Here is a 72,089-nt window from a genome sequence, read left to right as displayed (position 1 = left end):
CCTCAGTGGCTACGCTGATGTGCACTTGTGAAATATGCATCCGGGAATGTGTCAGAAGAGGGAGAAAAGCCATTTGGGTTGGTCTATTTCTTATAAGGACCATGTTCGACACCGGTTCGGCGCAAAATGATATTAAGGTTGGATGCATAGCTCCTGCTTCCCTCTGCGTCTGAGGGAGCCACCACCCCGCTTTGGTGATGCTTTCGTTCTTTAAAGTACATATTCTTTGGTTGTATACCTCTTTCCTTGAGTCTTTAAGCACATTTTTGCAGCGCTCTCTTTTCTTGATGTCCTAAGCACGTACTTAATTTGTTTAACGGCTAATTCAGTTCTGATTTATAGCTCAGTGACAGCTTTTATAGTACAAAATGTCTTGTGATGCTTCTTCTACATCAAGTATTTCTCAGCCTGTGTTTCGTGTACTCGCAAGGTAGGCCGAATAGTTTCAGAGGGTACGGGAGAAAAATTATGTAATGGTGGACATTGACTGATAGATTGAAGATAAGAAAAAAGTTGCAAAACAACTAGGCGTTCCAATTCCAATTGTATTTTGGGTACTTACGTATTAACGCAACCAGGCCAAAATTCGCATAAATCGCCAAATTTGGCGACCCTACTTACGGCAACCCTACGTGTTATACGTAGTTTTGTAAAAAGATACAAAGGATTTTGTAAAAGGATACAATACAAGTGAGTTCGAAAATGCTGGATTTCTGCATGGAACTGTTAATCACAAATATAACTTTGTGGATCCCAACACGGGCGTTCACATACAACATGTAGAGCGCATTGTAACGTCGTCAGCTATTTTCCCACGGACTCCCACGAAGTCTGGGAAAAGGAGACTTCAAATGGGCGCCAGATGACCACCCTGATGACACTTACGAATTCTTGAGGTCGAACGTGACCCCCAACAAAGTGCGGAAAGCATATTGTTTTTACGAAAGGAGAAAACTTTCATACAAGTTCTCACGGGTTGTGGAGTGTCCATTGTGTGTATGCGATAGACTGTCGCCAACTGCCTGTTTCTCGAAATAATTTAGATAGACCTCCCAAAAAGACGTTCTGAATTTTCCCACGGAAAATCTCAGTTTCTTAGGCTGTCAAGACAGTATCTGAGAACAAATCAGCGCCTGTTAACTAATGGAGAGATGCTCCGAAAAAGACGTTTAGCGAATCACTGCAGCAGACGCACAAGACACGCCCAGAAAACCTGGACATAAAAACAGTGAGTGAAAATAATTAGAGAGATTAGTCTGAAGAATACGCAGTCGTTGCGTAGAGAAGAGAGAGCCTTTCTCTTGTATTTTACGGCTCGTCCCGAGTCGCTACTAAGCTCTGTCAAGAGCGGAAAAAGAAACTCTCAAAGAAGCGTAGCCGGACTTTTTCTCCGCTACCTCTGTTTGAACTTTGTTTCAACTCAAGTGATTATCGTTTCCTATTGTACACGGACTATCTTACTAAGCAAACTACTTTGTTATGATAAGCAGTTGAACTTACCTTAAAATTCAACTTGTGTAACTTAACACCTATCTTCCATTATTTTATTTACGCTACCCAAATTAAAATCTGACTGTTCTCAAATCGCTACAGCATGTGGGGCTCAGCCAAATGGCGCAACAAAAAACAGAGAGGAACAGCCCGTCATCATCTTGACTCATACCTTATCGAATTTATATGGCGCCAAGCTCAAGCTGTTAATGGCGAAGACGGTTTTCAATCAGTGCTAAAAGCAATAGCCAAAAGATTTCCGCAGAAAAAATAATTCTGCAACTTATTCAAATTCGAAACCGGAAGGGTTTAATTGCTATTTTATATTTTAAAACAAAATAATATAAAAAACTGTATTAAAAATTTTCTGTAATTAATAAATGTACACTTTCTTTCTATTCATACTTTTTTACTCAAACTTACAAATCGCGCCAACCTGGTTGCGATAATACGTAAGTACTGTATTTTGTTATGAAAACTCAAAAGAATAAAATTAAATCCGGAATTATTTTAATTTGGAAAGATATGAATGCTTTAGTTTAGGTACTACATATTTTATATGCATAACCAGTACCCGATGAAAGGAATAGGACTATCGGCCGACATACAATAATAGGTATACTTCAAGAATCCTTACACAAAGCGCGCGTCCAATTCGGCATTCTCTTCTGTAAAAAATTTTATTTCTGTGAAAAATCTGGGATAATACAACATCTAAATAGACTGAAGACAGCTTTCGGAAATTATTTTCCCAAAGGTGGAGCAGGAGCTTTTAATAATAATATGTTTTAACTACACATTAATTATAATTTTCTTCCAGCAATGGGATAAAAATGTATTACTTGAGCATCTTGTACGTTTTGGAATTACTGAAAAATAGAGTTTACTTATGGCGCCATCTGTTATACTCCTAAGGAAACTAGAAAGTTAGGAATGAAAGTTCACAAATAATAGGCAATCTAAATTATTTAATAATACATTGAAACAAACTATAAAATTAGTTTCCGTGAAATAAAAGTAAAAAATAAATTGAAAATGGTAATAACGAAACAGAATCAGAATTTGTAAAAGAACTCAGTAATAATTAAACTGAACTGGAATTCAAAATGAAGTTTATAGAATTTATTTCTTAATTAAAAAAAATTTTTTTTTTTGAAACAATACAATTTAAGTATTAAATCCTTAAGCTGCTATCATTTACGATTTTTGTAGACAGATTGTAAAATAAAAGACAAAAAGCGAGTATTTGAAATAAAAAGTAGGCAACATAACCTTAGATTGATAATGGTTTTTAATAAAGTTTGGTGCGTCTTTCAGTTTTAATCAACAAACTCGACTATCTGAAAGCAAAGTATTTTAACATTGCCGGAAATAAATACTTCTATTTTTCACGCCGCAGTATGTTGCCATTTAGTAAAGCCTAATATATATCACTTTTAGATTTAATGTGGAAGGTTACTGAGTAAAATCTGATTTAAAACAATGAACAAAGTTCTTAAAATTTGTCTACCTTTTAATACGATTGATTTAAATAAATATGTATTACATAAGATATCTAATCAGAAATATTAAATTCTTTATGAAATGACACTAGCAGGACTCATTAAAATATATACTTTTTTGATGATAATTATATTAGGCGGCTTGCAGCGGAAGTGGCTAGTTTTAAAGAAATAATATGGCGAATATATATTATAAAAAAGTGTACAGCCATCCCCAGCATTCCATCGGAAATTCTAAAGATATGCTTTTTAAATAATTTCTACTGTTGCATTTTATGCAGCGGAAGTGCGAAGAACGTGATATTTTATAAAGTTAACCACACAAAAGCTCAGTAATAAAAAGACAAAAAAAAAAAAAAAAAAAAAGGCTTTGGAAGTCATCTTACTAACAAAACTGAACACTGGCATATTAAACTGAGAAAAGACTGAAAAAAGAAAAAAAAAGTATAAAACTATATGCCAACACTTAAAACTTGCGTCAGCGATTCTAAAATATTGCTATTCTGCTTTTAGAAATTTTGTGATTTATGTGGTATAAGTGCGAAGAAAACGATGCTCAGTAATAAAGCTAAAAAAAAAAGAAAATTTTTTAGCAAGATTTGAGTACAAAAGCAGTTTGGTAATCTGCGATGCTCAGCAGGAGCATAAAAAACCTTAACAAATCTTCTGGTGCGAAGTTAAAATCTGAATTATTTCAGGTTTTCTTTCTTTCTTTTTTCCCCTTCGTTATTTCTTTTTGCTTTTTGCTTTTTTTTTTTTTTTTTTTTTAAAGCGTTTTTAGCGTCTAAGCATGATTTTACTTTGTTTTACTTTTTATTCAAGTCTGTTTCCATTCGGCAAAATGTAAGATACAGTGGTTCACATTTTCGGGACGCTTGTGTTTTTTAGATTTATTTATTTAGTTATCAATTACTAAATATTACTGAAATTACTTAATTTTTTCTTTTATATGTAATACCGATCGCTTTTGTTTTAAACCTGCTTGTTTTGAAACCTGCTTTAGTCTCTGTATCGGAAATTCTAAAGATTGCTCATTTTAAAACTATTTTGCGATACTGCTGTTGAAGGGAATTTTATGGTTTAAGTGCGAAAAACGTGATATTTAATAAATAAATGTAACACACAAAATGTTAAAAAACGCCCCTTTGGACGTGATTTAAAATCTGCAACATATCAGATTATCTTTTTATTTATTTATTTATTTATTTGTTTATTTTTTGATAAAATTGTTCTGCAGAGTAAAATTCTGCGAAGTTTTAAAGTTTGGTGTTCCCTTCAGGCATTTTCCCGGTACATTTAAAAGCCAGACGAAGGCTAGCCGCGTAGCTGCTAGTTTATATAAAAGCTAAATTTCCCAACTCATAGGCAGCAAAATTTCGCGAAAGAATTATGCCTTCACACCTATGCCAGCAGGCAATAAGTCTTGCGGACTCAATTTTTCATTCAACTTTCGTTACACAGAAATTTGTCCTTTGGACCTAAATACGTTAAATACATTTCTGAAAGTATAAAATTGTTCCAGTATATTAAATCTTTGCTTACCTTAGATTTTTCGAACTCTAAGAGTATTTTCCTTTCTTCCTGTTGACGAGGAACAATTCTTCTAACAGTTTCAAGTTAACTTTTATTACAAACCGTTCATCTAAATTCGCTGCAAGTTTTACAGCGCTAGTTTTGAGTTCTTGTTTAATTTTACGTAGGGTAAATCTTAATGGATTCCTTGCCATTATCTTGGAATTTGGTCCAGACCTTAGATCATTTTCAGCAGTTCCAGTGCAATTTCCACCATTGTATAGCATCAAAGAGAATTAAACACTTTATATACTTGGCTCTAGTGTAAAATTGGGTGTCCCTTCGATTAGCGACAATTTTTTTGTAAATTGTGGCGATGAAACCTCACTTCTGGTTACCATGATAGCTTTAACTTTGTTTTAGCTTCCTGATTTTAGTTAAATGAAAATAGATTGATGTGTACATGGACAAATTTGAGGCAGTGCGCAATGCCTAGTTTGTGCAATTCTAAGATGTTTTTTTAAGTGAAAACAGTTTGATGTGTACATGGACACAGAGTTTGTGCAATTCTTTGACTTCTTATTTTGGTTTTGTGTAGCGGCCATCTTGAAATTGTGCCTTCCTGGCGCCGATCTTGGCATCAAAAAAGAATCGCCAAAAAACAAGGGCACCCAATTGTAAACTTTTACCATATTCTTTATGTTTTTGAATATTTCGCTTAGATACAAAACATAGGTCTCTTTTTAAAGCTTACGATCTTTAAAATGATGAATAACTAAATTTCTAATAGTACTTTTCGTTGATTTGTAGCGTGTTGCCATGTTCACTTCATATATAGAATTGATAATATACAGGGTGTTTATAAAGTCCCGAACCCATTTTGATGTTTAATAACTCATAAAATAATAAACATAGATTAAAATTAATAACATAAATGGTTAGATAAACTCAAAAATTTTCATGACCCTTGTCAATGAACTTCCACGTGTGCCCCCTTCGTCGCACGGAGAATATCAAGTCGATATTCAATTTCACGCCAGGTACCGGCAAGCATGTCGGCATTCACAGAGGCTATTGCGGTTGTAATTCTGGCGTTTAGGTCATCAATGCTCGACACTCTCCTCCTGTAAACGGCCCACCAGCGGCCGAGCGGTAAAGTCGCTGAACACTGGTAGTTCGGTCCGAGGTTCGAATCCCGCGAGCGGGCTGGCTGCATGGGTGTTTTCGTGGTTTTCCCCATCTGTAACGAGCCAGTTTCCGTTAGAAAGTCCTCTACGAAGGCATCCCTCCCCTTAGGCAGATAGCCCTAGTGTGCTTTGCCATAATTAAAATACACCTCCTGTAAACATTGTCCTTTACAAATCCCCAAAGGAAAAAGTTCAGCGGCGTTATATCAGGTAACCAAAAACAAAAGAGAGAAAAATGCAATTAATAAGCAGACGATATTTAGAAAAGTACAGATATTTAGACTGGAAAATGAAATTATCTGAAATTAACCATACTCGCAGACGATATTTACAAAAGTAAAGATATTCAAACCTGAAAAGGAAAATATTTAAGTTATTCCATCAATAAATGCTATAAGTTTGTTTATATCTTCATTATTTTATGAACTATTAAACATCAAAATGGGTCCGGGACTTTATAAATACCCTGTATTTTGCCGAACAAGTAATAATGTTTCAATGCAGACGATAACTGTTTTTAAGTATTTTCATTTAAAACAAAATATTTCAACACAATTTTCAAGTGTCCAAATTATTATGTGAGTTACTGATTTTAACACTTTTTGAATAAATTATATTATTACGCGGAATGTTTTGATATTTATTTTGCAATAAGCAAGCCTTAAAACGAAAAAAAAAAAAAAAAAGCGCCTGTGTTTCAATAACTTAGTACAAGATTACTTTCAAAAGTGCAAACGTCTGAAAACAAAGGTGAGCCACTGCATTTATCTTTCAAATTTAATCGGTCTGCTAACTAACTGATGAACAAACTAAGATATTTAAAAGCAATAGAGGCAATTTTTTAAGAACGATACTTTTCTTTTCAACTTTTGAATCTGACTCAAACAAAAAATGCATGCAATTCCCTCTAGCGCATGCTCGCTAAGAATCCCAACTCTGCGGGACTGGGAGCTTACATTGCGCCGAAAGTAACCGGAGCCTAAAATTAGAAGGCTCCGGTACTTCTTTTATGTAACTGGAACAACAATTTCAGTAGAAATTTGATCTCGAAAATCTTATTTTTTGCAATAAAATTACATTACAGATCGCTTATTTTTACATGTTATTTAATTAATTTAATCTTTAATTATTTAACTGTTTTAATAATAATAATAAATTTTATTCAATTAAATAATAATTATTAATTAACTACTAATTGAGAAATAGTTAATTAAATGCTTATTAATTAATTTAATAATTAATTATTTAATTTTTAAATTATTAAAGATTTTAATAGTCAGTTTATTTATTTAATTAATTTTGTTCCTCTGTGCTGACGGTTTTCCATAGGGTTCCGGCATTTCTAAATTTAGAAATTAAGTTCTGGGACTGTGAAAAGAAGATTTCCTTCTGTTTTTACAAGTTCGTGTATACACTTTGCTCATCACTGAGATTAATGTCATTCTAACGTTGTCTATATATTTTGATTTATTAAAATTATATTGATTAATTATTCATTCTTTGAAAATTGCTGTTCAATAACCACCTAATAACTGCAAAAATAAAAAACATTAAATTCTTTTACAGAACTGTGTTATAAATTCAGTGGCAGTTCAATATATACTGTATTCATTTAGTAACTTGTAAAATGTTTCAGTATTCCACCTGGGGCATCACTGATCATTTCAGATTTTTTAAAAATTATTAGTTTTTCAATTAATTTTTTGAAAAAATTATTTAATAATAATAAGAAAATCTGAACGGTTTCAGATTTAAAATCACGTTCAAAGGGGCGTTTTTTTAACGTTTTGTGTGTAACCTTTATTTATTAACTTTTTAAGGCATTATTTTATATGTAATTAATTGACTTCGTAGTCACATATTTTGTATATGCTTGTCCAGAACGGCAGAGCCCTGGTTTTTGAATTTAATAAATAAAAATATCTGAAAGGTTTCAGATTTTAAATTACGTCCAAAGGGGCGTTTTTTTAACGTTTTGTGTGTAACCTTTATTTATTAACTATCATGTTCTTCACACTTAAACCATGAAATTCAGTTCAAAAGCAATATCGCAAAACAATTTCAATTTGAGCGTATCTAGAATTTCCGATACACAGTTCCGCGGAGCGCTGGAGATAAAAAGGTTTTTTTTTCCTCCTCCCCCCCCCCGTAGAATGTTGCCATTGCTCGCTTTTAAATCGTTGAGTTTGTTAATTAAAAATTCGTTAAAGTTTTATAAAATATGAAATCGATAATAAAACAAATTCAAAAACTTCAAATTTGGGCTATCAGATGCCCAGCCATATTCGCAGTAGGATTACGTCATTCAAAATTGGATGGCTCTAGGTCCCGTTGTTTCATCACAATGCGAGGAACATAGATACATTTATGCAGATTCTTCGTTATTTAATTTCTTTAAATATATACGGAGCTCTAATATTTGGTGGCAACAATTTGAAAAGTGATATGCTGTTTATAGTGATTCGACCCAAAATGCCAAAACGAAAACAATAGTCCTTCAAGGACAAAGCCCTTTTGGACTAAAAAGGAAAATCTGGAAGGTTTCAGATTTTAAATTACGTCCGAAGGGACTTTTTTTAACATTTCGTGTGTTACTTTTATTTATGAAATATCATGTTTTTCGCATTTAAACCATAAAGTTCAGTTCAAGTGCAATATTGCAGAAAATAATTTTAAACTGAGCATATCTTTAGAATTTGCAATATACAGTCTCACGCGCCCTGGAGATAAATTTTTTTTTTTTTTTTTTTCTGTATAACGTTGTCATTGCTCACTGTGAAATCCTTGAGTTTGTTAATCAAAAATTCGTAAACGTTTTACAAAGTAAGAAATCGATAATGAAACAAATTCCAAATTTTAAATTTGGGCTTTCAGATTCTCATATTCGCAGTAGGATTACGTCATTCAAAATTTGATGCCACTAGTTACCGTTGTTTTATCATAATGCGAGAAACATGCAAAATGCAAAAAACGAAATTAATAGTCCTTCTGGGCAAATTGCCCCTTTAGACTAATGAAAAGCTTTTAGCTGTTTTTGCTCATTCTCCCTCCTTTTTGTTGCATAACGTATAATATACAAAATTTTTAACTGTCAGTTATTGTATCTGTTTGCAATGGATTTTTTTTTAAGCAAAATGAGAAAAAAAGTAAAGTTATTTTGTAACTTGAATTTATCATATTTAATTTTCAGTCCTTAGTTTGTAAACAATAAGATGATTTATTCCAAATATAGTTATTGTATTCCAATATAATATAATGTTAATATAACCAATGACCAATTAAAATACTTTTGTAACGAGCCATTTTTTTTAAGATGTGTTATGTAGATAATGAGGAAAAGGAGGCTTTATAAAAGAAATTTGTAAGATATAATTTCAACTGCCACTGAATCCTGTTGGAAAGCTGTATATTCAACTGGATTACGTACAGCTTTCTCTAAGTAAAATTGGCAGTCATTAGATTAGCTTGTCTCTACATTTTCTTTACCTTTCAGTTATTCAGTAAAACAGGATACCTTGAACCAGACTAGTCACAGTAATTGACTGTATGGTAGTTTAAGATATAACAGAATATTTTTAAGAAAGTCCGCTATTAAATGTCATTTCCACACATGCCACAAGTCAGATAAAAAAGGGAGACACTTCAACTATTCTTGGAAAACACTGTCAGTTCTGTCCATCATTTTCAGGAAACTCGGATTACGCAGAATACAGTCGTTGAGGGGAAAAGCAAAAAAATAATAGGGGAAAAAGTGCCTGTTTTCGGAAGCAGCTTAGGGCAGCGAAAGTGTAATCCGATCTCCGGAGAATCCCTTCAGGGAGTAATTATTTGAAAATATCTTTTCCAGGAAAAGGAGACAGAAAGGGGGAGGAAAGGTAAGAGAATCATGAAATCGGCCAATTAAACTGTTCCGTTGCATGGTATATAATCCTCTTACGTTCTTTTTTTGCGCAAAGAAGTGGGTAACAAAACACATTTCTAAGATTTTTAATGGTTGCTTCGATAATTATGAAATATCTAAGGATAACAGAAAAGGTACATACCGATAAGAAAGTAGAAGATAAGTAAGTGCACCTTCAGAATAATTTAAACATGAACTGCTTGCTTTAATAAGAGGCGTATGTGTTTAACATGTACAATATTCTGCTTTATTCCTTTATTACAGTACTTTTATCCGTGGTGATTTTTTTATATATATCATTATTGTTTTCTTTTCAACTTTTATATTAGGAAAGCTTCTTTAATTGAATTTTAATTGTTATAAAATATTGTTACGTGCGTACGGTTTGGTAATAGATTGATTGCACAAGTTCGAAAAAAATTAATAAAATTTATTCTTATCACAAGAAATATAACAAAGATGGAATTTTTTCTCAGAGATATTCGTACAATATCACAATATCTCGTAACATAATCAGTAGCTATCCTTTAAACTACTAAAAACGTTAGAATACAACACAATCCACAGAGCAGAGAAAGTTAATCCGAGCAATAAAATTACAGCAGTTAAGTAAACAACAATTCATTAAACAACTGAGCTGAGATGTTCTCTCTCTGGCATATTTTAGCTTTCTAAATCGGACGCGAGAGACAGTTCTAGCAATTTTTGGAAGGCAAAAAGAGAATTACGGTTACAACTAACAAAGTTGTTAGTTTTAATTTAGAAGTCAAACATAAAAAATCAGCGCTATATTTGCAAATTTTCACAGTTTGAAAATTTGCAAAATAACGCACGCTTCGAGACTAATAGCCTTTCTGGACTAATAATAAGTTATACTGCGCACGATATTGCATGTTGTATTATAGGGAAATTTCCGTCAACTGTGCAGATTGTATTATTTAGAGTGTGGTAAACACTCAAAGACTGTTTGCCCAAGGAAAGGGATGCCTTCGTGGAGGACTTTCTACGAGCAACTGGCCTGTATTCATATTACATTGCGTGGCAAAAACCACAAAAACTTCCATGCAAATAGAACGTTTGGCCGAGATTCGTACCTTGGTCGAACTACCTGTGTTCGGCTCGGCCATCGTAAATCAATATCCATCGGACAGTTGTAATGACGGATAAGAAAACGGATAACAGAAATTTCCTCCACCAAAGAGTAATCAATAACGAATATCCAATTTTATCATAACATGGATTAAAATTGATATATGTCGATGTACGATACGTACAAAATCGGCACTGAACTTGAAAACTGGTTATGCATAACATGACTACAAAGTTTTACTATTAATTAAAAAAAAAATTCTAGCAAACCGTTCAAACAATAATTGACAAATTTTTTATTATGACGTCTCATCTTGCTTTTCTTAAAATATCGTCTGCTTACAAACAGAATTTTTAGACTAAAAGGGACGTTAATCCCAAGTGGGATATTAGTCTCGAACCGGAATTTTGCGTCGAAACGCTTAAATGCGTTGTATCATTTTTCAAATTGTTGCCACCAAATATTATCGCCCTGTACTAAGTAAATTAAACTTAGTACTGTATTTAAGTAAATTAAATAATGACGAATCTGCATGAATGTATGTATGTTTTTCGCATTGTTAGAAAACAACGGTGTCTATGGCCATCAAATTTTGAATAACGTAGTCCTCCACTCGAAAATGGGCGCCTAGAAGCCCGAATTTTGAATTTCCTATTTGTTTTATTATATATTTCATATAGTGCTAAATTTAACGAATTTTTCGTTAACAAGCTCAACGATTTCAAAGCGAGCTGTGGCAACACTGTACGGAATGAAACACTTTTATCCCCAGGGCGAATTTTGTTCATCGAAAATTCTAAAGATATGCCTTTTTAAATATTGTCTAATTTTGCTGTTGAATGGTATTTTATGTGGCGTAAGCGCCAAAAACACGATATTTAATAAATAAAGCAAACACACAAACCACAAACGTTAATAATAAAAAGACAAAAAAAAAAAAAAAAAAAAAAAAAAGTTTTGTAAAGCCATCTTACAAGAATAATTTAAAAATTGAACATTAATATGGTGAGAGAAAGGACTGAAAAAAAAAAAGGCAAATTGAATGCCAACGTTTAACATTGCATTGGGAATTCTAAACGTATACTGCTATTTCAGAAGTCAAACAACAAACAGTATACTGCTATGTTGGTTTCAAAATTTTGTAATTTTGCTGTTGAATTGAATTGCGTATGGCGTAAGTGCGAAGAAAAGGATACTTAATGGTAAAGCTAAAAAGATAAACAAAATGGTTAGAAGGAATGAGTGTAACCGCATATTGTTAGATTGCAAGCTCAGCGACAGCTTAAAAAACCTTAACAAAGCGCTTCGGGGGACCGTTCAATTTTGATACCTTTCATATTTATTTATTTTTTAAAATTCATTTATCTATGTTCTGCTGTCACTTTACTTAACCTGTTCCGCCAAACTGAGTTAATGGCACTATAGGGTTAGGAAGTCATCCTAGTCATTGATAGCAATCTGACGGTTAGGCCACCTTTCTACATTTTACATTAATCTTTCTGGGATATAATTATTTTCGTTCAATTGCTTCATTATCTATAAGATGCCCTTGTTACAGTAATAGTCCGTGAACAGTCTATTCACAGGATATGTGATATAGTCGGAAGAAAAGAACTGTTGTCGAAGGTGCTCTGTCAGAGGGCAGGAGAGCAGGTAATGAAGTGCGTCCGCGTCTTCTCCACGAAAATCGCAAGAACAGTTGACGTCCCGTCTGAAGAATCGTCTGTAATACCCTGGGAATTTCCCGTGGTTGGTACAGGCCTGGAGGAAGAGTCGATTGCATTTGAGCCTCTTGAGAGTAGGTATTGGGAAGATTTTGTAAGTGAATTTTCCTGTCTCTTCTTTCTGCCATCGTGATGAATATATCTCTTGGAATGTTGTCTTGAGGAGATTTTTTGCAATTTCTGCGGAAAGCGAAACTTCCTTGTCAATTTCTGGTTTGAAAGCTGCAGTCTTAGCTAGTTTATCCGCTCGTTCGTTGACTTTCTTCCCGGTATGTCCTTTTATCCAGTTGATCTTTAAAGGGATGGAGGAGCCTAACGTCAAGAGGATCTCTCTAAGTGCTGTCGTGTGGGGATGTTTTTGAAGGAAAGAAATTCAGCGATGTAGTCTTCTTCACTAAAAAGAACAAAGATCCTTAAAGCCCAAGCTCTCTCCAACCGATCTGCCTGTTGCCGGCTCTAGGGAAAGTCTACGAAAAACTAATAGTACAAAGACTCATCTTTCTTCTGCAAGGCAACCGCATCCTAAGCAGCAGGCAGTTCGGCTTCCGCTCTGGCCTCTCCACACTGCATGCTCTGGAGGAAGTTCGACGCATAATCCACCACAAAAAAGAACAGCAGCTTCCCACGGCCTTTGTCTCATTTGACCTTCAGAGTGCCTCTGACACACTCTGGTGGCCGGCCATTAAACAAGCTCTCCGCTCATCTCGATGCCCCCGTAACATCTATGGCATATTTGACAGTTACCTCCAGAACCGATTCCTCCTGGTCCCACACAACAACGGGACAACCATCAAACAGCAGGAGAGAGGATGTCCGCAAGGATCCTGTGCCGACCCAGTGCTCTGGAATCTAACTTTCAACAGCATCATCTCCACCAAATGGCCACAGCACACACAACTAGTTTCCTATGCAGACGACGTTGCGTTCCTAATCCAGGGTCGCGCCAGAAACGAATTGGAACACAGAAGCACTCAAGTATTACAAAAATTCAGCTTCCTCTGCTAAGAACTCAAATTAACCATCTCCACTGCCAAATCAACCCCTTTTATCATTCCCAAGCCAGGTACCAACCCAAGCAGAAATCCATGTATCAAACTTCAAAAGAAAAATCTAAAAATCGTCAAAGAGCTCAAGTATTTAGGCTTAACATGGGACAAAGGCCTTACATGAATCCCACATCTACAGCACCTCAAAATTAAGACCAAGCCATTGCACGCAAGGCCCGTCAATTTCAAGGTATAAATTGGGTACAAAACCCATATATTAACAAGATTTTATACACGACAGTGATTGAACCCATAGTCCTGTACGCTGCTGCAATATGGGTGACGCCGATGCAAAGCCGAAAACTTAAACAACTACAGATCATTCAAAGATCTTTCGCACTAATGATGTGCAAAGGTTTTCGCACCACAGCCACCTCTGCGGCCATTATCCTTGCAGGCATACCACCACTATATCTTAGAGCTGAGCAAGAAGCTACAATAACCAGAGTCCTGCAACTACGCAAAGACGCCACCTCCCACGATACAACCCACAGTCCGACCTTATATGAAAACACTGTCCCCACTCAACGCCCACACACAGGCATTCAAGGTAGAAACTTCTGCATCACCATAGACAACGCTAGCACTTCTAGTATTCCCAACGCTACTTACGTCTACTACACCGATGGATCCAAGATTGAAGACGGAGTTGGAAGCGCCTACATTTGCTACCACCAAAATGATGAATATACCAGCTGGAAGGCAGCACTGCGGCACTTCAATAGTGTATTCCAGGCAGAAGCCTTGGCCATCCTCAACGCCACCAACGACATACTAAATAACAGCTACCACCAAGCATGCATCTGTACAGACAGCCAATCTTCACTCCTGGCAATTCAAAACTTAAGCCACACCTCCCCAATTATCTCCGAAATCCAAAAGCTACTCTCTCTCAACCACCAGCAACGCATTCACCTCACCTGGGTCAAGGCGCATACTGGTCTAGATGGAAACGAGGCAGAAGACACCCTAGCCAAAGAAGCCGCCACCAGTTCTGAAGTTTAGCAAATCCGTATCCGTGCACCACCATCGCATCTAAAGAGGCTTCTCAAAGAAGACCTACTCAAAAAATGGCAAGAGGAATGGAACGCGTGTGACACCGGACGGCGGACCTACAATCTTCTACCAAAAGTCTCTCTATCAAGCCTCATAGCCTATACCCCAACTCACCCGGTTCATAACGGGACTTGGTCCCTATCCAGCGTATTATTATAGGCACAACATCTCCACTACAGATGCTTGCGTGTGAGGCCAACTTGGATCACCAGAACACTATATCTACTCTTGCCCCACTCACAGCAGACAACCACATTAAGCATCCCACTTCTCCTACAGACGCCTTTCAACGGCTCATTATTAAAAACAAACCTGCAATCAATAAAATCTGTAAGGTCATTGACCAGCTCGCAGCTATGGGCCAAGATTTATGCGACGCTGCATAATCCCACAACGTCCGCCATTAACAGAAGTCAACATGCGCATCACCCTGTGCTGCTAACATGTCACCGCGCTCGGCGTGCTCATACACTCAGTAACCTATGCGCTCCACAAATATATATTCGCCAGGACCTCTCCGTGTCCCCCATATCAATGTCCAGCAATCACATGTTAATCCCATATTATGGCCCCTCATCTGTAAACACACCCCACAATGTACAATATATGTGGTCAATGAGGCCGAATATGTATCTGTCATGTGGTATATGTGTATTATTATTATTTTTTAAGTGTGTTTTATTTGTCATAAGTCTTCAGTGTTAATCAAGTGCATCCCTCTCCTTTTTTTTTTTTCCTCTATGTGCGTGTGTTTTCTGTACATTTTTATGTTTTTGTGTTTTCATACATTTAGTACTTAGCTCTGAGCCCCTCCTCTGTAAATCCGTCTCATACCGGTAACTATGTAATTAGTTAAGCAATGTCAATAAGTCGCCCCTGTTTGGCTATGTAAACTCCTGCGCACTTAATAAGCTCCCGGTGTGGTCTCTTGAGGCCACAAGGAGTAGTTGTCATTAGATAGTGGAAGGCGAGGGACACATGCCTGCTTATCTCTGGTAGCCACCAGGCGTCCGCGTCTTCCGTCACCTACCTACCTACCTACCTAACCATAGTGCTGCTTCTTTGAGTGCGAGGGACTCGGGGCTTGGAAGACCGAATCATGGTTGCTTAGACGGAACTGTGCTTGATAAATTTCTTCATTGTTCAAAAAGACCGTGAACGCTGCCCCTACTCGTCCTGAAATTTTTTATCCGTCAGAGAAAGTCTCTCTTTGTTGTCCTGAGGGTGGCGATTTGCACCAGGGAAGGGTTGGTAGATAGATCTCCTGGGTGTAAGGCAGGGGGATCTTGGAAGCTTTTCTATGCTGGCATAGGATAGATGTAAATCTTCTTTAGTGTGAAGGTCCTCTTTCTAGTGTAGAAGTCAGTAGATTGATCTTTCTAATTCTGCTTTTAGGTCGAGTGGCAGCGTGCCAGTTAGAACCTGAAGTGCTGCGGTTGATATGGTGCTATACGCACTGGTGATTTTTAACAGGATTACTCGCTGTATTTGTTGTAGTTTTTGGCATATTCTTGCTGTCCCAGTCATCCAGACTGGGCAACCGTAGAGGATCATGCGTTCAGTTGCATTTAGGTATAGATGTTTTAACAGGCGCCCCTTTGGCTCCAACGATAATAATGAACATTTGCTGTAAAGCAAGAACTACAGTATCAGAGAAATCTGAAAGTTGTACAACCACACGGCCATCAAGCTTGCAAACAAACTGTCAACAGAAATGAAACTTGTGCTTTACTTACAATCTTAAGACGAAACAGCAATCATTGCTTAGGTTGGAAAACGTTCACCTCTGCTACGGAAACTTTGGTTTCAGAATTCTGTAATGTAATAAATTTTGATGATTGTTTTTCCACAGAAGGGAGAACCTGGAAAGGGATAGCAAGGAATTTGGTCCTGAGGGACTCCATATGTCATAAAAATGTAATAGACAGACTTTTGAGCTTTGAAAAGCCCAATCGAATAACCGGTTTTTGGTGCACGATAATGTGCCGTAGCAGTGAGATTGAAGTGTTAATAGATAGTTTTATTTAAAATTTATATTTTAATAATAATCATTTTAATTATAAGGAAGATGGGACCGAAAGTTGTCAGTAGTAAGGCCAGACACTCGTGCAGCGGAAATGCCGTCAAGAAAAAGGGCGTGAAGAAAGGGCAAGAGGAAGTCACCTCTTGGATCATGATACATCAAGACATGATCTCACTATCCCCACGATGTGACAACTGGAAGTGATGTAGACATGTCTGAATGCCGTTATATGTGATAATTTTGTTTTCGTGGCAACGAAATTTTTTTTTCGATTTTTTTATAATTTTGCGGCAACAACTATTTTATTTCAAAGCTTCTTTTTGTGACAACGACCTCTTGAACCACACATTTGGAATGACATCAATTTTAATTACTTTTCCTTTCTTATTATTAATTGTATTTATCTGTCATTATTTTTAATTAATATAATTATTCAATATTTAATCATTTTAAATGATTTCATTATTTATAGTGGATGAATTTTAAAAAGTTAGGATTGAACCCAAATTGCCTCGCATGGGAGACATGCACTTTACCGCTAAGCCGCTTACACATTTATGTTTATATTTCACATTTATCCTACTTTTAAAACATTTTCATGTTACATTTCTAATTCCTTTTTTCTGAAAGTAAATACAGATTTATGTGGATTTTTTTTATTGTGAGATCTACAGACTTTGAATGAAATCTTATAATTCAGGAATAATATATTTTTAAGGAATAATGTTTACTTAAATCTATGCATGTCCAATTTTATCCAGTTTAACTGCAACACATAAAGAAAGAATGCTACATTTATTATTATTTTATGCTACAGATATTTATGGAAATATATTTAGAACACTCTTTTTATATTCAGCAGAAGGATTGATTTATATTAATAACACAAATTTTATTTGAAACACGTTTAAAAGTGTCTTGGGATTTTCTTCACACATCCTACCTGAACCTTCATTTTCGTCACGTGGAAAACTTATTACATATTCTTAACATGATGCTACCATCTACAGCAGAGCCTTATAACAGTTACTGTGTTCGAGCTTAACACAGCCTTGATTTTTTTAACAAGTTGCATGGAGGTCGAACTTCTTCTAATGATACATACTATAATGCATTATTTAAATTTGAATTATAGGCAGATGTGTTTCTCCCGCCTTCCTAGCGTGCCTTCGTAGTGTAGTGGTCAGCAGATTCAGCCAGTATTTCAGAGGTCCGTGGTTCGATTCCTGGCAAAGGCGTTGCGTAATTTTCATCTCTCTGGCTTTTCCAACTAACCTAATGTCTTTACAGTGGCGCCCTAACTAAAAGGGTTGTGGATGATTACTCTCCACAATCAGAATTTGGCGATTGGGTCCCCTAGAAACCCAAGTTACCCTTTAAAAGAGGAAGTATATAAGGTATTTCTCCCGCCATACTAGCGTGCCTTCGTGGTGTAGTGGTCAGCACACTGAGCCACGTTCCAGAGGTCCGTGGTTCGATTCCCGGCGAAGGCGTTGCATATTTTTCATCTCTCTGGCTTTTCCAACTAACCAAATCTACAAACTCTACAAACTTAAAAATACACGTAGTCTAAACTTAAAAGTCTAAAATACACGTATAATTAATATTCGGTCATGGAAATGGAAGTTTTCCCCCTTTCCGTGATTTGTGATATAAATGTTTTCCAATTTAGAATATGTTTTTCAATCACTATCATTACAATTTTTATTAGTCTCAGAGCTTTAGCCCATTAATTCTAACTTAACCTAAAAGATACGCATTTCAAATAGACATTATTTTGTTTAACGATTAACTCTTACTGCTTTTTGAAAATATTTGACAGTTAATTTATCATATTTTAAATAAAATCATTCATAAGCACTGTGCATAACAGGAAACATTGGAAGGAATCCCAAATAATAATACAACATAGTAGTTTGTAAAATATTTTATTTCAATTAATGAATTGTTATGATTTAAGCCTTTGTTATAACTTCTTTATGCATTCTTCCCAAGCATGCAAATTAGGTTTGTGATTATTTAAGATGAGGGTTTCGAATGCTTAGTTTAGAGTTTCAGGCATCTGCATCTTGCTGTTATTTACTTTTGTCAGCTCTACATAAAATTATATTCCGGCTTTAGTGTCTTGCTAGCCGATGTTCTAAAACAGGTGCCTGTAAAATTTTGAGACAGTTTAATTAGTTTACTTTATGTTTAGTCTCCGGTCACGTTACCTACACTTGAAATATAACTTTCTGTTATGTCAATTTAAATACTCTCGACGTTCATTGTAGAACAAGATGCGCCCTTTCTGTTCAATTTAAAACTAAACAAAAGGTTATTTTAATCTTCTTCAATACTTATGATTTGTTTAAGACTAAGCGATAACTCATTAGCAGTCTAGTAGGTTCTGCAGGAATTAAATATAAATTTACAGTTAAAGAATACAAGTTAACTTAAAAGTTTTAACTTTTAGGTTAACTTGATTTAACTTTATTAATTTAATCTACAAAAGGCCACACTTTTGAATAAGCAAGCACTATATTAATTCAATTCTAGCGGCAAACATTTTCTTCGAACATGTAAGACATTTAATTTATCATGGATACTTAGCAAATAAAATCATTAATAAATATCATAACAGGTAATATCGACATGAATGCAATACAATGATATAGTAAATAACTTAAAAAAAACACTTTCAAAGGTGCATCATTTTAAATTAAACACTAGAGCCATACAGCTCTTCGAACATACATAGCAGTAGTCTCAAATTAAAATTGCATGCGAGCCGAATGCACGATATAAAAACTGTCGATGAGTCAGAATAATTTATTTCAATCAAAAGAGCTATTACATTCCTTAGTAGTTAGTACAGTACATTAGAAGAGAAAATTCTTAGTATTACCGATTAGTTTAAAAGTTAATAGTATAAAAAACGAAGAAATATAATGTTATGCCTTATATATTCCAACTAAACTATATAAAGTATCCTATTTTTTGGTGACATAAACTAAGGAGCTCTAGAAATATTGTAGAGGAATTATCCTCAAGTCTTAGGATACAGATAAATACAGAAGAAGGGTGTATACGAAACTTTAGTCAATCGCAAAGAGTTGCACAGATGACCCCACTTACTTTTACATAAGCTAACACTTCTGGCTGAACTTAAACAAGCAATTTTGAACTTATAATAAAATGTAATTAAAATACCCTAACGGCTCGGGGATAATTTAATCGCGCTGAAAGGCTCTGACTAGTAGAAGACGGCGGAATAAGCCTAGTGGCTTCAGGCATTCAGCCACTAGGCTCGAATCGCTATTAAGTAAAAATAAAACGTGGCCTTCAAGCAGGTATAAAACCTTCCGAAATCTTCGCTTAAATAGTACTTCTTTCTCCCTTATTTGAATAAACGTGAACTAATTGATTAACATTCTGGCAGGAAAACGTGGGTGAAAAGGAAAGTTGCTTTTGCTAATAATTAACTATTAGTTAAAATAAATGACAAATTTCTCACATTTATATAAAATGAACATTCTACATATTGCTTTAAGTCGATTTTAAGTTTACAGAAAATACTATCCATGAAGGCCTCCACAGTTGAAGGATATGCAAATAAATTCCAGTATAAATTTTGTAGGCAAAGAAACATACAAAAATTGAACTTACATATAGTATATGTAAGTTTAATTTTTGGAGAAATAGATTTCCATAAAACCAACAAGTGTTTAAATTAAGATGAAAATGAAACATAAAATAAAAATGTGACAAGGAAAATTTTAAGAGCATGAAACTAACATTTGTAAAAACGAAAAAAAAAAAAAAAAAAGTGAAAAGAAAAAATGATAATTAAATGTTTGAAATAAAAACAGACAGAAGGAATAAAATGAAATGAAAATTACACTGGCGAAAACAGAAAAATGAAAAGAATAAATCAAACTTGTAAATGTAAATATTGCTTTTGTTAAATAAAAAAGTTGAAAGGTAAAATTTAAAAAAAAAATAAATAAAAAATGTGAAAAAAATTGAACTGAAGAAATATTACTTGGGCGAAGGGAAAAAAAATGAAACAATAAAAAAGTGAAAAGGAAAAGAAATGGAAAAAAGAACTTTATAAAAGGTGACAAGAAAAGAAATGGAAAAAATAATCTTACTTTTGTGGAAATAAAAATGTGGAAACATTAATTTGCAAAAGTTAATAAAATTTATGTTAAAAAAAAGCATGGAGGAAAATGCGAAGAAAAGCCACTCCACCAGCCATGAGAAAACCTATAGATTCATATCATTTCAAGACACAGACTCTATGATATGTTGAAATAAAACGATGTTGTAAGCGAGATGCTGATTAGTCCTTCTTTGGCATGCACATATGAAATATCTAGCCAGCTCCACCTTGTGCAGAGATGACATTTATTCGCTCATAACGTTTCCTCAAACAGTTCCGTCATAGTTTTTTTCTACCGATTGCAATAAACTTTTGCCTTTTTGAAGACTGTTGGCTTACTTGTAAAGTGCTTTTTTCCCATGCCAGAAATTGTGGGTTCGATTCTAGCTTTTTAAAATTCTTTAAAATGTATTGCTATTCATGAAATCAATTATTAATTAATAAATACTGAATAATGAGCCTCTCAATTAAAAATAACTAAGATTAAACAATTAAAAATAATAAAGGAAATTTAATTAAATTCTATTATCCAAAACAGTGCTTCAAGAGATTGTTCCTGCAAAAATAAAATTATGATACATGACGTCATTCCAACATACCTACATCATTCTGGTTGTCACGTAATTCCAAGATGGCATCTTTTTGGGCCATGCCTCTTTTCCGTGACGCTACTTCCGCCGCATGAGTACCTAGGCTTACAACTGTCGTCTAAAAGTCTCTTTCGGTTACTGAGAGGAAAATTTGTAGTCTATTAAGCTAATTTTATTTATTGTAAGTAGAACTTCAAGCCACCAAAAATAAAAACAAAAAACAAATTGAAGAAAAAGGTCTGTTAGGATTTTTTATAAAATATTATTTTATTAAACACCACTTAACGCAGCAGTTAAGTGAATATTTTAATATTCTCCAAAAGTTCTAAAATCGTTTTCATTAGATGAAGAAAATGGTGTCGTAAAAGAATCATTAGTCCACCGATGAAAAATATCAATGAAGTTCGGATATTCGTCATCATTTACAGTAACACTGTTTGGTTCGTCGCTACAAAAATCAGGTGACGTGCCAGGTGCAGGTGTCCAGTTCATAATAAAATCTGTAGCTGTATGGGAGGAAGCAGTAGAAAAAGAGAAGACAGGAGTAGGATCCAACACACGAAATAACTCTTTGAGAGGACCGATTCCCACGGAAGGATTCCTGACGCCGGAGCAAGTCCACGGGCATGAAAACCTGGAAATTAACAGTTTATTACTTTTCAATCTGTAATATGCAAAACTTTCAATGAATGCTCTCTAAAATGCAATTTTATTAGAGCAAAACTTCTATTACATCAGGTAATTCTTTGCGAGTTCAAGCCTCTTGGGATAGTTGAAAATGGATAAAAGAAATAACCATTTGAAAGAAAAATTACGGGCATGAAAGAAATTGGCTCATTTTTAGAATAAAGACGTATTTCTCTTTTCTGCCCATCCTAAATTTAATTTATATGTAAATCAAAGAAAAATACTCTTTCAAAAATGATATTTCAAAAATTTCAAAAATGATTTCAAAAATAATAATGAGGTATTGCTTTCAAAAAGCAATACCTCATTTATTATATAATGTTGTTGTTACCAATCTCACTTGTTTGACAAAGGTCAACACTAGCTCACGTCATTCACCGTGACAAGGATTAAATTCCCCTGTCGTTGGCAAGAGCCCTGAGCACCATATAGGGTGACAGCCCGATTTTAGCTTGTAAGGACTTTATTTTATTCTAACCGATTAGTTTTAGTTTTTCTTTCCTTTCCCTCCTGATTTCAGTTTCCTGCCGTAATGTAAATTTGTAATGGCGTAGATGCTAATATAAGGGTGTTTCAAAAGCAGTATTTAAGCTGCGTTTCAACATTTCGTGAGAAGTAGTAGCGAACTTAGTTCTGAGTTTATATTTCGTGTTTGAAACCAGCTCTCTAGTTGGTGTTAGACACCTTTCAGTTTATACTGATATTTTCTAGGTTCAGCTTTGCTGTGTACAGCCGATTTAGCGCTTAGTTAAGCTAAGGAGCCAATCATTAGTTATCTTAATTCAATGCGCCTTTTACATTCTTATTTTCTGTTAATTTAGTTAGCCACAAGTGATGGTGAATTGGGAGAACAAAATGTGTGCATCTGTTCATTTTAGTTAAAGTAAAAGATTATTTAAAACCTTCTTCTGCAATATTTATTCTTCAAGACATAGCGACAATTCGCTACTTCGTCTGCTAATGTGTGCTACCCAAAATAACACGGAGACTCTATAAGCTCAATTCAGCTCCCAAATTTGAGAGAATTTTGAGACAGTTACCCGTTGGTACGGATCTGATGGTCTGTTAAACCTTTTCCCCTACCACCAGCCTCTCGAGAGGACTTTCGGTTCATCGCATATTTAGAGTGCCCCCCATGCCCTCTCCGAGATTCGAAACCAGGCCCTTCGGTACGACAGTCAGCGTCACTAACCACCTATCCCGTTGGGCGGCTTTACTGCGTAATTAATAGTTTGAAGAGTCAATAGTTTGAAGAATAAAAATTTACACTTCTACAGTTACATTATAATAGTCTTCCACATTCTTACTCTTCTGAGGACTATGCTGGCATATTTTTAGATGGACTAAAATCTTTTTTTCTTTTTTTTACTTCCAAGGTATTTAACCACTCCAGAAGCAAGTAAATTAACAATTATATATATATATATATAAGAATAAATTGAAGTTAATTTAAAAAATTAAATTTAAATACAAATGTAATTAAATATTCTTTGCGCCATTGTTGCAAGGAATGAAATTTAAATTTAAACAAATTTAAATTTAATTTTTAACAAATACGTATAAAAGTAAAAAAGCAAATTTAAATCCTAAAAAAAAAGAAAAAAGCCAAAATAATTTTTAAAAAAATGTGCAAACATATAAAAGATTTAATACTCGAACTAATCTACAATATCATTTAAATTCAGAAGCATAAGCAAATCAAGTGCAAAATCAATCCATGAAAATAAATTTACTAATTTAATAAATTAAAATTAAATTAAACATTTCTTTGAAAAAATGCATATGTGAATGACCGTTGAGTAGGCAGGAGACAGACTTATCAAGGGGAAGTTGCCTCCAAACCTAACTCTCCAATCATTCAATTCGTGTTTCGTCATTCATGCAGGCAAGGGTAAAAGTCAAAACCAAAAGTAATTCCAATAAAGTGGTTCCCTTAGAAATTAACATTTAAGAATTAACATTTAAGAATTAAAGTTCAAAAAGGAAAATACTAATGAAGTCTTTTGAGAAACAAGCAAGTAAAGTCAAGAATTAAACTTCTTTTTTAATTAAATTTTTTTAAAAATTAATTTTTTATAAAAACTGCAAATTTCACAACCATCTAACTACAATAGATTAGCAAATCTATATGCTTTCCCAAAATTTCATAAATCACCACTCAAATTTAGATTTATTGCTAATGGTACAAATAATTATAAAAAGAATATAGATTACATATTTGCAATTATACTTAAAAAAATCTGTAATTTAATCCAACATCTCGTTAACAAACAACACAATTATAGTTGGATTATTTATAATAATGCTCCAGTTCTCAGCAGTTTTAAAAGTTTAACAATCAAGAACAGTAACTGCTATGACTTATACCTTTATACTTATTCTACCATTAGAAGAACCTTTATACTTATTCTACCATTAGAAGAAATTTTTACTAGTTTAATGCAACTCCCACAACTTTTTCCTGACATACATGACATCCTTTGTATTGAAAGCTGGAATACTTATCTGAATTGTGTATTATTTAATAACTACATTAAATTCAATAATAAGATCTTTCAGCAAGTTAGAGGAATTCCTATGGGAGCAAACAGTTCTACACAAATTTGTAACCTATTTCTTTTTACATTTGAATATAAATTCCAACTCAGTTTAAATAAAAATGAATTAAAGCTATTTGCTCATACTTTTAGATACATAGATGATATTATAACTTTCAATAATATTTCTACTTTTGAGAAATTCAAAATTTACCCAAATAGTTTAACACTTAATAAAACGAATACGAATCAAGATACTATTGAATTCCTAGACCTGCAAATTATTAAACACAGCAAAATTAAATTATTTGATAAAAGAAGGAATTTCCATTTTCCTACTATTAAACTAATTAATTAGAACTCTAATATCTCTAGAAAAGTAATAGAAAACACGTTTCATAGCCAAATTATCAGAATAAAAAATATATGTACTGAAATAGACGATTTAAAGGAAGAAATAATAAAGCTAATTAATGTACAAGTTGATAACCAAGTACCACCAAAATTTATTAATTTATACATTAAAAAGGCAGGCCTTGACTTTACTTTATAATTTTTTGGCTCTTTTGGATATGATAACATTACCTTAAACCTTAGCTGGAGGGTAATGAAGGATATAAAAGAGTAGAGAAATTATTGTAAATTTTTATTGTAAATATGTATATTTAATCAATACTGGATTCTTTCCTTTTACTAATAAAGGGCCAACTCTTTTCAAAAGTCTCAATTATAGCCCGAATTGAGTGAAGATTTTAATCTTCTTCTAATTTTCCATACTTTAGCCAGTATTTAGTTAAGTTTTGATATACCAATTGAAATCAAATTCATTAAACTTTTAATATTTTCTTTCATTAAATTAAGTTTTAATTAACTTCCTAAAGTAATTTTTGAGAAATTTCTGGAATTTTTTAGAGGTTTTTTAAGGACTCCTTTTCAAAAAATTTTGGGAAATTTTACTTTAAAACTTTAATATTAAAACATTTCAGTTTTCTTAATTACTTTAATTTTTTGCAATTTTCACACAAAAAAATTTTTCACTTAACAGCTTTTTTTTTTTTTTTTTTTTTTTTTTTTTTACAATTTTTACACATTTTTTCAACAGAACACACATTTCACATTACAAACAGTTTACATTTTATTCACAATACCACTTCACTTTATTTTCCTTCAAGCAAACTTACATCTCTTGATTGGCTCAGTTCTTAACTCCCTAAAAAATTGATAATTACTACCTTTAGGATTTTTAATTTTTAATTTAATTTAATTTAATTTTTAATATTAATGTTTACAAAAAAAAAATTTCTACTATAACAAAGATAGCAGCTTGACACTCAACTTTACCTACATAAGCGCCATCTATATAATTTGAAGAACACACTTACTTCTCTTTTACAACACTTTTGCAGACCCCAACACTCATATAGTAGGTAAGTTAGAATTAAAACTTACTATTTACTTGCTTTAAGTATTTTTTAAAATTTTAAAATAGTATTTTAGTATTTTCTAAATATGAAATTATATTTTTAAATATATATTTGTTTTTTAAAAATTGTGAATCAGTTCTTTTTGTTTCTTATTGGTTTATATGGATTATGTCTAGTTCTTTTTTAGTTTCTTTTTATTGATATGCATATTCGTGTAGGGGAGGTTTCTGTAGACAAGATTTTCTAAAATACATTGGTTTCTAGATTATTTTTTTATTATTTTTTATAAAAAATTATTTTTTTTTAAATTTAATTTTAAAAAAAAAAAGTTTAATTCTTGACTTTACTTGCTTGTTTCTCAAAAGACTTCATTAGTATTTTCCTTTTTGAACTTTAATTCTTAAATGTTAATTCTTAAATGTTAATTTCTAAGGGACCACTTTATTGGAATTACTTTTGGTTTTGAATTTTACCCTTGCCTGCATGAATGACGAAACACGAATTGAATGATTGGAGAGTTAGGTTTGGAGGCAACTTCCCCTTGATAAGTCTGTCTCCTGCCTACTCAACGGTCATTCACATATGCATTTTTTCAAAGAAATGTTTAATTTAATTTTAATTTATTAAATTAGTAAATTTATTTTCATGGATTGATTTTGCACTTGATTTGCTTATGCTTCTGAATTTAAATGATATTGTAGATTAGTTCGAGTATTAAATCTTTTATATGTTTGCACATTTTTTTAAAAATTATTTTGGCTTTTTTCTTTTTTTTAGGATTTAAATTTGCTTTTTTACTTTTATACGTATTTGTTAAAAATTAAATTTAAATTTGTTTAAATATATATATATATAAAAATCGGCGAGTAGCATTCATGTAATATCTATATGTACAGCGTGGCGCAAAAGCTCTGCAACACTTCGTGGAAGCATATATTTTGTGCATTTTGACATTTTAAAAATTAATTTAAATGCTAACGCTAATAAATAAAATGACACTTTAATTTTCTATAGAAATAAAAAGATTTTTGATATATAAAATAGGAATGTTATTCTAAATATTATATGTGAAAAATGAAAAGAATCTATAATACAAACATAGTGTTACGTATTTTATATTTAAATCGCTAATTTTAGTAGAATTATAATTAAAATTATTTTATTTCTCCGTTCACTACCACGCGTGAAAAATTTTAAGAGAAAGCTATTTCGGAAAAGTAAAAATACAGGAGCACGTGCATTTAACTTTCAATAAATGGATAGCTCTGTAATTTTTATTTAAATTGAATAAATGTAATTGTCTAGTATGTTAGTTGTAACCATAATTCCATCCTCTTATTGGTTTCCAGAAATCTGGAGAAGCAGAAAATGCTAGAACTATCTTGCGCGCCCGATTGAAAACTGTTTAAAGCCGGAGAGAGACATCTCAGCTCTGTTGTTTTAGTTAGTTGCTTAGTTACTGCTGTTGCGAGTTTGCTTCCGCTTGAAGTGAAATATCTGAATTAGCTTTCTCTTTGCATTGCGTTCTATTTAAAGATTTTAAGAGTTGAAGTATATAACCACTGATTATATTGCGTGAACACTTGTACGAATATCTCTGAGGAAAATTTCAGCGTTCCATTACATTTCTTTTGATAAGAATAATTTTTTTTTATCGGAGTTGTGCATTCAATCTATTACGAACCCGTACGCACGTAACAATATTCTTTCTAATTCTTGGAAACTGCAAATATTTTTTAAATTCCAAAGAAAATAATAAGGAAAAATTCGAAAATGTCAAACATCATTCAATGAATATGAAATATGTTTAAAGTTATATAGGTGACATTTAATTGAAAAAACTTCATGTTTAGTTGCTAATGCAAATCGCTTGTGCATAATACTCACATATTCAAAAAGTTCATTTACCACAATTACATAAAATCAGCATAAATTTGCAGCTTCGGTTAATTTTCCTTTATTACTTGGATTCCATTTCAGTATCATTTAAACATTTTCAGTTGGATTGAGATCCAGCAACTTTGCGGACTACAGCAAATTTGAATTGATTTAGAAGAAAACCAACTGTCTACTATTTGCGATCGATGGCATGATGCATTATCATTTTAAAATGTATAAAAAATGTTTTGAAATAATTAATAGTTGAAAGAAGTATTTTCCTTTCAAGCACATTATTGTTTGGGGCCACATTCGTTTTTCCTGTTCTACTGTAAAAAATGGTGCCCTTTCATTTGGCGCCAAATACCGACGTTGCTACTCGTTTTCTGATAACCCAGAATCGACACTATTTCCTCAACGTTAGGGCAAACATTTTACTGTAACGTGGCAATATTTTTCTTAAATTTAATCTGATTGGAACTTTAGTGGTTTAGTGTGCGAGGACTACGTAATTTGTAGTACATGCATCACATAATACAAATCACGTATTTCGAATTTTGACCGTATTCTGAATTACTGGAATTTTACTTGCCGTTAATTGACCTTTATTTTTATTTTGCTGACTGGTTCTAATTAATCGCTGTCTCGTCATTTCTACGAAGTATGTGTGGCAAGACAAATACTTAGGTTTTGTGTATGTGTGTGTGATTTACAACGTAAGGGTAAGAAAGTTGTGTATGAATGAAGTGTGTAATGTAACTTGTGTATGAATAATAATGTAACTTGTGTATGAATGAAGGTTTAATTAGTTCTCGGTATGAAGTCAAGTTTGTTCGAAAGGTATGTGTCTGATTAAGCTTAAGTATCAACCGAGCAGCTATGAGTGGTTTTGTCGCGAAAAAGGTGCTCGAAACTGGCGCATATGCCAACACTTTTGAGGGCATGTGGAGCCACATTAAGCATGATTTTTCCAAGCAAGGCCCTCAGCAGCCGTCGGATGACATTTTGTATTCTTACTTTGCGGAGTCATGTGGGGTCACCGATACGGGAAGCAGGAAAAGGAGGATCATTTCCGGGACTATAAGATTTGCATTATATATGTGCAGCAAATCATCGGACGATGACGATGAGACGTAGCCAAGAAACACACGAGGTAAGTACTTTTGTTATTTTTGTAACATAAAATTTCGGCGTTGTTTTGGTGACAGCTGTCTCGAAAACATTGCTTTTTGGCGCCATTCTTGGTGTTCTAAAAATTGCCAAAATTATCAAGAGGCACCCTATTGTAAACTTTTACCATTTTCCCTTCTACTCTGCAAAGTTAACTCACACCATATACTGAGACAGAGCTCTCCATTATAAATGCAGTAGAATGCTTTACTGCTGCTGTAGTTACCATATTGTTTAAATCTCTCTATCTATGATGGCAGCATAGAAGATCATCACGTCATAGATGGTGTCACAGATGATCACAGCGTTACTCTATGCGTCGTACAAACGTTACTCTATGCGTCTCACAGCGTCGTACAAAGTGGCTTCTTAATTGAATGTCAAAGAAAGTGCTATTTTATTACTCCAAACAACCTTATGGCACTGATCCACAATCCATTCTACATGAACACGTGTCCATTCTATTCTCTTAAGCCTCTATGTTTCATAAATGAAAGGTTTCTTCACAGGCTTATGAGCTTTTAAGCCATTTTAGTTCAATCTCCTGGAAACATTAACTAAACAGCTGATCTGCCACTTATGCGTCAGTTTTTCACAACTTTAAAAATGATTTTTTAAAGACAAACGAATAAGTCATTTTGTATAGTACTTTTCCTTGGCATTTTCTGTATATGCCGATCCTCCAGATTTCCTGTTAACTTTAAGTTATTAATGCACCCTCTAATATGAAAGATACAATACAATATTAATGCAAGATAATCACATCATTATGCAATATAATAATTTTAGCCCGCGTGCTTACTTTGTTTGTGAACTTCATTTTTTAAATTAACGTAAATGACGTTCAAAGTTCCAATACAAATTATCAGCATAAAAGACTTTAAAGAAATCAATAATCATTCCTTTACGAGCAGAATTCCGACATCAGATACAGTAATAGAATATTGAAAAAAAATAATTTTTCATTGGATAATTATGCTTTTTTTAAGCCATTCCTTCTTTTATAAATCTTCAACGATTTCTCTTATTTTAAAACTAATGTGTTTTGAAATCTGTTCAAAATTATCTTTAAAATGATGCATAATTTTAAATTTAGGACTTAATTAAAAAATATGATTGTAGTATATGCTCAGAATACATGTTTTTAAGAGGTGGTCGAAATTTTTTTTACCAAGCTGTATTTTATTCTTTATCAAATTTGCTGCTCCTGACTGTTGTCACGCAGGGTCCGGCAAATCGACCTCCCGTTGTTCGAGATTTGCAAGAACTACCCGTTCTCCTTTCTCCTAATAAACTTAAAATAAAATAACTTTACATATAAAATTCTAAAGCGTCATATTTATTTTCAAAATCCGTAGAACTACAAGAAACTACAACGAAAATCAGATGGTTGCCATTCTTACATTGACAAACTATGAAAAGAAAAATAACAACTGAGGCTGGGTTCTAAGAATACTCCCACCTTTTGATTGATGACATATACATAATCAATCAAAACAAAATATAATAAAAAATACCGTCCACACAAATATTAAGGCTAAATAATAAACAAAAGAAAAATTAAGTTCTTAAATTTCTACTCTAAAATAACTCAAGTAGTGTTCAAGTTAGAAATCTAGATGGAATTTTAATTTGTCGTCCACTAGGGTCACGACAGTCTTAATGTCCTTTGATAAATCTGCAGCTGAATTATTCTTTGGTAATTCTGAGACTAAACTGTCTTCCCCCTGCGTCTCAGTTTCATTTGCCTCATCTGACTCCAAAGATGAAGGTATTTCGAGAGGGAATATTCTCTGTATTGGTCGAACTAATTCTCCAGACATGGTTTTGACACGAACTACTCGAATGTTGCCGTCTTTTCCGGGATATAATTCAATTACTTTTGCTAGAGACCACAACACCTTGTGTTTGTCATCACATTCTATAAGAACTATATCACTGATTTTTATCTGTTGAGAAATCGGCACTGTAGATGGACGTTGCACTAGCAGGCCGAGATATTCATTTCTAAATCTCTTTCTCAAGAGCTCTCGTAAATTCTGTAAATGTCTCAGTCTCTTTTGAAATCAACTTTATCAAGATGATCCAAGTCAGGAACTCCAAAGACTGGAATTTCACCTAAAAACAAGGACGGTGTCAAAGGGATGAGATTCGCAGAGTCCTCTGAGACATAAGTGAGTGGTCTGGCGTTCACAGTTGCTTCGCAGTCGCACAGCACACTCATCAATTCTTCATAATTCAGACATGACTGGCCTAGGACTCGAGGCAAAAGCTTCTTAATCATTTGAACAAGTCGTTCCCAAAAGCCACCCCACCATGGTGCTGCGGGTGGACTGAACTTCCAGTCGATCTTGTTTGTGGAGGCTTCTATCTCAATGGTATTCCAATTAATCGATCTCAAGAGATTATTGGATCCGACAAAATTGATTTCCTTATCGCTATAAATTATCGATGGCCTCCCTCTACGAGCAATAAATCTTCTAAGACCAAGTAAAAATCCTTGAGTTGAAAGGGACAAAATCAGTTCCAAATGGACCGCCCTGAAAACAGCACACGTGAAAAGTAAAATCCAAGCTTTTCTTTTATCCTTCAAAATTAATGGGCCAGCTAAATCAACGCCGACAATCTCGAAAACACGAGCCTCTCTAACTCTGTTTTCTGGTAGAGTAGCAGGCACAGTCTGTAGTCGTTTACCTCCATGTCTCCTGCACCTGACACATGCATATAAAGCTTTTCGAATCGTAGCTCTACTTTTCAGGATCCAAAACGTCTCTCTAAGTGTTGACATCAGTACGTGAATTCCTGCATGAGACATAGAGAGATGTTTATCAATTATCAATTTCTCCACAATCTTATTCTACGGAAGTAACATCGGATAAATAAAATTTTCATAGTCTTTCTTTTCAGTCAACCTAGACCTCACACGTAAAATGCCTTCGTCATCTTTGAACACACTTATTGACTTCAGCTTCTTAATATCATCAGATGAAAAAGAATCATGTTGAATAATCTTCACGATAGATTTCTCAGCCCTTATCAATTCATAAACTTTTAACTCTCCTGATTCTCTTTCCTCTTTCGGGTATTTCCCATGAATCTGTGTATCCACCCAATCATTCTAAGTATTTTCTTATACTTTGAAAAATAGCCAAAGAATTGTGAAAACATATCGCTCACATTGCTTAACGAAACTATAACTGCTTTACGTTTTTCAGTATTAACCTCTTCTTTATTATCGATTGGGATAGAACGAGGCCATTCTTCTTCCGGCAGTGCCAACCAAGGTGGGCCTTCCCACCATCTTGATTCAATGAGTTTCTTCACAGAGCATCCTTTTGATGGCATATCGGCTGGGTTTTCCGCATCTGGTACATGATGCCAATTTTCACGATCCGATAGGATTCTAATTTCTGAAACTCTGTTATTCACAAAAGTGCTCCAAACTTCTACGTTCTTTATCCAGAACAGTGCTGTTGACGAATCGGTCCAGTAATATTCCTTTGAAATTTCGACCTTAAGGTTCTTCTTGACAAATGATGCTAATCGCACCCCAATAAGACAAACAAGCAATTTAGTCGTGGTATACTTATTTTTTTCAAGGGAGCCACTCGTGCTTTGGCTTGCACTAGGGTCACTTTGACTACTTTATTTTGACTTCTCAAATATACTGCACTTGCATAAGATCCCTGTGAAGCATCGGCAAACGTATGCAAACTAAAAGATTGTCCTTCTGTCAATGAAAGTAGTCTGGGAATCTTCACAGTGGATAATAAGGGTAATTCTTTGACCCACTTCAAGAATTTTCTTTTAATATCTTCAGGTAGCTCTGCATCCCAGCTCAATTTAGTTTCCCAGCTCTTTTGCAAGTATAACTTTGGAAGGAGAGTAAAAAGGCATGTGAAACCTATTAGGTCAAAAACGTTCTGTAGAATTGATAGTACGTTTCGTCTTGTCACTGAGAGATCAGTCAAGTTGATATTAGGGATGTCACAAAACAAAGAATCTTCATATTTATCCCACAGAAGACCAAGTACTTTCAATGGTTCGCTCATTGTAGATTTTCCACTGTTCAGTTCTGTTTGCTCCCACCCTCTTAAGTCAAACACTTAAGTTAGCACTTCCCATTAACTGAGTTGATTTTGCAATAAAGTATTCTGCTTCTTCATTCGAATTCACTGAAGTGACACAGTTGTCAACATAGAAGGAATTTTTCAATTTTGTAGCCACTTCCTTCAAAGAAGGTTCACATTGGTCTAAATGAGAGTTGATCACTGCTCCTAAAAGAAACGGACTGCATTTTAGTCCGAAGACTACTCTGCAATGGCGAAATTTTCTTATTTCCTTTTGTTCCGAGTTTTTCCACCATAGGAATCTTAGGAAATCACGATCAGATCTTTGAACAGATATTTGAAGAAAAGCTCTTTTAGTATCTGAGATAATCCCTATTTTTCCTTGCCTAAATTTAAGAAGCAATCATCTTTGAAGATCGGTCTGTGGGGAAGATAATGATTGTTAACTCGTTCCTCTTCTTCTGTTACTTCTTCTATTACTCCAGATTCGAGCCATTCTTCGAACACTGCATTGTATGTTTCAAATTTATCTTTCAACATGAGCTTCTTTGTTGTGGAAATCAATCGCTTTTCAGCAACTTCTCTGTTACTTGGTAAAGCTTCTTTATCGTTGATCCAAGGTAAATTGACTTCATAGCGATCATCCACCCTCTTCAGAGTCTTGTGAAAGTGATCCCACACTGCTTCTTCTAACTCTGAGTCAGTTTTACTTTCTTTGGCATCTGTAATTCCCAGTGCTTCTAGCTTCCACAAGTTTTCGATGTCACTGCTGTGAGTCAACATCGACGTTACGGTTGAAGACATGGACAAGGAGTTTCTTTCTGAAACGTTATCTTTTATCTTTCCCATGATTGTCCATCCAAGTAGTGATTCCACAGCAGTCAGAACAATTTCTAATTTCTGAATTCTTCCGGTTAACAGAACACCTGCGACGTCAGCTCCAATAAGAACTTCTATTTTATAATCCTTTTTTCCTACATCAGATGCATGGATAGTCTTCTGTCTTAGTTCTTCTATCCATGGTCCAGGCTGTAAACTGACTACTGGTCCACAAATATTCAACTGTTCCAACAAGATTAGTCGTCTAGAAAAATCACCTCTTAGGCTTCTAACGTTTACTTCATAGCGTTTGTGAATTTCTCTCTCTCTCTCTTTTTTTTTTTTTTTTTCTTTTTTTTTTAATTTCCTCCAAAAAGTGCATGGATTAAAGATTCAGATCCAATTGCGTGGCACCCTATGTCTACAGCAGTCTCATTTAATATGTATGAACGTTGCGATCCTGTATCGATAAGTGCCCTTACTGTCTTCCGCTTTCTTTTTTTGCGTCTATATTAATTAATAGTGTTTGAAGAAACACTTCATCTAGGAAATTAGCGCTCGCAAGTGATACGTTTTGTGTTTCCTCTTCTTTATTCTTTTCAACACCATTGCTCTTTTGATTGGTGGGCAAATTCGGACACATGACACCCAATGTCTTTTCGAGCATATAAAACATCGTACATTTGTCTTGCATTGCTTGGCCCTGTGTCCAATTTTGAGGCAGAAGAAGCAACCCTTCTTTTTCTTAATTTCATCATTCATTTGACTCAGAGGCATCTTCTGAGCAACAAAGCAATCTCGACTTTCATGAATTTTTTCACAAAATATGCAAGAATTCTTCTCACTATAATTGGTTGCTTTATTTTGGCCTGAGAATAAATCATTTGCTATACGCACGAAATGTTCACTCTGGTACTTTTTTTCTTTTCTACTCGTACTTTCTTTCTTGGCACCCGACTCAATTAATTTAAATCCAGCTTTTGCCAAAGAAATTCTCTGCTCTCCTTCCACTGCATTCTTTAAAAACAATAATAATTGTTTCAATTTCTCAGAGTGAGAATTTTCTGCTGTAATTATTGATGCATAATTTATAATCCAAACTCGTAAAATTTCCTCGGGAATGTAAGATTCCACAAGTGGAAACAGCATTGCAGCGTATTTATCGCTTGTCATTCCTATTGACTCCAACGAACGTAAATACGACTCTAACTTGTCATACAATTCTGATATACTGCATTTTCTCTTTTGATCAGTGACATTTTTAATAATCAAACCTAATAATTCCCGAATATAGAATTCTACCAACAATTCTTCCCTGCCAAACCTATTTTTTAAGCTTTCTATAACTTTTTCATAATTTTCGGCAGTTGCAGGGGAGCTGTTTACAATATCCTGTGGTCTCGTACCGGGTACGGTCGCTTGAACGAGATAATGCATCTTATCCTCGTTTTGAATTTCTTTATCTTCATGTATTCGCCAAAATTGTTTCCAAAACGGTAACCAATCTTTAATTTCGCCACCGAATTGTTTTAACTCTATTTTAGGTAATTTCAGTTTCCGTTTGTTCGAATTCGGCGGAATACTGCTAGTAGATTGTATCATTTGGCGATTGAAGAATAATTCCGTTTTTACTCGTATTAAATCTAATTTTTCTTTGTATTCTTCAACTTTCGCCCATTCATTTTCAAACTGATCATTTGAAGAAAATTCTGAATTTAATATTTGAGTATCAAATGCATTAAGTTCAACAGATAAACGTTCTAGAGTAACAAGTTTCATTTTTATAAATTCTTGATCAGGAATTTCCTTTTCTAATTCCTGCAAAATTGCATTAATTGTTCTCGTAAAAGACGCTCTGACAGGTTTTCGTTTCTCAATTAACGATTCCATTTCAATAAAAATAAATTCACTAAAGTCAAATAGAATTAAATTCGATAAAACCATAAAATTACCTTGACTTGTTTTACCGATCACTTCCGTCGTCACCAAAATTGTTCGAGATTTGCAAGAACTCCACGTTCTCCTTTCTCCTAATAAACTTAAAATAAAAACTTTACATATAAAATTCTAAAGAGTCATATTTATTTTCAAAATCCGTAGAACTACAAGAAACTACAACGAAAATCAGATGGTTGCCATTCTTACAGTGACAAACTATGAAAAGAAAAATAACAACTGAGGCTGGGTTCTAACACCCGTATTTATTTTTTAAAAAAAAAAGCAGTTACAAACAAACAAACAAAGCAAGGGTACTTACGTACTATCGCTACCATCTTGGCACAATTCGGGGATTTTTTACGGATGAAAATATAAAAGTTACTTAGCATATGCAAGTTGGTGGTTTTCGGCCTTCGTTTTTAGAAAGATTCCCAAACTATCGATGTTTATAAGTTGGTAAACAATATCAAGATAGGAATAGCAATTTGAAATACAAACTTGAATTATTAAGTAAGGATTATGAAATACATTAAAAAAATGAAACATTTACATTCGTATTCGAATCTTTCTGTATTTTTTACGTTATTTTTCTCCCGAAGTGCACAGCGATCAGTTTTCACTTAAAAAAAACATCAGAGAATTGCGGACACTCGGCTTCATGCAAACTTCAGCAACAGCAGCTGTCGCCATGCTCTTCCTGGCTGTTGTAATGATCTGGAATACCTAGACTTTCTCCAGTTCTCCCATGTTTAGAGAAAAAATAATTTTCCCAAAATATGGACTCCTATATTCTGCCGAGCAATACTCATGCATTGACTATATATATAGATGATTTTCTAATGGAAACTGTTTACATGCGTTCACTTTACATGGGGGAAAAACTACGAAAACATCATGCAGCCGGCCCGTTTGCCGAAACCCGATCTCAGGGGGAATTTTCAGTATTCGGTATTTTTTCAGTATTTTTATCAATTCTTCCGCTAGTTGGAGCTAGAGATTAGAGTATTATCAGCTGTTGCAAAGTTAAGTTGTCCGTAATGACCATCAGAATTTTTTAGTTCGTTAAAGCTCAAGTAAAGTCTAAATAAATGTCAGGTGCAAATTTTTAATTCTTAGGCACACATGACTTAAAAGTCATGTTATACATTTAACACCACAATATTCAGTGCGATCTTGATGCATGGGCACTGTGGACAATGCTTGGAAGCCCAGCGAGCAACGTTCTAAGGACAATATTTTGGCAAATTTATTGCTTCTTCTGAAAGAGTTGATGTGAGGTTTTTAGAATACTACAAAAGCCATGAGACCTAAGAAAATGTTACGATACCCCTGGCAACATATTGTTTACAGTTATGAAGCTATAGATTTTTTGATTCGGAGTCTACTGCCATTACTGTAAAATAAAAATAGAGTTTATCTTTCGATTTTGCCAACAGATGACGCCACTAACTTTTTCCAAACGTGTGCATATCAAAATAAAAATTAACACACCAACTACTCGAAATATCTGTATACTATTAAGGCAGACCTTGATTATTTCGGTCATAAAACTCGCACCTGAAACCCTAGCCTTTACGAGTTCCTAAAATCATGCGGCAGATGGTGACTAGACAAAAGCCCACTGGACGAAAGCGCACGAGACAAAAGCCCACAAAAAAGACCCCACTGGGATAATTGCCCAAGCGACTAATACCCACACCGATGAAAGGGCACATTGATAAAAGCCCACACTGATAAAAGCCCACGTTGATAAAAACCCACGTAGATATAAGCCCACGCTGATAAAAGCCCACATAATCAAAAGGGACTCATGCTTTTTTAATTATTTTTATATATTTATAATTTTAATTATAATAAATGGAGTATTCAGATCTGAATTCTAATGTCTCAAATATGTCTGTTTGTTATTTTATCACTACTTTGTTTAATTTATTAGGTTGAAAGCAAACTTTCTGCTCTCGGATTAAGTCATTAGCTATAAAGTTTCGATCATAAATCTGAAATTGCATTTTATTATTTATTTACTTATTTAACTTTGGTATGTGTATGTGAAAATGAAAAATATCATTGTGGAGTTTCTCACATGCTGTTTTTAAGGTAATGTGGCTGAGATTAAGTATAATTATGTTTCATTATTAAAACTATTAACTTTTTAATTAAAAACACTTGAATTTTATTTTATTACTTTTTCCTTTAGTTCCTTTTTAGTTTAGGAATATTAAAAGAGAATTAAAATTACTATTAAAGAATATAAAAGCACAATGCAAACTTTGCTAAGGGATATTTTATTCTTTACTTTAGACTCAGCTTATTATCAAAGTTTAAATATACTTCTCATTGAAAGCTGTTTTCAATGTAACAATTATAATTTGGCGATTTTCTAGAGATATTTTCTTTTAGATTTCTGAATAAATTAAAACTGTCAGCTGACACCCTGTCAGAAAATGAATTCCAAATGTAACCTTTTAATCTTTCAACTACAACAATTTGGAATAGTGTTTTTAATTTTCATTTTATTTATTTATTTATTTTGGGGGCATGGAACAACTCTTAGAAGTCAACATATCTACAAATTTAAGTACAAATCACCTCAAAGTATAGTAATAAATATGTAGCATTTTATTAGAGATTGTGAAGATGGCAGAGAACAATGCATATAATAACTTAATAAAATTTTGTAAAAACATAAATATATATTTATAGTCATCAGGTCCAAAGTTCATCGTTTTTAGATTCTAAGTATACATATTATATAAATTCATCATTCATTAATAGCATTATGTTTAGTAATAGAAAAACAGTATTAATGTTTCAAATTGTAATTTTTTAATAATTTGTCTTGCATTTGCTGTATATTTGTTCAAGACGTATGGATATGAGTTATATAACATGGAAAATACACAGAAAGCAGCAAATCTTATATGACAGCTAATTGTGAAAGAAAAATTACAGTGCTTTTAATTACAGTTATAGTGCTTTAAGTCTCCTTATTGTAAATAGCAGTTTTCTAATCGACATTAGATTAAATTAATTCCATTATCCATTAGAAAATAACTATAGTAAATTATATCTATTGAGGACATTTCTAAGAAGTCGCCTTTTGAAAGAGACCTGCATTTTTTGTGAACATAAACGAAAATTGCCAGCGAATATCACATTTCTAAGACCACCATATCTACAACCAAAATCCTTTAAAACCGTGAACCGAATAATTGTTACATTCAAAGCAGCTTTCAATGAGAAATATGTTGAAACTTTGATAATAAGCTCAGTCTAAAGTAAAGAATAAAATATCTCTTAGCCAAGTTTTCATTGTGCTTAACTGTTTTAATATTCCTAAACTAAAAAGGAACTAAAGGAAAAACTAAAAAGAAATAAAATAAAATTCAGGTGTTTTTAATTAAAAAGTTAATAGTTTTAATAATGAAACATAATTATACTTAATCTCAGCCATATTACCTTAAAAATAGCATGTGAGAAACTCCATAATGATATTTTTCATTTTCACATACACATACCAAAGTTTAATAAGTAAATAAGTAATAAAATGCAATTTCAGATTTATCATCGAAACGTTATAATTAATCACTTAACCAGAGAGTAGAAAGTTTGCTTTTAACCTAATAAATTAAACAAATAAAGTAGTGATGAAATATACAAATAGACATTTTTGAGACATTAGAATTCAGATCTGAATACTCCATTTATTATAATTAAAATTATATATATATAAAAAGAATTAAAAAAGCATAAATCTCTTTTGATTATGTGCGCTTTTAATCAGTGTGGGCTTTTATCAGTATGGGCTTATATCTATGTGAGCTTTTATCAACGTGGGCTTTTATCAGTATGGGCTTATATCTATTGATCTTTTATCAACGTGGGCTTTCATCAATGTGCGCTTTCATCGCTGTGGGTATTTGTCGCGTGAGCAATTATCATAGTGGGCTTTTGTCGCGTGAGCAATTATCATAGTGGGCTTTTGTCTGGGAACCGCGGCAGATATACAGTAATATATAATTCAGGACTAGAAATTCCATTAACTAACAGTTTTTTAACGTGTACTGCTGATGATATTTTATCATAACGAAAAAAACGAATGTCAATTAAAAAAAAACTTTTATTCCATGTAAAGTAACTAATATTCAGAAATGTGAAAAATTTGTCCTTTTTCCTCATTGAAAACTACAGTAGAGGATGCCAAAGGAAGCTTAGAAAGACTGTTAAGTTTGGAACTCTATTTATCGACTGTTAATCGCGATTCGTAATCAAAATTTAGCTGAATTTCCGAATAAGTTCCTTTCATACTCAACCAACATTTTTGTTACTGAACTATAAGTAGTTGAATATCGTAAAATTAGTGAGTAAAATTACAGCCCGTCTTGAAAACCATAATGATTCACTTTTACAAGGCGTGATCAGAAATCAAATTTTGATGGTGTAGTTGACGAAAGTCAAAAAGAAACTAACTTACTGCGGAATTTGAGATTTGGTTGAACTCATCTTTTCATTAACCGCTAATGTGGGGGCAGAATCCGGAAAACCTGTCATCTTACTTGGTTGAGCTTCGGCAAGTAGATCGGAGTAATAAGAAAATCTGCCAGATTCAGGACTAGAATACTTGTCCTCGTAAATATCCTCACAGTAATCCTCTTTGCCAGCATTCCTTCTCATATGCATCTTCAATTCTTCTGTGATTTTTGCAGAAAAGGAGAGAAGATCTTGGCCTTCTGTTAAATCGCTTTCTGAATCTAATGAAGAACAGTCGGAAGCATCAGAATTAGACTGCTCTGAAGTTGAGGAAATCATTGGAGTCAGAGTTACACTTCAGCTTTTTGATACACCAAGAAATAGTGATAACTTTTCTAAAGAAAAAAATAAAGAAAAAAATTCAAATCGGATTAAAATCTTTTTTCAGTAAATTCACCATAGTGATACTGTAATCATTCTATGATCTACAAAATAAATTTTTGCAGTTTTCCAAATTATAACCACCGTTAAATAATGAAATTGAAATTAATTTCAATCTGAGATGAACATGTAACATACATATAAAAAGGTACTTTTCGATTAGTCGAGAACAAACGGAAAGTCGCCAAATAATTTAGACCTGCGCTAACTTGCGTACAAATCTGACGGGAATTCTGTCCCTTCCAGTATTCATTTAAAACAACCAACATCTATTTTTACTATTTCGCAAATCTGTTTTTTTTTTTTTTTTTTTTTTTTTTTTTTTTCAAAAAAGAGGGATATTGGCAACAAATTCAACACGTAATCAACATCATGAAATGAAAGTTTATTTTTCTGACGGAATTAGATGGAGTAGCAATGTTTCTACCTGCCGCAGCAAGAAGAGCATTCGTAAAGACACGTGGTTCGAAACGTCCAGATTAAGTTTTCGGACATCTTTAAAATTTATTTACGCTTGGAGTGAAGAAATGACATCAGTCAAATGGTGTAAAAAACAAGTGGAGATGAATCATTCGACAATTGTAAGTTGGAACAATTACTTGCGAGAAATTTATGTAGAAATATTAGTAAAACGTGAGCAATAATAATAATTTTAAAAAAATGATGGTGCTGAAATGATTGTTGAAATCAACGAAAGCTTGTTTACCAAACGAAAGAGCAATATTGGTCGAATTCTTCCGGAACAGTGGATATTTGGTGGTATTTGGCGCCAAACCGATGAATACTTCCTACTTAAGGTTCCAAAGCGTTCTCTACCGCTACTCTTAGACTCGATAAAAAACCATTACAAAGAAGGATCTATTGTTTATTCCGATTCTTGAAAAAGTTACTGCACTAAAATCGAAGAAGCGGGTCTACAGCATTTCAGAGTTTTGTGGACCCCGACACTGCTGTAAATACGAAAAAAAATCGAACGACTGGGGCAGTGCCATATGGAGAAATAAAAAACATCGGGGCACTGCCCGTCAGCCCATTGAGTCATACCTCGGCCAATTTATGTGAAGAAGGGGAGCAAAGGAGAAGTATTTGAGGAAATTCTCAAGGACATTTGCAAATTTTGGAAGAATGGAATAATTAAATAAATATAAAATTTCTTCATTGTGTATTCATGAAAATAAAAACTTTTTCTCTGTATATTGATGAATGTTTTTGGCTTTGTTTTAGGTACCGGCGATTTTTTTTTCTGGTCATTTGTGTACGTAGTCCTAAAATGCCACACACACACACACACACACACACACACACACACAAAAAAAAAAAAAAAAAAAAAAAAAAAAAAAAAAAAAAAGTGGCGGGATTTTCTCCTGCCTAACAAAAAGATATAAAACAAATATAAACTTGGCATAGAAAGTAAGGCTAAGCAAAGGTCTACAAGTGTCTTGTTATATCAAAACTGTTAATCCTTTGCTGTTCCATGTGTCGTTCAGCTGTTGCTCTGTTTCGTCACAAGGCTGGATATGATTGTTTTGATGCCCATTTATATTGTTGCGTGCGTACGGGTTCGTTATGAAATGAATGCACAAGTCCGATGAAAAATGAACAAAAATTTATTATTATCACAACAAAAATGCTTAAATATTCTCAAATTATCATGCAGTATTACAATATCTCACAGTAGTTATCTTTTAACTACTCAAATGTCCAATAGAACGTAATTCAAAACAGCTAAAGAACGCTAATCCGCGAATTCGCTACAATCAACAAGAACAGTTTTCTAAACAACAACAAACTAAGCAACTACTACGAACTGAGATGGTTTCTTCCTTTTATAAGATTTTAAAAATCACGCGCTAGAATTTTCTGGTACTTTCTCGAAATCAAAAAGACATATTTATTTATTTAATGCACGCGCTCTTGTATTTTCAATTTTCCGGCTTAGCTTTCTTTTAATATTCGTCACGCGCTGCACTGCGCGAGAAATAAAACCATTTAATTTATAATTGAACTAACATTATCTTTTTAAATACCAAATTCGTAACACTACCCCCTTCCCAAGGACTGCACGTCCCGGGCAGTACAATCCCTGGACAGGAAGCCAAACTTACAACTGTGGCGTAAATGCATTAATAAGCATTACATTACAATAATAAACAACATGAAAAATAAATGCAATAAATAAAACAAATCAAATGCTATCAAATACAAATCAAATACTAAAAAGACCATGGTCTTATACTATTTACAATTATTTACATTACGTACTATGGCCATAGTAATGAGCTAACCTGTCGTAATGAACGACTTTAGGTTTAGAGTTCGAAGACTTACGAATCCGAACCACGACGTCATTCAGCCTGTTTAGGACTGTGTACGGGCCATCCCAAGGTGACTGTAATTTCGGGCAAAGACCTTTCCGTCGGGTCGGATTCCACAACCACACCTTGTCTCCTTCGTGGAATTGATGTTCAGTAGCTCTTGTGTAGTATCGGGTCTTCACTTTCTCCGTCGCCAAGTTGACTCGCTTTCGTGCGGAACGGTGCATCACTTCAAAACGGGCCTTGACATCTTGGATGTGTTCCTCAGGCGATGAAGGTGCATCCGTAAGGCGATGAAGGTGCATCCGTAAGGCGATGAAACAGGCGGTCACAAGGCAGACGAAGGTCTCGACCGAAAAGCATCTGGGATGGAGAATAGCTGGTAGTCAGTCTGGTGTTTCTTTTCGACCCTAACATGATTTCGGCAGTTTCTCGAGCTGGTTCTTTCGGACAAAGCGTCGGCATTTCCAGGTGAGGATCCCTTCTTAGTATGGATAGTCGTGTCTTCAGATCCTGAAAGCAGTTTGTTGTTTTTCAAGTCTAAGGAAAAATTGTATTTCCTTAAAAAGTCCAATCCGAGTATGCATGGATCTGTAATATCCGCCACATGTGATGGTAGGCATCACTTCCAAATGTGATTTTGCACGTTTAACTTCCCAGCTATGTCGATCTTGTCACCAGACGCAGCTGAAGGGTAACACAAGATGGTGTCCAAATAAGTTTATCTTTAAACTGTTCAGCTACATCTTTCCTAATGATGGTAACATTAGCTCCTGTGTCAATGATCATATTGCAAGGAAATCCATCGATATTTCCATAGATGGACAGTCCGTTACTGTTGCCACTCACTCTAGAAAACTTGAGTGCTCTAAAACAAGGTTTTTCATTATCTAGCAACCTCCGTTCCTCGATATGGCCATTCATTTGTTTCCTGCGTCGTTGCTGAGAAATGGTCTCAATGTTCGTACCCTGGGGTATTCTGCAATTCTTTCGTACGTGGCTTTCAGCTCCACAGTTCCAGCACTTTGGTTTCTTGTCAATTCTTTTCCTTCCCATGGCATTTAATTGTCTGTTTAAATCGTATGCCTTATTTCCATGGTCTGGAGTGTTCTGCAGTTCTTCCGTAGGTGGCCTTCAACACAGCAGTTCCAGCACTTTAGGGTCGGTTTCTTTTCACCACTATTCCGTCTCAAGGCATTCACTGGTCTTGTCAACTCATCCGTTGTATTATCTGTAACCTGGGGTGTTCTGCAATGCCGTCGTAGGTGACCTTCCGAACCACATTTCCAGCACCTTAGAGCCACTTTGTACTCACTCCTACTCCGTATCAAATCGTCGACTTGTCTGGATAAATCATCTAAACGAGCCATCAATTGATCCGCTGGCTCGTGGACTCGCACAGCTCTGACTTGGTAGCGATCTCTACGAGTGGCTTGATGGACTACCTCGAATTTCATGGCGTACACTACAGCGATTTTTAAATCTTTTACATCCGCCATTCGTAGAGCTTTCTGTATTTCAGTATCCCGGATGCCGTCGATAAAGTATTGCAAGGAGAGGATTTCCCTTGTTTCTGTCGGGCATTCCGAAAAAGCGAGATGGGATAGCCTTTCAACATCCGTGGCGAGCTCCTGAAGTATTTCGGTAGGCTTCTGTTGACGAGATTTTAATTGGAGCCTGCTGTAGTCTTTTAAACACTTCTACCCAAAGCGCAGCTCCAAGGCGCCGGACAGAGCTTCGAAATCTAACCTTTGATTTTCGGGAAGCGTCTGCAGGATATCCGCTGTGTCTGCTCTCAGAGAAGCGGCGAGATGACAGGACTTAGCTTGGGAATCCCATCCATTCGCTTCCGCAACGATAGAAAACTGGGTCTTATACACTTGCCAGGATGTCTTCCCATCATATGTGGATAGATTCAGAGATGGACGAGCAAGCATCGGTAAGAATTTAAAATCATCGCTCTTGCTCCCTGCCATCGCTACGAATTTCTTTAAAGTTCCCATTTCTTTGGCAACTGCAGAAACTCTCTCATCAATTTGTTGTTCGATTTGGTGTTGGACGGCACAAACTCTTCCTTCAATTCGTTCCTCCACAGCAGAAACTCTCCCTTCTATTTGTTCTTTGACGGAGGAGACTCTTTCTGCAATTTCTCCAACCTTACTTTCGACCGACTCTATTCTACCTTCTATAGCCTCGAATTTGTTTTCTATTACGCAGGTAATTTCTCTTTTCATTTCCTCTTGACCTGCTTTCATCTCCTCTCTAACAGATTCCATCTCGTCTTTAACGGATTTCATCTCCTCTTTGACGAATTCCCGCTTTCATTTCTTCCTGTCCCGCTTTCATTTTTTCTATCCCGCTTCAATCTTTTCCTGATTAGATTCATCGCTTATTTCATTTCTTCTTTAAATGATGCAAACGCTGATATCAACTGCCTTAATTGCTCTTCCATCGCTCTTGTTATTGGCATTCAAATCCCACTTCTGACACCAAAAATTGTTGCGTGCGTTCGGGTTCGTTAGGAAATGAATGCACAAGTCCGATGAAAAATGAACAAAAATTTATTATTATCACAACAAAAATGCTTAAATTTTCTCAAATTATCATGCAGTATTACAATATCTCACAGTAGTTATCTTTTAACTACTCAAATGTCCAATAGAACGTAATTCAAAACAGCTAAAGAAAGCTAATCCGCGAATTCGCTACAGTCAACAAGAGCAGTTTTCTTAACAACAAGAAACTAAGCAACTCCTACAAACTGAGATGTTTTCCTCCTTTTACAAGATTTTAAAATCACGCGCTAGAATTTTCCAGTACTTTCTCGAAATCAAAAAGAGATATTTATTTATTTAATGCACGCGCTCTTGTATTTTCAATTTTCCGGCTTAGCTTTCTTTTAATATTCGTCACGCGCTGCTCTGCGCGAGAAATAAAACCATTTAATTTATAATTGAACTAACATTATCTTTTTAAATACCAAATTCGTAACAATATCATAGAAACTCAGAAATTTACTTCATTTTTCTTTTATAATTAAGAGCAAGCCATGAACGATAAGTTTAGCACATATCTTGCTCTTGGTAGTTTTAATATATTTTTTTCTTTTTTTCTTCAAAGGAAATAAAAAGAATAATGGAGTCGATAAAGTCGTAATAACACCAGTCGATAAAGACAAGATATTAGTGAACTTTCAATTTTCAGCCTTTCATGCTATGCTGCAATTTTTCTAGATACATTTCATTTGGACACTCATAACGCATTATTTGTTCTAATTATGCTATGGGAGCGTAATATAGAAAAGAAATTTTTGAATACTTCAAAGAGATGCTCACTCTTGTTCTGGCAAAATATGAAATACTGTCACATCGGGAGAAATATTTGTTGCAAGCCTCATGCGCAATTAATCCAATGAAATAAATGCACACGCATGTCTTGAATATTTAAGTCTTTTCTACATTAAATACTACACGAGTCTTCAAGTGACGTTCTTTTACAGTGCACTACAGTTTGGCTTTGCCATGTTAAACAGTTCAGTCTTGAATTATTTTACCTTACATACTGGACATATTAATATTAATTTACATACTAATTTTTAAACTCGTATGTCTTCTAGGGGACTTCTAGTAGGTCTTTAAGGGTTTCTAGTGCTAAACCGCATCTGCACCCCAAGGTCAGATAACAACTTATATTTTATCTCTCTATATATAAAGTTCGAGCCTATTCGGAAAAGGAATCCTGATTATCCTATCTGAGGAAAAAGTGGTGAGGTAAAGATTAGAGGAGAAAATGTTAAAGTAAACAAAAGCGTCAAGTTAAGCTCTTTGTAAGGGAATTTGAAGCAAGTCAGAACAATAGTATAATCCATAAAATTAATATTAAAATTAACCATAATAGTAGCAGTGAGAAATGAACAAAAGAAGCAATGTAAATGAAATATTCAAAACGCAATATATATATTGTTACGAATTTGGTATTTAAAAAGCTAGTGTTGGTTCAATTATAAATTAAATGGTTTTATTTCTCGCGCAGATGAAAGATGAGATGAAATCTGGTCAGAAAAAGATGGAAGCTGGTCAGAAAATGTTGGAAACTGGTCAATTAACGTTTAAAGACGAAATAAAAGTGTTAAGGAATCTGTTAAAGAAGAAATAAAATCCGTACAAGTAAAGACTGAAGAAAGTCAATACGAAATGAAAAGAGAAATTGCCTGCATAATAGAAACCAAATTCGATGCTATGGAAGGCAGAATAGATGTGGTTGAAAATAAAGTTGGGCATATTGAAGAAAAAGTTTCTTCCGTAAAAGTTCAAATTGAAGAAAGAGTTTCTTCGGTGAAAGAAGAAATAGAAGAAAGAGTTTCTTCTGTAAAAGAACATATAGAAGAGCGAGTTTCTGCCGTCGAGCAACAAATTGATGATAGGGTTTCAGCCGTTGCGAAAGAAGTCGATACTTTAAAGAAATTCGTAGCGACGGCAGGGAGCAGGAGTGATGATTTTAAATTCTTACGGATGCCTGCTCGTCCACCTCTGAAGCTATCCACATATGATGGGAAGACATCCTGGCAAGTGTATAAGACCCAATTTTCTATAGTTGCGGATGCGAATGGATGGGATTCCCAAGCTAAGGCCTGTCATCTCGCCGCTTCTCTGCGAGTAGACGCAGCGGATATACAGCAGACGCTTCCCGAAAACCATAGACTTGACTTCGAAGCTCTATCCGGCGCATTGGAGCTGCGCTTTGGCGAGAAATGTTTAAAAGACTACAGCAGGCTTCAACTAAAATCCCGTCAGCAGAAGCCCACCGAAACACTTCAGGAGCTCGCCACGGATGTTGAAAGGCTGTCACATCACGCCTTTTCGGAGTGCCGGACAGAAACAAGAGAAATCCTGTGGCTGCAATATTTCATCGACGGCATCCGGGATCCTGAAATACAGAAAGCTCTTCGAATGACAGATGTAAAGGACATAAAAAGCGCTCTGTTGTACGCCATGAAGTTCGAGGCAGCCCAGCAAGCAACTAGTAGAGATCGCTACCCAGTTAGAGCTGTGCGAGTCCATGAGCCAGTGAATCAACTGATGGCTCGTTTAGATGATTTAGCCAGACAAGTCGACGCTTTGATACGGAGTAGGAGCGAGAAGAAAGTGGCTCTAAGGTGTTGGAGATGTGGTAGTGAAGGTCACCTAAGACGGAATTGCAGAACACCCCATGGTACGGAATACAAAGCAGATGATTTTAGCAGACAAGTCAGTGGCTTGAGACCGAACAGAAGTGAAAAGAAACTAATTCTAAAGTGCTGGAACTGCGGAGTTGAAGGCCACATACGAAGAAACTGCAGAACACCCCGAGGTACGGAAAAAAGACCATTTCCCAGCAACGACGCAGTAAACAAATTAGTGACCATATCGAGGAACGGAGGTTGCCAGATAATGAAAAACCTTGTTTTAAAGCGGTTGAAATTTATACAGTGAATGGCAACAGTAACGGAATGTCCATTAATGGGAATATCGATGGAATTAAATGGTTTTATTTCTCGCGCACTGCAGCGCGTGACGAATATTAAAAGAAAGCTAAGCCGGAAAATTGAAAATACAAGAGCGCGTGCATTAAATAAATAAATATGTCTTTTTGATTTCGAGAAAGTACCAGAAAATTCTAGCGCGTGATTTTTAAAATCTTATAAAAGGAGGAAACCATCTCAGTTCGTAGTAGTTGCTTAGTTTGTTGTTGTTTAGAAAACTGCTCTTGTTGATTGTAGCGAATTCGCGGATTAGCGTTCTTTAGCTGTTTTGAATTACGTTCTATTGGACATTTGAGTAGTTAAAAGATAACTACTGTGAGATATTGTAATACTGCATGATAATTTGAGAAAATTTAAGCATTTTTGTTGTGATAATAATCAATTTTTGTTCATTTTTCATCGGACTTGTGCATTCATTTCCTAACGAATCCGTACACACGCAACAATATTTTAATTTCCAAAATTTAATGATAAATTCTTAGGGGTGTTAAACTGGAGTATGAAGTTTTCAGAAATATATTCATCACCTCCCGCATTAGGTTGTCGAACTGATCTTAACTGAACATTTTTCGTCTGTTCTAATAGGGGATTAAAAAGAAAATCTGATTTGGACACCACATCACTTCCTTGTAGGGCTTACTAAATTATATACATTGTTTGCTCCACTTCATTTAAAATGATTTCCTCGAATTATTCTAATTTAATTAACCGACCCCTCAAGACAAGCTAATGACATCAAAACTATAAATTTTAAAATTAAACATCCCCTCAAACTTCTTGTTGTTTGATTTTTTCATAACGGGTATAAAACTTTCCCAAATATAATCGAACCGTATAGGAACTAGGTTAAAAATTAGATTTCATTAATTGACCAGTTTGGCACTGCCGAAACAGGAATATTTGCGTCATTTAAAACGTTTCTGTAACTACAAGTATATGACTACAACCAGCGATTGTGAAAATAAATGCAGGTTTATATATATATACACTTAAGAGCCAAAACATTATGATCAGCCCTACATTTTGCGATGAACGCGCCTGGATCACGTGGAAAGTACGTGATCAGGTGGAAGTGGTATTTAACTGCTGCTGGAGAGTCTAAAGAATCATTTTTTCACTTACTTATGTGTGTGATGGGAAAGGCTGCGGATCTACGCGACTTTGATAGAGGGCAGATTGTAATGGCTCGAAAGTTCGGAACAAGTATTTCCGAAACTGCACGATTCGTGGGTTGTTCGCGATCTGCAGTTGTTAGCACGTATAAAAAGTGGATGAACGACGGTAAAACCAGCAGTAGACGACATGGTGTTGGACGTCCACACGCTATCAAAGAAAAAGGTCGTCGGAGACTGTCTCGCATGGTGAAGCAAAACCGGAGCCAGACAGTGGTTCAGCTGACAGCCGAATACAATGCAGGGCCAAGTAGAAAAGTATCGGAGCACACTGTTCAGCGGACACTGTTGGATATGGGGCTACGCAGCAAACGTCTCACTCGTGTGCCTTTGCTGGCCAAGCGTCATCGCCAACTGCGCCTGCGCTGGGCCTGGGAACATCGCGACTGGTCCATGGATCAGTGGGAGAGAGTTGCCTGGTCAGATGAATCACGGTTTGTCATTCATCACGCCGATGGCCGTGTCAGGATACGCTGTCTTCCAGTCGAACAGTTGCTCCCTTAATGCAGAGTAGGTCATACATAGGCCGGTGGTGGCGGTATTATGCTCTGGGAGACGGGCGTCTCTGGGACCCGTGGTTGTGGTAGAGCAGACCATGAATGCTACAGGGTATCTGAACATCATTGCGGACCAATTGCACCCTTACATGGCCTCTGTTTTTTCAGCTAGAAATGGAATGTTCCAACAGGACAACGCCCCGTGTCACAAGGCTACATTTGTGTTGGAGTGGTTTCAGAAACATGATGCTGATTTCCAGTTAATGGCCTGGCCGCCTAACTCACCGGATCACAATCCGATAGAACACATTTGGGATGTCATGGAACGGCAGCTCAGAGGTCAAAGACCACCAATTCGTAATATCTCGGATTTGCGTGACCGATACTACAACATCTGGTACAATCTGTCTCCGGCCATCTATCAAGGACTTGTGGCATCCATGCCAAGGCGGGTTGTAGTTGTGTTGCGCGCCAAAGGTGGCTCAACTCGTTATTGACAAGTGGTCATAATGTTTTGGCTCTTGAGTGTATATATATTGTTACGTGCGTACGGGTTCATAATGGATTGAATGCACAAGTCGATGAAAAGTTAATAAAATTTATTCTTATCCTAAGAAATAAGACAAAAATGGTTTCTTTGGTTTCTGGTCACTCCTTTTCCGTCTCATAGCATTTAATTGTCTATTTAACTCGTCTGTCTTATTTTCCGCGCTCTGGGGTGTTCTGCAGTTCCTTCGTATGTGGCCTTCAATACGCAGTTTTAGAACTTTAGGAATGGCTTCTTTTCACTCCTATTCTCAAGACACTGATTGGTCTTGTCAAATCAACCGTTTCATTTTCCATGCCCTGGGGTGTTCTGTAATGCTGTCGTATATGGTCTTCAGTACTACATTTCCAACACTTTAGAGCCAGTTTTTTCCTCACTCCTACGCTGTATCAAAGCATTCACTTGTGTGGATAAATCATCTAAACCAGCCATCAGTTGATCCACTGGATCGTGGACTCGCACAGCTCTGACCGGATGGAGATCTCTAACAGTTACTTGCTGGGCTGCCTCGAATTTCATGGCGTACACTAGAGCACTTTTTAAAAACTTGATATCCGCCATTTGTAGAGCCTTCTGTATTTCAGGATCCCGGATGCCACCGATAAAGTAGTACAGGGACAGGATTTCTCTTGTTTCTCTCGAGCACTCCATAAAGGCGAGATGGGACAGCCTTTCAACATTCGTGGCAAGTTCCTGGAGTGTTTCCGTGGGGTTCTGTTGACGGGATTTCAATTGAAGCCTGCTGTAATTTTTTACACATTTCTCGCCAAAGCGCCGAAAAAAGCTTCGAAATCTAGCGTTTGGTTTTCCGGAAGAGTCTAAAGGATATCCACTGCGTCTGCTCTCAGAGAAACGGAGAGATGACAGGCCATAGCTTGGGAATCCTATCCGTTCGCTTCCAGCACTATTGAAAATTGTGTGTGTCTTATACACTTGTCAAGAGGTCTTTCCATCATGTGTGGGGAGGGACGAACGGGCATGAAGAAAAATTTAAAACTATCAGAATTGCTCCCTGCTGTTGCTACGAATTTTTTTAAGGTATCATCTTCTTTAGCGACTGCAGAAACCCTGTCATCACTATGTTGTACCACGGCAGAAACTCTTCCTTCTATTCGTTGCTTCACAGCAGAAACTCTTTCTTCTATTTGATCTTTTACAGAAGAAACTTATTTTTCAATTTTTCCAATTTTATTTTCAGTCGCATCTATTCTGTCTTCCATAGCCTCAAATTTGTTTTCTATTATGCAGGTAATTTCTCTTTTCATATCTTCTTGACCTGATTCAATCTTTTCCTTAACAGATTCTTGACCAGCTTCCATCTTTTTCTGAATAGCTTTCATCTCTGCTTTAACGGATTCTTGGCTAGCTTCATTTCTTCTTTAACTGCACTGACGGCTCCTTCCATCTTTTTTTGGAAAGCAGCAAATACAGTCATCAACTACCTCATTTGTTCTTCCATCGCTCTTGTGATTGGCATTAAAAAATCCCACTTCTGACACCAAAAAGGGTTGCGTGCGAACGGGTTCATAATGGATTGAATGCGCAAGTCGTTAAAAAGTTAATAAAATTTATTCTTATCCTAAGCAATAAGATAAAATGCTAAAATTTCCTCAGAGATATTCGTACAATATCACAATATTTCACAGTAGTTATATTTTAAACTACCAAAACGTTAAATAGAACACAATTCAAAGTAGAGAAAGCTAATCCGATCTCGCCGCGAATTCGCTACAATCAACAACAAGAACTAAGTAAACAATTGAACTGAGATGTTTCTGTCCGGCTAGTTAATCAGGGTTCGTACACATTTCCTTACATGAAAACTGAGGACTTTTAAGAACCATCAAAGAAAAAATTAAGGACCTATCAGCCAACAAAAAATGAATGGAATAAAGCAATTATCCATACAACCGACTTCATGCTTGTAATTTCACTTTAAGAAACTAACAGAAGTGTGTATTATGCACAATTATTAAATTCAATTTAATACTTACCATAAAACAATTTTGAAAATTAAATTAACTCCCTACAAGTTATGAAGTAGATAACATTAAATTAGGAACATAATTTCTTGAAAAACATGTATAAGTGTATTTTACACTAATAACAGTCACTATTTTAGAGATTTACATGATTATTATTTAACTTATTTGATATTTATTTAAGCACAGTCAACTACTATTATAATCACAATGTAAGAATATTTTACAGATTATAATAACTGATTTGTAAACATACAATTTATTTCCGTGGTTTTCTGAAAGATACTAGAATAATAAACTGTACAATAAAAGATAAAAAACATTTGTGCTTTTTTTAAATCTGAAATCTTTTCAGCTATTTTAACATCTAATTTATTTATGTCTATTTCCTTTTCTTTAACTATTCTTCTAAGTTCATTTGCTTTGATAAACAAATCAATGTTCCTGCTGGTCTCAGCTTCATCTGCTAAAGCATCTACTTCTTCATTAATATCTTTAATGTCCCTTTGAAGAAATTTTTTCTTCTGCTTCATATAATCAATTTCTTCCTCAATAATATTTCTTTTCCTTTTTGAAGTTTCAGATTTCGTTAAAGATTTTTGTTATTCTAAATACTGAACGTTCTTCTAAATATTGAACTTCTAAATAACGAACTCCACTTCTTGCAGAAGCTGCTGCTGATCTCATTTCTTTATTAATTTCGATATTAAGAACACCTCCAGAAAATTTTATGTAATCAAATACTGTGAGTTGAAAAATGTATGATGAGTCACTTAAATTTTCAATTTCAATTGCTTTATTTACAGAGAAGCCCCTTTCCACAGAGGCCTGTTCAAGATAAGAATACTTGTCACAGTGAATACTTGAATAGTGAAAATATACATTTTTTACTATATATATAATTTATTTCCTAAACAATATTGATTAATTGATTATATTATCTCCTAAGTTTAATTAAAGTAGAATTATTTTAAAAGAGTGAATCCATACTGGTAAGTTATATTTTGAAAGATGTATATATATATACAGTACAAAGTCCGAGATCTGGACATCCAATATCTGGAATGATCTAAAATCCGGACCTCAAAGCCACCACCAACCAATTTTTAGGGCTTTTTTGAAGGGAAGGGGTATGCTTTACGCACGCGTGTTAGATCTTTTTCCTCATCATAAAAAAACATGTCGGAAATCCCGATTCTTAATCTCAGTTTGGCGCTAAATAAAATATCTCATTATTGAAGAAATAATTATTTTAGCATAAATTTGTGTGATTAATAACTTGACTCCATAGCTGCGTATCTCCTTGGCATAATCTCAAACCGAAACATTTGTTTATTTTACACCAACTAATATTTTATATCCTTGATTCCGAAATCGCGAATCATTATTTATTGTATTTTGCTTTCATCACCGCATGTTTATCAACGGATGGCAGCTTGAGTGATGAATCATGCAGCGACGCCAAATAACAGAGTATTATCCGATTACAGATTTAAGTTTAATGCGCTAAAATGTTGACAAGGGGAGATTTAGCAGAAATTTCTTTCCTTATGCTAAAAATAGATTTTGTTAATGATACTCATAGGACAAACGATTATATTTAGTGCTATTTGAATTAAGAATAACTGATTTGTTATTCACATAAAGCTAGAACCAGCGCAAGAGCTCGCATGGCCGCACCAGGCGGCAGAATTTAGCGAAGTTAAACAGAAGTTTTTCATTGCGATGACAATGCCCAATCATCAATCAATTAACGGAGGGCGAAATCTGTAGTATGGTTCTAAATCCAGAAAAAACAGCTACCGATAGTGAAGAAAGTAACAGAGAGGTTACTAAAGAGAAAAAATTTTGATTGACAAGTTATTCGGAATTCTCGACACAGCAATTACAGGACTTGAACAATGGAACTTAATAACTGAACAAGAAATTATATGTATTAGTGTGATGACTTCGTGGTTTAATAAGGCACCATTTAGCAAGACGAAACAAACATTTATTAAATATATAATTCAAAGCATAATATAATAGTTACTCAGAGCAGTACGTCGCTCCTACCGCATAGTACAATCTACTACCTTCCTCTTCCGAGGCTAACATGCAACTCCTAATAAATACATTAACCCTTCTCGAAGAAGAGCTACCTGCGCCAAGCATGCTCTGTTGATCGCCAAACAGTCGCCAGATATCACACCCCCGTCGTAAGATTGTTGTTGATATTATTTACAAATCAATCAGCAATCTGGAAACTAAAATCTAGCAACTGTTTGCGATCAACGTGAAAAAGAAAAAAAAAAAAAAACTACATATACTTTTATACATTCTCTCCTAATTTTCAAATCTCAATTACTGTAGACATACCTCAATTTACTACATAAACATAGATAACACATTTTTATATATAAACATAGATAAATCATTTTTAACTTCACTTGTTCCGAACCTTATTATTATTGTAACAATTTATCAATTCTTAATTCAAAGAAACCAAGTTGATATTTTCTTTTATAAACATTTTAAAATATACCCTAGTATTATTCCAATGATGACAGTAAAATTATTAAGTTTCTTATATATATATAAAATTATATTCTTAACATTCCTTTTAATTAATGATGCTGCAGCATGATTTAAATCCTTGGGAGACAAATATCTAAATTTACCACTTACCTCGAATATTTGTTATCCAGTAATTTCTCTATCTATTTCAAATTACATAAACATCTTATTTGCACAAAATTGTAAAATGATTATGAAAAGCAAAGAAACTATCTAATTATTAACTATACAAAATGTTCGTGAAGATGAACAGTAAATTAATGTTCAAAGTTCACAAGTGGGAAGTCTGGATAATGCATCCGCGTTTGACAGTTTTTTTTTCCAGGGCAATGTTCTATTTCGAGATTATATTTCTGCAAAGCTATGGCCCATCGTTGTAATTTGGACGATTGCGGAGCATTTCTCACTATAAAGGCTAGAGGATTATGATCAGTCACAATTTTCACCGATGAACCGAATATCCAAGGTTCAAACTTCTTCAATGCCCATACTATAGCATAAGCTTCTCGCTCTATAGTCGGCCAGCTCTGTTGAGGTTTCGATAATTTCTTGCTCGCGTAGCAGATGGGAAATTGCTTCTCTCCCCTTTGCTGTGACAAACATGCACCTATTCCGATTTGGGATGCATCAGAATGAATGACAAACGGATCCTGCAGTGTTGGGGTGATCAGCTGCGTTGACATCGCTAATCGTTCCTTCAGTTGTTGAAATGTTGACTCATGAATTTCTTTCCATTCGAGTATTTCCGGTTGTTTATTTTTCGTGAGTTCTGTGAGTGGGTAGGCGATCTCTGCATACCCTGGGATATAATCGCGATAATAATTACATAGTCCTAACAGACTTTTAAGATCTCTTTTCGTTTTCGGCGTTTCCAGCTTCTTGATTGCCTCTATTTTCTCGGGATCTGGTTGATGTTTTCCTGATCCAATGATGTGTCCTAAATATTTAATTTGAGGTTTTGCAAACGAACATTTCTTCGAATTGATAGTAAATCCAAGTGATTCTAATTTGGTAAAAACTTTATCCAGATGTCGGAGATGAGTGTCGAAATCCGTGGAAAATATAGCTATGTCATCAATATAGGCTCTTGAAAATTGTTGAAATTCTTTCAGTGCGTTACTCATTACTCTCTGAAAAGTTGCTGCTGCGTTCCTTAATCCAAAGGGTAGCACTTTAAACTGATATTGACCTCGATGAGTTTTGAAGGATGTGTACTCTTTACTTTGATCCTCCATGGGAATTGCCCAATATCCTTTCAGCAAATCTAAAGTTGTTATGACGTTGGCTCTTCCTATACTGTACATTAAATCAATGGCATTTTGCATAGGAAAGTCATCTGGCTTCGTCACTGCATTCAAAGCTCGATAATCTAAGCACAATCTGATATCTCCATTTTTTTTGCTTACACAAACTACTGGATGAGCTATTTCTGCATTATTTTCTTCTATTAGTCCCGATTTCAATAATTCTTCTACTTCTTCATCGACCTTGGGTTTCAATGCTTCAGGAATCCTATAAATGTAAGGTTTCTTCCTCTCCATATTGGGTATTAATCTAATTTTATGAGCTTCAACTTTAGCTATTTTCAGCTTTCCGGTGAATAGTGCTCGGTGTTTGTTGATAAGAGCTATCAATTTTCTTCTCTGCTGCGGATTCAAATTTTCTAAATTCAGATTTGCATCTATTTTAAAATCTTCCAGGGGGGTCGAGAGATCTTTTCCTGGTAAAGTTATAATTTCTCCAAATTCTTCTTCATTTTCAAATATCACTCCAACTGCATTGACACTAGCTCGGAATTTTCTAATTTTATTTGCATGAACATGTTTGATCTTTCCATCAGGTAGTTTTACTTTATAGGAATGAGGTGGGCAATGATTCACGATTTCTCCTGGACCAGTCCATCGTGCATAGAGTTTGTTATTTGAATCTGGTATGAGTAAATAAACTTGTTCTCCGATTTTGAAATTTTTTGGTATTGATCTCCGATTAAAGTACTCAGCATATTTTTGTTGTTTATCACTTGCAATTAAATTGGCTTGTTCGGCTGCTTGTTCTAACCTTATTTTTAAAAGTTGTAAGTAATCCACTGCCGATTCACTTAGATTAGGTGGTATAGGTATTTCTCCTGACCATGAAGACTTCAGTACTGCTAAAGGACCTCTTGGTTGTCTTCCATACATCAGCTGAAATGGTGAGACACCCGTGGTGCAGTTTGGTACTTCTCTGTATGCAAAGAGCAGGTATGGGATGTGCTTATCCCAATTCGAAGGATCAGTCCTGATGACATGATGTAACATTTGCTTGAAGGACTTGTTCCATCTTTCTACTAATCCATTTGAAGCACTGTAAGCAGGTGTAGAGAACCTAGGGTGAGAACCTAGTCTTTTCTGGAATTCTTTAGTTAATTTTGAAACGAAGTTACTTCCGTTGTCACTAGCTATTGTATTAGGGATTCCTGTTCTCATGAAAATCTCCAAAAGCGCGTCGCAAGTGGCTTTTGCTGTCAAGCTTCTCAGTGGAATGGCTTCTGGCCATCGGGAATGTTGATCTACCAGACATAACACATATTTATGTTTCCTAGCAGAGGAAGGTTCAATAGGTCCAATAATGTCGATGTTAACTGTTTCGAAAGGTAATCCTGGCCTTCTGACCGGTGTGATGGGAATCTTGTCAGATCGCTTTTCTGGACTTTTCAACTGACAATCTTTGCACATTTTACAAAAGGTTTCAACATCTTGTGCTAATCCAGGCCAATAAAATGAATATCGTATTCGCTCCTTTGTTTTTCTTATCCCAAGATGTGCACCGAAAATGGAACTATGTGCTAATTCCAACACTTGCGCTCTTCTACTAAGTGGAAGCACTAACTGAAAAACATTCTGTCCTAATATTTTTTCTTGGTGATGTAAAAGATGATCAATAAATAAATAATTTCCTTTTTTTTTATTGCTAGCTTCCATGCTTCTCTCAGCGAGGGACAGTTAACTTGCTCTTCGCGTAGGCGTTCAGCAGACGATAAGTCTGTGTTTACATAAACACTCGCCTTCTTCCCTTCCTCCTCTTCGTTTTTCTCCTCCATAAGCATTAGCGGGGGGGAATCGACGCTGTCGTTTGACTGTGCATTGGCGAATAAAGTTTGTAAGTTTTCGCTTCCGTAATTATTTCTTTCTGCGTTTGGTTCTTCTGCCGCAGGATTAATCAAGAGTTCGTATATTTCTGGAGTTATTAGGCAAGGCACATTTAGCTTATCAGTCACTGCAATTAATGTATCCACAAAATTAAATATATTGCTTCCATGATCTTTATGGTAAATAGGTACATGGCAAACTTTTGCTTCAATTGGTTGTCCGAAAGCAGATGTTAGCAATATTTTACCTCCTTCTCTCTCCTCTAAATTTGGAATGAGCGATGAATGTACGATCGTTATCTGCGTTCCAGAGTCTACGATAGCTTCGATTTTCTCAGAGTTAATAAAAATATCTACTTTTTGCAGTGGTTGAACGATGCGTTCTGCGAATTCAGATCGTAGATGGGATGAGTCTACTTTAGCTACGATGGCTTCTTCTTTTGATGTTCTGTTTGAATTTTTTTGAGTTTTGGAATCATCCTTTCCCTTCTTATTTACTGCAGTTTCGTTCTTTCTTCTTTTGTCTGGACAATCTCTCGCGATGTGTTGATAATTTCCACAAATATAACATTCTTTTCTTCTCGCGTGAAATCTTTCGTGTTTTGGATATTCTTTTCTCATGGGTGGTGGAATATATTTGTCGTGTGCACATGTTGTATCCAGGAATCTCGGTGATCGCTTAATTCCATTTCGAACTTCGTCGAAAGATTTTCCTTTGGCCGTGAAATAAATATCACATTCTGTAGCTAATTCTTGAGGCTTCAGCCATTTATTTCCTTGGCGTATTGCGACGTGTGCAGCTGTTTCTTCATCTAATGCTTGGAATAATTTATCGGAAATAATTAACTCCTTGAGTGTTTCGAAATCCTTTACTTCTCTTGACTTGCAGTAATAGTCCCATGTAGCTGTTAGTCTTGAAGCGAACTGGATATGCGTTTCGCCGGAATAACGTTTAGTTTTTCTGAAGTTTTCCAAACAGGTTTGAGGAGTAGGTTGATATTCCTTCAGAACAAGAGTTTTCACTTTTTTCGTAATTTTGCAGATCTTCCTCCTTTATATAAACAAGAACATTTGAAGCTTTTTCTCCAATTAATTTCAATAATATTTCTGATTTGTATTCTTCAGGAACCTTCTTGTGCTTAAATGCTCTTTCGATAGAATCGAAAAATATATTCCATTCTTCTGCTCTCTTCGGTACTGGTATAGTCAGTGTTTCTACTCCTTTGATCAGCTTGTCCAGTGAAATTTCGGTTTCTCGTTCTGTGTTTTGGATTAAAGGTGTTGGACTTCTACTTCCTTCATTTTGAGTTGCTCGAATCTTCGCTAGTTCTATTTCGTGTTCTCTTTCTGTTCTTATTCTTTCTTCTTCCATTTGCATTCTTTCCATTTCTTCTTTTCTTTTTCTATTCTCCACTGTAGTAATCAGAATTTCTTTCACGAAATCAGCATCTTCGATGTATTCCTTGCTATTCTGGAGTTTGTGTTTCAGTTCTACCAGCTTCAAATCTGGGGATGCTTCTTCGCCAATTTCCAATAGAACTGTTACTAAATCCTCTTTCTTTGCGTTTTTGAACATTTTCTTCTATTTTCCTTTAGAATCAAGCCTTTCAAACTCTCGATTAAATAATTCTCACGTTTTTACTCTCTTTTGCAAATGAACACTTCTTTCGTTAGTTAGGCTTAACTTTACGCCTCTTCCGTTTTCAACGCTCTAAGCTTCTAACCTCTCTGATTATCTCGTAAGAGAGCGTGTTGTGATGACTTCGTGGTTTAATAAGGCACCATTTAGCAAGACGAAACAAACATTTATTAAATATATAATTCAAAGCATAATATAATAGTTACTCAGAGCAGTACGTCGCTCCTACCGCATAGTACAATCTACTACCTTCCTCTTCCGAGGCTAACATGCAACTCCTAATAAATACATTAACCCTTCTCGAAGAAGAGCTACCTGCGCCAAGCATGCTCTGTTGATCGCCAAACAGTCGCCAGATATCACAATTAGTCTGAAGTATTAGCAGAGAAAACAAATTAAACAACTCACATTGAAAGAAATGTTTAATAAAGTAAACATATAAATATTAAGCTCTTTTCTTTTGTAAATTTTGATAACCTTTAAATCATAAATGCTTCATTATTTCATAAATCACGATTTCATATTTTCAATTTTATAATTTCTATGTGCCATCTTAGTAGATTTAAAATGATCTAATATCCGGAAAAATCTCAAATCTGGGATCGCCGAAGTCCTGACCTTGGACTTTGTAAATATATATATATATATATAATACGGAATGTATATTTTCAGTTAAACTTCTACCCAATAACTTTAGTAATTCATGAAAGTTAATTTTGCGTCTAGTTAATTCAGGAAAATTAGTTTCAATTAGTTGTTTTCAGCTTTAAAAATATTAAAAAATTTTTAATTAGTTAGTTATTTTCAACTAATAATTGTATCGCCATTAGCAAAAATTATGCGTTACTATCAACAACATAGGTTTAAACCAAATACTTAATTGCCTATTGAAGCTTCAAAACGTATTTCCGAACTTCACTTTTTCTCGCCTAGCCGAATTTGCCCTTGGCGACCTAAAATCGAAATGGAACCAACAGATTTCCCGCGAAATCGATAACAAACCCTCTGCAGAAATAAACTCATAATCCCGATATCCCATACATATTTACTATATGTGCAAAAGAGAATAAACTCCGTAGAAGGTGATAAAAATTAATTTATGGCTTAATTGAAACAAACACAGAAATTAAGCTAAGCAAAACCGTGTAAAAACAAATTGAAATGATAAAACGAAACTTAATTTTCATGGGAATTTTCAGCGCTGACCCTCCCATTCTAGAAATTTCAGTTTGTTTCAGACAAAGACCACATTTAAGAATTGCCATCCATCAATATCCAGTCTTTGTAGTCAGCTCGATGAAGCTACAGTTTATTGAAAATGCACTTTCCAGGCATCTCGTTCCTATTGGCGTCGGAAGGGTTGTGGGCTTCCAGGTTGGGATTGCTCTAATTTTGGCAAATATTTTCAGAATCCCCCCCCCCTTTTTTTTTCTCGAGAACCTTCATCATCACTTTCGCCTCTTAAAGAACTTCCGGCTTCACGCTTTCGTTACAATTTGCCTAAATTTATGGATAACACCTGTTTCGAAAGATTGAGTGAATAACCAATCAGACACCGATACTTTCGTTCGGGTAGATAATTGTTTTTTTTATCGTTTGCAACGCAAATCCGCCAACAGATTGGTTAAGAGCCGTGTAATTTTAATTCCATATTCATAAGAAATCGTAATTCACACTTAGAATGGCAATCATTAGAAATGATAAGAAATGTCAAATGAGCAAACTTAAGGACCTTTTATACATTTTGGCCAAAATTAAGGACTTTTAAGGACCAAAAATCATTTTTGAAAAAATTAAGGACCTTTAAGGACCGTACGAACCCTGTTAATCATGCACGAGAACATTCTGGTAGATTTTATTTTCTCGAGGTTTCTGGAAAGCAAAAGAGTACAATTATGAGATATCTATTTATTAAATGTTATATGTTAAATGCGCGTTTTGGTATTTTTACTTTTTCGGCGTAGCTTTCTCTTAAAATTCGACGCGCGCAGCATTGCACGGGGAAATAAAACAATTTTAATTATAATTCTACTAAAGTTACTAAGTTAAATATAAATTCCATTAAAATATATATAGTTTTGATATTGTCGATTGCAATAAAAAAGGGAGATGCATAACTAGATGTTATACCAGTCTCTTATACAAAATTTCGACGTTTTGCGGGTAATAATTTTTGAGTTATGCGAGACACGTAAGAGCGTACAGACGATTCCAATTTTGAATCCATTCTACAATGCGTTTTGGAACAAAAAGTCCTTTATTCTCTTTGTACGTACAGACGTCACGAAAAAAAAAAAAAAAAAAAAACTTCAAAACTGTCAAGATGGGATATTTCAGTTGAAATGTGATACCCGAAACAATACTTCTTCTCGGAAGTAAAAAGTCACTCTATTGAATATTATCAGATTCTTCTTTCGCCATGTCTGCACATATATGAGTTAATTTATACGCCAAAAGTGGTATCTTGCCTCTTTTGATATTATTATATTATATGAAAACAAATGAAAATTAAATAATAATAACGCCATACAAATAACAATACTACGCAGAAGAAAAATTGAGCAAATAATTTTCAACAAAAATAAGCTTAATGCTAGAAGATTTATGAAGAGATAATTTGTCACAAAATTTAATTTCATATTAAGGGCTTTTCAGCAGATGGACGTTTGAAATAAAATTCAAATATGAGTTGCAAATCCGGGATAGATATTTTGTGCAATATTCAGGTTTATGCACCTCTTTATATCGATAATGGATATAAATTAAGAAAAGAAATATTATTGAATAAAAATTCATCGTTGGAGTGTAGAAAAATGTTAAGATAATTCCACATATTATCAAGAACATCTTTTATACCCAATTTCAAATTTGAAATACTTTCTCTTTACCCACAGTTCCATCAATTGATGGAGATGAATTTCAAATTTGAAAAATCAAACTGCATCAAAACTAAACAAGCACCCACACGTAAAAATCCACTGTTAATTTCCTGGGAAAAAATGTTAGGTCCAAGTTCGATAGGAAGTTAAATCAAGCATCTGGTAAAACGTTCAAGCTAATGACAGAAAGTGCTGCAAAGGAGATACATAAACAAATACAGGAAGTGCAAGTTTGTTGGTGAGAGGATATGAACTAGAGAACGTTGAAAAGGTATTTAAGTATTTACAAGTAAGACACTGATATGAGCAAGCAATAATTTACAATTTACAAAATAAATATTTAAATAAGTAATGAAATGCATATAAATATTGGCAAAGGCACAGAGTTAAAAGGAGCCTCAAGCCGAGTATTTGAATATAACTTTTTAAATATACGTGGAGGCACAGTTGCTAATATAATACTTTTTTTAAATTTATATATACATATATGAGCATCTTCTCATTAGAAATTGATACAGTCTCATAAAGTACTTAATTACTGCAGCAAAAATTTCCTCAAACAGACTGAAAAGTAGGAACAGTTTATCTATTGCATGTTCAGTAGCTTGTATTTCCAGCATTTTAGCCGCTATTTTCTTAATTATATTAGAGAAGGAAGAACCTTTGAACATATTATAGCATTCTTTAATTAATTTAAAGATTTCAACAAGTGATCCAATACCTTAATCATTACCGTTATTAACATTTTTATCAGCAATAACAGAATTAGGAACATTTTTGGTAACAGTACTAGTCTTAGTAACACTTGCATATGAATTGCCAGGAATAGCATGAGAAGATTTAAGACATTTGTCAGAGTCATTAGATTTTACAGGCATATTTTTAAGTTCAGATTTGTCAGTAATATTTACATTTTGATTAACCAATTTGAGGAACTTAGAACATCGCCTATTAATTGGCCGTGTGGCCTTCTTCATTACAGTTGCAACACTTAACCTTAGGAATTCTTTTAGCAATACAATCAGAGGATTTATGCAGGCTATAGCGCATTTAACACAGCGCGGCTTCAATTTACATGATTCAGAATTGTGATTGTAGAGTTGGCAGTTGTGACACTGCACAACACCCCCATTCACCTTATATTCTACAGTTTCAACATAAAATAACAGAAAATAACTAATATCATAGATTTTTTCAAATCCAGGAACATTTGCGAACTGAATTTGAAATAATGGCATTGGCACCTCTGACTTCAATCAGTGCATTTGAGATACCTTTTTTTACATTAAAATCTAAGGTGCATATTTCACTTTTAAAATCGGCGATAGGACAGTCTATCGGCAAACTTCTAATTACAACTTTGATAAGTTTGTCAAGTTTTTTAGTAATTAGGTAGTGATCTACCTTCTTCTCTTCTAAGTACTTGCTGATGCCTCTATGGTCATCCTTAGATTTTGGAAAAAATTTTAGAAATTCTCCGGATACCTTTTGGCAAAGTTTATCTTTGTTTAATCTTTCATTTTCTTTAGGAATTCAGAATATTTAAGGTCAGGTTTGGCCATTATAGGCCTAATTTTTGGAGGTGGCACCTCAACTACTGATGCGGTGTCCATAACATTATCGACATTTTCATCATTTATCAATCTTTCAAACTTATTACTAACACAGATTTCAATATTATTTTTATCAAGTTTGAACGGTCTAGGTCATTTCTGGGCAAAGTGAACCCATCCGTATCCTGATTCTGAGTAATTGAACGTTTAACACTTTTTCTCGAAGGCCGCTTGGCTTTAATTTTATCATTATCATAAGAATTCTGAGTTTTATTATTAACTTTTTCAGGCAGAGCAGATTTAACATTAGTTGTTTTCGCAGGTATAGAAACAATGGGCACAATAATAATAACAGACACGCTGGGTGCATTATTTACATTATCATATGCAGAAATATTGGAAGTATTTCAAACATTAGTAGTTAGAAGAATTTGAGATACATCAGTTTCCAAAATATCATCCGGAGCATCATAACATAGAATATCAAGAAACTTTTTGGCATACCACTAACAGTTTTATCAACAATATCCTGCAAAGAAAAATTAGCAAGCTTAGGGTTAACTTCACCAACAGACTCGCACTTACCTTGAAATAACTGTAGAAGTTCATCAGCTATACCTCGCTGCTGTCCGGCCCAATGCTAAAAATTTCGATTTAGCTTGTTCATTAACAATTTTGCTTAAGCGATCTTTGCACAACTTTTGCATCAAATTGGTAAGAAACGATTGAATTGTTTCAAAACTTTTCAGCACACTAACAACATCTTGAAGAGTTAATTTATCATTCAGTAACAGTTCACTCCAGTCCTCATCCAGTAATCCATCAGCAAAATTAGTAATTTCTTCCGGTAGGTACTGCAAGATGTTACGCATAAGTTCCCTTACTTCAAGCTCTTCCACCATAACGAAAGCAAAATAATTCTTAAAAGACACTTAGTAGCACATAACAAATAAGAATAACACCATCAAAAGCCGATTCGAAGTAAAAATCAATACCTCTTCCGATATCGCAAAAGGCTTCATTTTCTTGGAAAGTGCGGTGTTGCAAAATAGTAAAGAATAAGGGTTATCAAACAGAAAATTTAAAATACAAAAATTTTAGATCGTCTAAAAAATATACGAACTGTATTTGTATACCTTTGCGAAAACGCACTGCGGATTTAAAAGCTTTAAACACACACTTACCTAAAATACAGAATCTTCGGTATTCTTCAAAAAAAAAAAAAAAAAAAAAAAAAAGGGTCCTTATCCAGTAATTGTAATTCACCGTAGACAGAATAACGATGCAGTTTCACTGTGTCTATCATTTTCGTAAAGAGAAAGTAAACAAAGTTTGTAGCTCCTTCAGGTAAAGGTAAAATTCTCAGCACAACCGCAATAGGTGCCCAAGATAAGACACTGATAATAGCACACAACTCGATTATATTTCAGATAACCTGTCAGATCACAATTATGTGTTGCTTGCTGCAACTACAACGAGCAACTATGATCACAGTTTAATAGTTATAGCCAGCAACACAAAATTAGTCTTTTCTAGATTAGTGTTAATCAGGTAAAATTAAAATTATAATTTTATCAAGTAAATCAGTGTTTTTTTTATTACTGTGGGAAATATTCGAGAATAAGTTAGAGGATCTAGTACTATTGTATTACATAGGAATTACGCATCTGAGTTTAAATTTCCTAAAGAGAATCAAGGAACTTGAGGTTTCAAGGAAGTGGGGGCAAAATTGTTGGAAATAATTATGCAGCAAAGTTAAACTCACATCATATATAATTTATCCAGCAATTAGAACGCATTAACGTATTACTTCTTTGACCGAGTATTATTATTCCCAGGTGATCAAGTTCACATCCAGCGGAACAAGATTTTTATGTTATATATTAACATACCACAGAAGAAAAGGAATCACCTACGGATTGCTGAATGCTGTAGAATGAAACTTTTGTTTATAAAATTTAATCGCAATATAAATAAGTTATAATCGCTCCGTAAAGCTCATCCATCTCATTTAATTAATATTAAAATATTATTTTTATTATTGTAATATTAATGGTATTGTAATGTATTAATATTAGTTTATAGTCTCAAAATTTATTGCATCAAAATAATAAAATTATGCATTAATTTTCTCCTTCTCTGTGTGCATGTATAAGATAAAATTTTAGTTTATAATAACTTCTAAACTTTCCTTTTTAATTTGGTTGTTTCCCCATTTTGTTCTAAAAATACTAAAATACTTATAACAAACCTTTCTGAAATTCGTCATTCCAAAATTAATAACTATGATATGAATCTTATATTAAGCAGAGGATTTACTGTTTCAATGATCAATGTTTTTTTTTTTTTTTTTTAAATCAAAAAGGAGATCTTATTCGGAGAATCTTATAAAAACCGTATCCTAGAAAACACTAGCAGGCATTAGTACTGGCACGTGGTCAATTCCTAATATTATTTGCATTAATTAAAAGTGAAAAATATTTCTACTTTTAATGAATTTTTTATGATTACAAGATTGTGATTCTCAGGTATAATAAAAATTCATGAAAATATTAATAATGTATTTTTAGACTTTAGAAACTTATAAATTACTTATGTCAGATTCTTTTGCATACGAAATATAACAAAATTATAAATAAAGACACTAATAAATCACAAAAAATTATCAATGAATAGCATTTAAGGAGGAAAAAATCAGACTAGAGTTACCTTAATTTTTTTTTAAACAGCACCTCAATGATAATTCAAAATGATGTTAGATATTGCAAATTTTGGAATTAAATACGTTGTACGTCAATTCTTGCTGTACAGGATTCAAACTTTTTATATTTTATTTTTTACGAGTAAAACTTTTTCAAGGTATAAATACAGGGATCGGAGAAACGAGTAAAATGTCAGATTTCATATTTTACATAAAATTTATTTAAAAAAAATTTAAATACAAAAACATGAATATTTGCTTCATTTAAAACACTTCTGCAATCGGAAGTGTACAACTAACAGTTGCGAAAATAAAGTTCGGGTAGGGATTTTTGTGGATTTGGTGTGTGTGTATGATAATTTCATTAATTTTTGCATATGATAACACCAGTTACTTCTTGATCATGGCCGAGATGGTTATAGATGCTGCCGGCACACAAATGGATGGATGAAATCCACATACACCTGGATATTCACTGCATAATTTCATTTCTGCATGAATAATTTCTTAGAATATATATTCTTGGTTTATACATCCCTATGGGTGTAAAAAGCAGCCCATATTTGAGTTTCACACTTTTTTCCCTACATATTTATATATGGAGGTAGTAGACGTGTAACTGAATTACGTAACTTCTAATGCGCCACCTAGATGAATGTGCAGATGGGTAAGAGCAACGATGACGAATGTATAATGTTGTGAGCATTCTTCTTTTTTCTTATCACTTTTAATTAATGTGAATAAATTGTAGTTTAGTTATAGTTCGAAGAGAATTATTGATATTTTCCCCATATATAACATATATAGATATATAGATGCATACCTACACACACAATACTGGCCACTGAATTACGTAACTCTAATGCACCACGTAGATGAATGTGCAGATGGGTAAGAGCAACGATGACGAATGCAGATGTGTAATGTGAGGATTCTTCTTCTCTTCTTTTTCTTATCACTTTTAATTCATGTGAATAAATCGTAGTTTAGTTATAGTTCAAAGAGAATTATTGATATTTTCCCATATATATAATATACAAGATGATGAATAGATATATACATACACACACAATACTGGCCAAAATTATCATAGCATGCATAAAAATAATATTTTGTAAATTGGTGCCACTGATCTGAAAATTTTTCTCATGGAATAAACAAACCGCAAACCTAATTATCATTATCCAATCCAATCTGAATCAAACTGTTTCTGAAAAGTTAATAATGATACGAAGTCATTCAAAGACGTGGCAAATATCTGCTTTGAATACATTTTCCAGGTACACTTCGTGAATACCACGGCAATCCCACCAGATACAAAGTATTATCTTTTTGTTAGTCAAATTTTGCTTTGCGACGCTGCAGCCATGCTCATCGGATGCATACCAACCCCCTTTTCAGCCTGTGTTGTTTAAGTAAATCCACTTTTCATCACAAGTGATGATCCAGTGCAGAATTTTGTCCTTGCATTGATATTCGAGCAGTTAAGTGCAGGCCCGAACATGTCTATCCTTATCTGCTATGTCAAGTTTATGCAATGCATAGTGCGACTAATGGACATGGCACTAATGCCTAATTCCTTAGAAAGCTCTCAAGCAGTTGCATACTGATCTTCTTTCACAAGTTCTCGCAGACGGGCCTCATCAGCATCAATAGGCACGCCAGAGTGCTCTGCTTCTTATGTCATAGTCCTTGTTTTTGAACATTCGGTAGCACAGTTTACCGAGATATACTTCACAGTGTCATATGATACAATATTAGAGCCTAAAGTTGTACACATGATCTGGTGACATTCTGTAATGGACTTTTTCCAATAGAACTGGAAGTAAATCATGGTTTTACTGTGGTAGCGTGATAGTTCTATTTCAGACACCTTGTACTTAATGATAACGATCATTTTTTACAAATTTCACAACACAGTATTCTAGAGCAAGTTTCTTTCTTTCAAATGCCAAAAATTGTTTCACAAAATATGATTAACACGCGAACACAAACTGTTTGCGCAGAGGATATTTGCGGTGGTGGAAAACTTTTATTAAAACCTGATAAAAAGTGTTTCCTCAGCTTATAATACTGAAAGGGATGAATCGTAAGGAGATAATTTTCAACCAAGAAAATGACAGCATTCATATTTGCATACTTACAGGAATAGTTAATAATATTCTTAAAATTAAAATTTCAAATAATAAAAAAATCTGAAAGGTTTCAAATTTTACATCATGTCCAAAGAGGCGTTTTTTTTAACGTTTTGTGTGTTACCTTTATTTATGAAATATCATGTTCTTTGCACTTAAACCATAACATTCAGTTCAACAGCATTGTCGCAAAATAATTTTAAAATGAGCATATCTTTAGAATTTCCGATACACAGATCCGCACGGAGATAAAAAGTCCCCCCCCCCGGTAGAGTGTTGCCATTGTTCGCTTTTAAATCGTTGAGCTTGTTAATCAAAAATGTGTTAAGTTTTACAAAATATGAAATCGATAATAAACAAATTTCAAATATAAAATTTGAACTTGTAGAGACATTTTTTTTTTTTTTTAAAGCAGGAAAGATGAAAAATTAGCAATGCCTTCGCCGGGAATCGAACCGCAAACCTCTCAATTATGCGCCCAACATGCAAACCACCACACTAGGAAGGCATGCGAAGAAGACGGGAGAAATACCTTATATACCTCTCCTTTTTTTAAAGGACAACTGGGGTTTTAGGAGCCCAATCACCAAATTCTGGGTGTCGAGAATCACCATCCAACACCCTTTTAGTTCGGAGGCCAATGTAGAGGTATTAGGGTTTTTTTTTTTTTTTTTTTTTGTAAGCAGGAAAGATGAAAAATTAGCAACGCCTTCATCGGGAATTGAACCGGGGACCTTTGGAATACGCGCCCAGCCTGCAGACAGCACCATGAAGGCATGCGAAGAAGGCGGGGGGAAACCTTATAGGCTTTCAGATGCCCATATTCGGCAGCAGGAATTATTTAATTTTTAAAAATATAATACAGGGCAATAATTTTTGGTGATAACAATTTGAAAAGTGAATCGGACATTTATAGTGAACCAACGCAAAATGCCAAAACGAAAATAATAGTCGTTCAGGGACAAAGCATCTTTGGATTAAAAAAAAAAAAAACTTACTAGTGCATACACACACACAAATTCTTGGTTCATTAAAATCAGTAACATTTTAATTCAAATATAAAGTTTTCACATGCAAATATTATTTTTACAAATTTTTTCAGTTATATTTTCAAACCTTTTCTCATTAAATCATGTTTCACATTAACTTTAAATAGTTTTCTTCTTTTCCTATTTTTACTTCCTTGTACGAAGTAGAAGTATTGTAATCACGAAAAATTCCGGGTACCATATTTCAACTAAAATATCCACTTTGATCGCTATCGAATGCACTTTAGCAATGTTTTTGTGTGACATCTGTAAAGACAGAACAAAGGACTCTTTTCCCCAAACAAATTATAATACTGCTTGAAAATGGATTCAAAAGAGATTTTTTTGTGACGTCTGTACGTACGTATGCATGTATCTCGCATTAACTCAAAAACGAATAGCCTCAGAATGTTGAAATTTTGTATGTGGGACTGCTATAACATATAGATGAGCACCTCCCTTTCTGGTTGCAATCGGCTGCACCAAAAGTATATATGTATATACACACTCTGTTACTCGGTCGGCTCAGTTTCTTTATTCTTATATATTTGTAAATTGTGCAATTTTTGGTTTAAAAATGATTGAATTATATTGTTCTTATCTTCCAATTATGGTTTTTATGCCTTTAGTTAACTTGCATGTTATAGTTGTAGAATTATCACCAATTTAAAAGCTGTTTTCTAAGAGCGGCTAAGCCTTCTTCTTCTTCTTTTTTTTTTTTTTTTTTTTGCCATAGCAGCCACATTTGTTTGCATTTGAAACTTAGAAGAATAATGGATTTGTTGCCAATCTAAAGAAACTAAGTTTCGGAACAACAAAGTAATGGCGTCTTTTATTATTGCGAATTAAATTATGCTTAATCCATTACGGACTGACTGACTGATGGAATTTAGTCAGAATACCACAGGCAATTGTAGTTTATCCAATCCCCTCGGGGGTTGACTCAGGAGAATTCCTGGGAAGTACTGGCTAGGATCTGTACGTATACAGTCTCAACCACGAGGATATAAAATCAGTCTTCACAAGCTGTGCCTGAGTTTACTCGGGACGGTGTACAGCTCGGCAGGGACCGTACTGGTACTGTCTCATCTGCCCCTGGGCCGTGGGGTCACAACATATTAGACGAATAAGTGTAGGACAGCACTTAATTCCGATTGGTAATAGCCTTAGGACGGAAGTTGTTCTGTCACGAGAGTTTTAGTTTATCCAACTCGAAGACAACTAATGCCGAATGGTGCATAACATAGAACTATTTGAAAGTAGCAGCCACTGGAAGTGCAGGTCTTGAGTTGGAGGAGGAGCTTAAAACATCAGAGACGTGGTGAGAGAAACTTCACCGTAGTGGGGTTCATAATGTGGCACCATCTAGAGCACCCAAGAAACATAAAATCAGTTAACAGTCATAATACAAAGTCCAAAGCTGAAATTATAATTCCAGCTCGATCAATTCTTCTACGATCCCTAAAGAAGGGAGAACTTTTTCTTGCGGGGACTTCAGATTCTTACACTTCTCAATGAATTCTAGAAATTTGCCGAGGAGCAGCTTCATACTATCATTTACTTCTTTCGAAGCCTGCTTAACCAAATCAGCATAAGATCTTGAAGTAGATTTTCGGTCTTTCTTCTCAGTCGCCTGCTTGATCGTGGGTAATTCCGCAACTTAAGGAGGCTTCTGAGTTCGCTTCTTTGGGGCTATATCGTTGCGAACTTTTAGCCTGAACTCGCAAATCTTCGAGG

At 34.6% G+C, this 72,089-nt stretch overlaps 1 protein-coding gene across 1 annotated transcript; it reads right to left on the bottom strand.

Moving 5' to 3' along the window:
- Positions 1-21,512: 21,512 nt before the first annotated feature.
- On the bottom strand, positions 21,513-65,814 carry LOC118202733 (uncharacterized). The gene is made up of 3 exons (XM_085818910.1): positions 65,673-65,814; positions 40,264-40,654; positions 21,513-21,900 (listed from the first exon to the last, which is right to left on the bottom strand). The coding sequence occupies exons 2-3, from the start codon at positions 40,596-40,598 to the stop codon at positions 21,573-21,575; spliced, it is 663 nt and encodes a 220-aa protein (XP_085675036.1). The 5' UTR covers positions 40,599-40,654; positions 65,673-65,814; the 3' UTR covers positions 21,513-21,572.
- Between the last annotated feature and the right edge of the window lie 6,275 nt (positions 65,815-72,089).

Source organism: Stegodyphus dumicola, chromosome 6, assembly GCF_044657685.1.
Source record: "Stegodyphus dumicola isolate Sdum_Otavi_A_Nest chromosome 6, ASM4465768v1".
Classification (NCBI taxonomy): domain Eukaryota; kingdom Metazoa; phylum Arthropoda; class Arachnida; order Araneae; family Eresidae; genus Stegodyphus; species Stegodyphus dumicola.
Note: the sequence above shows the minus strand (reverse complement) of the source record. Positions and strands in the feature narration are given on the sequence as shown.

Excerpts from the sequence above, each read along its gene's own strand:
- LOC118202733 (XM_085818910.1), bottom strand. The coding sequence starts at position 40,598 with ATGATTTCCTCAACTTCAGAGCAGTCTAATTCTGATGCTTCCGACTGT. Across the intron at positions 21,901-40,263 it reads ACCAAATCTCAAATTCCGCA|GTTTTCATGCCCGTGGACTT; the intron begins GTAAGTTAGTTT and ends GTTAATTTCCAG.